General features: G+C 32.5%; 6 protein-coding genes across 20 annotated transcripts; 4 read left to right on the top strand and 2 right to left on the bottom strand.

Moving 5' to 3' along the window:
- Nucleotides 1–15934: 15934 nt before the first annotated feature.
- On the top strand, nucleotides 15935–19782 carry LOC123197154 (probable fructokinase-7). 2 transcript variants are annotated; one of them, XM_044611318.1, is made up of 7 exons: nucleotides 15935–16294; nucleotides 17122–17306; nucleotides 17839–18051; nucleotides 18160–18357; nucleotides 18512–18652; nucleotides 18963–19079; nucleotides 19467–19782. In XM_044611318.1, exons 1-7 carry the CDS (start codon nucleotides 16273–16275, stop codon nucleotides 19602–19604), a joined length of 1014 nt encoding a protein of 337 aa, XP_044467253.1. In that variant the 5' UTR covers nucleotides 15935–16272; the 3' UTR covers nucleotides 19605–19782. The 2 variants fall into 2 exon arrangements, with proteins under 2 accessions (XP_044467253.1, XP_044467254.1); XM_044611319.1 differs by having other exon boundaries at nucleotides 15936–16294; nucleotides 17125–17306.
- Nucleotides 19783–20579: 797 nt separating this feature from the next.
- LOC123198057 lies at nucleotides 20580–23021 on the top strand. Its single transcript, XM_044612631.1, has 6 exons — nucleotides 20580–20640; nucleotides 20887–20993; nucleotides 21087–21118; nucleotides 22163–22259; nucleotides 22837–22914; nucleotides 22989–23021. The coding sequence occupies exons 1-6, from the start codon at nucleotides 20580–20582 to the stop codon at nucleotides 23019–23021; spliced, it is 408 nt and encodes a 135-aa protein (XP_044468566.1).
- Nucleotides 20700–37468, top strand: LOC123197728 (serine/arginine repetitive matrix protein 2-like). Of its 12 annotated transcripts, XM_044612081.1 has the most exons (16): nucleotides 20700–20993; nucleotides 21087–21118; nucleotides 21541–21554; nucleotides 21665–21814; nucleotides 22163–22259; nucleotides 22361–22457; nucleotides 22837–22914; nucleotides 22989–23087; nucleotides 29082–29630; nucleotides 29724–30039; nucleotides 30474–30574; nucleotides 31781–31950; nucleotides 33922–34738; nucleotides 34845–34936; nucleotides 35088–36224; nucleotides 36409–37468. In XM_044612081.1, the coding sequence occupies exons 13-16, from the start codon at nucleotides 34516–34518 to the stop codon at nucleotides 37105–37107; spliced, it is 2151 nt and encodes a 716-aa protein (XP_044468016.1). In that variant the 5' UTR covers nucleotides 20700–20993; nucleotides 21087–21118; nucleotides 21541–21554; nucleotides 21665–21814; nucleotides 22163–22259; nucleotides 22361–22457; nucleotides 22837–22914; nucleotides 22989–23087; nucleotides 29082–29630; nucleotides 29724–30039; nucleotides 30474–30574; nucleotides 31781–31950; nucleotides 33922–34515; the 3' UTR covers nucleotides 37108–37468. The 12 variants fall into 12 exon arrangements, with proteins under 12 accessions (XP_044468016.1, XP_044468015.1, XP_044468011.1 ...); XM_044612080.1 differs by having other exon boundaries at nucleotides 21541–21814; nucleotides 29732–30039; XM_044612076.1 differs by having other exon boundaries at nucleotides 21541–21814; nucleotides 30489–30574.
- A 9160-nt stretch (nucleotides 37469–46628) lies between these two features.
- LOC123197657 (MADS-box protein SOC1-like) lies at nucleotides 46629–56873 on the bottom strand. Its single transcript, XM_044611998.1, has 8 exons — nucleotides 56361–56873; nucleotides 56078–56262; nucleotides 48527–48608; nucleotides 47833–47894; nucleotides 47626–47725; nucleotides 47485–47526; nucleotides 47364–47405; nucleotides 46629–47103 (listed from the first exon to the last, which is right to left on the bottom strand). The coding sequence occupies exons 2-8, from the start codon at nucleotides 56257–56259 to the stop codon at nucleotides 46978–46980; spliced, it is 636 nt and encodes a 211-aa protein (XP_044467933.1). The 5' UTR covers nucleotides 56260–56262; nucleotides 56361–56873; the 3' UTR covers nucleotides 46629–46977.
- A 3605-nt stretch (nucleotides 56874–60478) lies between these two features.
- On the top strand, nucleotides 60479–63289 carry LOC123197243. 3 transcript variants are annotated; one of them, XM_044611443.1, is made up of 5 exons: nucleotides 60479–60755; nucleotides 61176–61423; nucleotides 61768–61981; nucleotides 62123–62194; nucleotides 63013–63289. In XM_044611443.1, exons 1-5 carry the CDS (start codon nucleotides 60603–60605, stop codon nucleotides 63034–63036), a joined length of 711 nt encoding a protein of 236 aa, XP_044467378.1. In that variant the 5' UTR covers nucleotides 60479–60602; the 3' UTR covers nucleotides 63037–63289. The 3 variants fall into 3 exon arrangements, with proteins under 3 accessions (XP_044467378.1, XP_044467377.1, XP_044467375.1); XM_044611442.1 differs by having other exon boundaries at nucleotides 60481–60755; nucleotides 62123–62276; XM_044611440.1 differs by lacking the exon at nucleotides 63013–63289 and having other exon boundaries at nucleotides 60482–60755; nucleotides 62123–62515.
- Nucleotides 63290–64788: 1499 nt separating this feature from the next.
- On the bottom strand, nucleotides 64789–66289 carry LOC123197324 (transcription factor TCP19-like). Its single transcript, XM_044611572.1, has 2 exons — nucleotides 66233–66289; nucleotides 64789–65962 (listed from the first exon to the last, which is right to left on the bottom strand). Exon 2 carries the CDS (start codon nucleotides 65939–65941, stop codon nucleotides 64937–64939), a length of 1005 nt encoding a protein of 334 aa, XP_044467507.1. The 5' UTR covers nucleotides 65942–65962; nucleotides 66233–66289; the 3' UTR covers nucleotides 64789–64936.
- Between the last annotated feature and the right edge of the window lie 5399 nt (nucleotides 66290–71688).

The following is a 71688-nucleotide window of genomic DNA, read 5'->3' as shown; positions in this document are numbered from 1 at the left end:
TATCACAAATAATAGTACATTTCAAGAGGTTTCATGTGTTCAACATACCGATCCAGCTCTCAACTTGTCCACAAAGATGGGTTTAGCATAATCGCCGCATGCATGGCGTCAAATATAAACCTACAATTTAAATACCAAGTTAATAAAATTGAGAACCATGAAAATGTTTAGCTAGACTACTTCTACAGAATGAGGAAAACGAGCATCTACCAGGCTAAAGTAATAAGACAAGAAGGATAAAGACAGCTATTGCTTACAATAATACAGAGAGGGGATGAGAAGAACAACGGAAAATGAATGTTATTCACAAACAGACCAAGAACTTACAAAAAATGTATTTCCATAGATCTTGTCAGTGATGGATTCAAGAGCAGGCCGCTACTGCTGTAATAAACAGAAATATGAACATCAGAAAAAATGGTGGGTGAACTAAAAAATGTCACATAGTAAATTCCGAGTGAAAGGTACTGTCGATGCAAGCAAAAGAAAAAACTTCTCATATATGAATCAAGCAATTTAGAAATTTTCCACAATTATATAACGGGCTTTTCTAAACAATACTAGAAAATTGATGCCCATAATTTAAACGGCACAATGTAATTGTTACAAATCTTTATTATGTGTATCATAGAAAAGTTCAGAGGTGGAAAAATAATTAAAAATCATCACGTAGGTTTTATTGCGTAATGTGCATCTAAACCAAAGTGGGAAATTCAGCTTGATACACAGTCATACTCTAGCCCACCAGGATTATGGCTTGCACTCGTTATGAAGCCACCACTGGTTTTTCAAAAAGACCATAAAAGGTGTCAGCAAAATGAAAACAACTAATAAGGGTAAAATTTAAACCAGCAAAAATGGTGTGATACCCATGGGCACTCGTCTTAAAACGATTATAGGTTTTAGATTTTTGAACTTGCATGTATTATTTGTAAGTAATAAATTTTTACAAGCGAGTCAGATATACTCACAAATGACTCATGATTCTTTTCTACTCACCTTCTTTTTTCTTTTTAATATTAAACTTATAATACACTTAACACAAATTTCACATATTCACCAATCTCTTGACAAGAAATGAACTTAAATTCATCTTAAAATTAAATTAATAAAAAAATCTATTTAAAAAATTGCTAGTTTCAAATTACTTCAATATCATAATATTTGGAGCAAATGCCGATTTTTAATCTTCACTAGTGTGACTAATTAATCATTCCTCATACCAATCCATTAATATTATAGAATGAAAATCCTACCACCACAAAAATAAATTAGAAAATAAATTATTGTATTCATATAAAACCGTCTTTCATTTAAACTTCATTCACAGTCACATTCTCATAGACAACCATCTTTCTTTCTGTTTCTTGAGTTTTAGGGGCATTTGATAAGAAATTTTGCTTTGTTGTAAACAAATTTAAAAATTGTGAACACTAAACATTTGGTATAGATTTTTTACATGCCCTCTCTATAAAGTATTTGAAGAGAAAAAATGTATACGGGTGCCTCCACCAACATTGTGTTTTGGTATTGGCCATGTGAAGGATGGGGTAAGTTAATTAAATATACAATAAAACTATATGTACTTATTTTTAATACACAAATATATACACATTTATATGTGTCACCACAAAATTAGGTAACATTCATTCATATAATGACATATATAAGTATATACATATTTGTCTATCCAAAATGAATATACATAATATTACTCTAAAATATATATATATATCTTTTTGTTTAAAATGTTAACTATGAGATGAATTATATATACTCATACTTTCTTGAGATTTCTCTTTCTCAAATACTTGAGCTGATAACTAAATGGCTATTATGTTGTTCCGCTAAGCTGATAGCTTCGTTGATTTTCTGCTTATGAATGCAGAATGCAGAATAGGGTAAGAAATAAGACAACATTATTAAATTGGTTTTCGTTTGAATAAATTTTTATGGCAAAAAAAGGTGCAGTTTCTCTACTAGCCTGGCAAAACAAACATCGTTCGAGCTCCCATTTTATGTAGATATTGAATTTTTTACCTTTTTTTTAACCATGTATATATATATGTTACTCATCTCAAACCTTAAATAAAATACCATAACAGCAATCTATTTTTCGAAAATACGCCATTTGATACAACTCATGCAGAAAAAAAAAATCACAATAGTAATATTTTTCTCTTTTCTCAGCGTTCCAGCAAAAGAAAAAATCTCTACAGCATAAAAAAAATTCTTCAACAGAGAAGACACATGTGATTGAACAATAAAACCCGTAAGAGAAAACTATTATAAAGGATTCAACTTGAACACAAAGGAGGGAGAGATGAAATTTCTTTAGAGAATTAACATTTGTTGCAAAGATTTCATAACAAAATCATCCACATTTAGGTCAGTTTTGATTCAAGCCCTTACGTTATGTGTTTTCTTGATGAACAATTGAAAATCAAATAATGTATAATATATTCATATTTATGACTTCATGTGAAATATAATTTTGTTGTGATTTCTTCTTGTTAGATTGTTTAATATTGTGATTTTATATTGTTGTATTATTTAATGTCGTTCAATGTTGTATTGATGGTTAAAAAATATGAAAATTCAGGTTTGGATAAAAACTAGATGAAGAACAAGTTGGCAGAAGCCAGGGGTTGGCGGAAAGCTAAGCTCGTAACCCCCCTGAATTTTTTATGTTTGTTTAAATACAGTTTCTATTCCTCTAAATTCCTTTATCCCTACTCTTGTGTTTAGAAAGTGGTGGTAGAGTTCCAAGGTTGGCGGATTTATCTGTTATGTCTTGGTTATGCTAGTATTTCAATTTGGTGTCATTTTAATGTGTGTATTATTTTTCTTATCTTGGTGAAAAGTTGCATAAAAAATTACAAAATTGTCATTGCCCTTTTTTTTCCATTTTTTATTGTGTTGTCTTGATCAATATTTTTACATCACTTGATGATATAATACTGTTCATTGATAGGTACTATTCACAACACATAAACTTTGCCTAAACATAGGTATTTTTATGTTTTTAGACTTATTTTAAAACAAGATGAAAAAAGTTGTATTCAATATTCGCTATGGAGTGTAATGAATTAAAGGTGATGATAATGTGACAAGAGATGTTGGTGGGCATAAGAGAAGGATGTGTATTAACACAAGTGTTGATTTTGAATGATTCATTGTGAGAATAAACTATTATCTAAGACTTGATCAAAGTCAATCAAATGTGTATATATTTATCCTATGTGATGTGGATCCAACAAAGATTGTAGACGATGATGATATGAAGTTTTTTGTTGTTCAAACAAGAAGTTTACGAGGATCAACCAAACTTTATGTTACTGAGATTCCAATTAACGAAAGGGATAATCAACAAGTCGAAGAGGATCATCCAACAGACGAGTGGACACATCCATAAATTTTCCAAAAGTTTGGTGAGAATTATGGTGATGGTGATGATGATAATAATGACAATATGGATGAGGATTATGAAGTATAGGGTAATAAGGATAATGATAATGATGAATTCTCGGGGTTTGATGAGGACATGTATGGTGTTTTGAGCCAAGACATTGGCAGAAGTCAAAGTTATGCTTTTAATAAGGGGGTTGAATGTAACATAAGACGTCATAACTCTATAAATATTAGAATATATTCAAGTCACATCTATAATCCAAATTTATTTCAATAGGTTCCTGAGCCTGTTATTGATGTTGAGATTACAAGTATTAGTAATCGAGCAATATAAAGGGACAACCATTCGCAAGTGATGGGTTTTTATAATTCGAAGGTAGAATTCAATGGTAGGTCAATTACTCTGATAATATATAATATAAGCTTAAATATGTATATCCACAATGTGAATGACAGGCACAAGAGAGGAAAATTGAGACTATTAGGTGTTACAACGTATGAACGAGACACATACTTCTCCATGGGATTAAATATTGTCATACTATAGACAAGTTGGTGCAGATTTGTTAGGGAACATACTTAAATCAATGTTTATGGTTAATTGTATTTATTGACCGAAGGAAATTATTTTAGACATAACAAACAGGAACAAAATTGACATTTTCTACACACAAGCATGGCGTGCCAAAACATATGCACTAAATGCATTACAAGGATCTCCCAAAGAGTCTTTCATGTTATTACGCAAATATTGTCACAATTTGAAGTTTAAAAACCCGAAAACCATGACACATATTGATATCGATCTAAAAAATAGATTCAGATTTTTGTTCATGTGTATAGGTTGTTCAATAATAATTCTATCATTCAGTGATATGCATTGATGTTTCACACTTAAAAAAAAGTATCTTGAGTCTCTTTTCATTGCTATTGTTATAGATGATAATTATCAAATTTACCCGTTCACCTTTAGTATTAAGCACAATGAGGGAATCGATACGTGGACGCTCTTTTTGACGTATCTACGAATGTGCATTGGTGATTTATCAGATTTAGTCATTATTTCTTATCGCCATCATTCAATAATGATGTCGGTGACGAACGTAATATCTCATGCTTGTTATGGGTTTTGTAATTACCATACAAAGGATAACATGTGTATGTAGTTTAAAAAAATCAAACATATTAAAGGGTTATTTTGTAAAGTTGCTAAGACATATCGTCTCAAGGACTTCCAAGTTACCGTGAGTAGAATTCTCCAAGTAAATCTTGTTACAGCAGACATATTGATTATCATTATTTGAAGCATCATAATACCACAATAAGAACACTGAGTTATCCTCAGCCAATCGTGAGTTTATAGGATGATCCTCAGATATGGGTTGTTTGTTCTTTCACGTCTTCATTAGATCTGTGAAAGGACTAACCAACTGTTTTCCTTTTCACAGCACACATCCAAATGTTGACACTTTTTTGGCTGTTAAGGGTTTCTTAACAATTTTCGGTTGGTCATTTTCTTGTTGTTGCATATCATCGTCCGATAAGTTATCCAATTGGAAAAAAAAAATTATAATTCTCATTATTTTATAACACAACTAATTGAAATAATAAACAAATGTATAGTAGATAATAACTTGTACTAATCTTGATGTCTAAATATACGAATCCTCAAGTTTAATAATTCGATGTTTTAATGAGGATTGGAGTTTTTGGATCTTCTTACAAAGCATCAATGTTTGTTGTTATCACTGTTCCTACATCTTCCTATGAAATATCGATGTTTATTGTTGTTAATGCTTCTATATCTACCTATGAAACACGATAGCTTATTGTTGCCACTGTTCTTGTATCTTCCCACAAAGCATCAATGCTTATCTTGGGTGGTTGCACCCCCGTCATAACATCTTGAGCTATCTCCGGATCTAGCTTGTACACGAACTTCTGCATACGCCCTATCTCTGTATTAGCCATCTCAAGGGCATACTGGGACAATTGATTAAACTTCGTAGAATATTCCTTTACTGAATCTGTCCCCTACACTAGATTAATAAACTCCTAGGCCCTAATGTAAGTAACATCGACACCTCTATACTCTACCTCAAATCGGCACCTGAACTCAGACCATATCATTTCTGAGACATTGATCATCTCCCTAACTAAGTTCCACCATATTCTTGCCCCTGACTTGAAAAGATAGGTGACATATCTTATTCTCTCCTGATCGGTCATATCAAATAGGGTCATTGCACTCTCTACTAATTCCAACCACTCTTTAGCTGTTATTGGGTCCTTTGCATCATCAAATTTTTGAGGTTGGTGCATACTAGAGAGGTTGAAAATATGATGCAATTGAGTCCTCACTAGGGCTGCTGTAGATGCTGAAGTAACCTTCCTCATATCATGTCCCTAGGTTAGTGGCGTATGCGCCGTCTCACTTCCCTGTGTAGGAGCACCTCTATGCTCTCTCATCATCTCTCTAAAAATCTCTTGCACATCATATACACTGAGTGCCCCCTGGGGTACCTAGGGAACTGTTCCTTCATTCTGGCTCCTTTGAGAGGGATCTACTGGTGTTCAACTCATAGGTCTTGAAAATGAACACATTAGTCCCATAAAACTCGACAAGTATAAGTGAAAACTTAACTTACAGTGATCGGTTGCGAGGGTGGTCAGCGTGGCTGGAGGGTATTCTATCTCTGTGTTACTTTGAATTACTCCATTTGATTTTAGAAAACATCTTTTGGGTTCCCAAAATCATACTTTGATACCAACTTGTAACATCCATCCCCAAAAAAATACTACCCATCGAAGGAGAAATGTTACGAATTAATCACCGGAGCGTCTATTTTTTTCTTTGAAATACTTTAAAATGAGCGCATCACTAAAAGTGTTTAGAAATTATTTTAAGAAAATTAAAAATCTGGAAGCAAACAAAAGATGTATATACTCATATAAAAACTTATCTGAAAGCATCTGAAAATATAGAGTAATCCTATACAACTGTACAATCATCTCAAAAAGGTCAAAAGTCAACTAGAACATACAACTGTATGCATGTAATATAAATCAGAGATAACCTGCTCCAACCGGATCTATCTTCGCTGACCTGACCCTGCCTCGTAGCTACCATGATCACCTGTACCTGCAATCATGAAAGAAAAAGAAGTGAGAGATAAGAATGCTCAGTAAGGGGAAAAAATTAAGTAAACTATCTCATTTCTTGTTCTAACTCCCTCTCGGGACTCAACCCCACATCATAACCTCCATAAGAAATCGAAGGGATAATCTGGTTCATTCTTTACTATTTGGGTCATACTTTGTCCCATCTAGTGTCTATTTGATACTTTCTAAAAGCTGACTATAGGGATTTGGTACCTTTCTAAGCTCGAGCTCTCTTCATTTCTCTCACTACACCATTTTGAATCTGAATTAAGCTATGCTACGAGCATGCTTTACTGCAAGCGGACCCTACTAGGGGTCTATGTCCTACTAGGGGTCTATGTCCTACTACGGACATGTCCTACTGCGAACGTGCCCCCTCATAGTTCATAGCATGCATGCGTACCTTATATCTTACTAATCTTGCTTCCATCTAAATCTATTCATAACCCACCAGACCATACTCTTGGGATGACCCCTAAATCTTGAGCCTCAAATTCCTTTTCTTGCTTTTCTTTATCTCTCCTTTCTTTCCTTTCCTTTCCTTTATTTCTTTCTTCCTTTCCTTTTTCTCCTTTTCTTTCTTTCCCAAAAACTGTGAAATACTATTCATAGAACTGTTCATTTGGTAGGGCAGCCTTTTTTTTCATACAATTTAACAACTCAAACAGTCTCTAATTCATACAAACTATATATCGTTGAAAAGAGGATTCAAAGAGCCTTCCAACAAGCTATAATAGCAGTCATAATTCATTAGATAAGACAGCCAAAACGTGAGATGAAATCAGTGGCAAAAAACTATCTTCACTATTTATTTAGTAAAACAGTCCTTTTAATTCATACAATATTTAACAGTCCAAATGATCTCTAATTCATAAAAATCTATATATCATTGGAAATAGGATTCAAAGACCTTTCCAACAAGTTATAATAGAACTTATGATTCATCAGATAAAACAGCCAAAACGTAGGATGAAGTCAATGGCAAAAAACTGCCTTCACTATTTATTTGGTAAGACAATTTTTTTTTCAAGCAATTTAACAGTCTAAATAGTCTCTAATTCATACAAGCTATATACTATTGAAAAGAGGATTCAAAGAGCTTTCCTAAAAACTATAATAGCACTCATGATTCATCAGATAAGGCAACCAAGATGTGGGATGAAATCAGTGATAAAATTGTAAATATTATCCAACTCTCTGTCATCAACAAAATCACACACATAGATATCCCAAATGGTAAAACAACATTCCTCAACTTCAAAATCATCATTTATAACATAGATCCAAGGAACCAAAAGTCTAAAACATGCAACATATCAAGAATGACACCTTTTACCTTGTTTCAAGCCAAATCTTTACAAGTTGGCTCTCTCATCTTTGTTTTGCTTCCTTTATCACCAAAACCACATTAAATCAACACAAAAACACACTAACATCTTTATATAACATGCATCCAATATATATAAACATAGGAAAAGGGAAAAAGAAAGAGATCTTTTGGTTACCAAAGCTCCAAAAGTGTTTCCTCTTCTTTTCTTTCCTTACTTTTCTTTTAAACTCTTCAAATCATCCACTTTCCTTCTAAAAATTAAAGAAAACAAGCATGAAGGGGTTGTTTTTCTGGAAGGGCGGAGAAGATGATGGAAAAAGTAGAATTGCCTTTTGTTTTTGATTTTTCTCTCTTTATATGATCTTTATCTCTTTTTTTTTTTTTTTTTTTTTGTATTTCTTTATATATAGATATATATATATATATATATATATATATATATATATATATACATGTATATATAAAAACACACACATACATGTGAATATATATATATATTCTCGAAACATGATCAAAAGATGTAAATACCCTTAGAACGTACCTGAGGGTATTACATATGCCCCATTCTAGTAGTTGATTACAAATGTCTGAAAAATATATTAATTTGTTTATTATATTAATGAAAGATTAATAAAAGACAATCATTTTTAATCAAAGATTAATAAAACAAACTGGATTATCATTAAATTAATATGGTTAGCGTCAACTTCATTTTAAAGTTATATTTTAAAATGAATTTTTTCATGAAATATAAACTATACATGAAAACTGTTAAATTTGATATGAGATTTCATTTATCTTCCTGATGAGTGTTCCTAATATTTTCAGATAACTAATTACAGCCCTAGTTTTTAGATTTCTATACTTGAGTTTTAAATGTCATTTCAGCTATGCTAATCTAAAAAATTTAAAACTTAATCTCTCATACTAGATAATTTTCAATCACCAGCATATGTAAAATAAATTTTACTCAAGCTTAAGTAACATTTAAAAAAAAACAGATAGGTGAGATGCAAAAAAATTGGATAAAAAAATATTACTTTATTTTAATTTTCTTTTATTAACTTGATTTTATTTTAGTAATATATGCCCAATATTGTTTTTCCTTCATTGCTTTGATTCTTATTTAATGGATACCAGAATTCATATTAAAAATAATAATAATAAGAAATCTAGAAATTAGAAAATTGTAAGAGTTCCTTTTGATATTTCATATTAATTGGAATCAACAAAAAAAAAAAAACAGATAAAGCAAAGGAATTAACGGCAATGGTTGGTGGTTGGTGGCAGATAAGGCTGGTGGCAATGCCAACCATGTTGGCATTGTCGTCAACCTATTCCTCCCTATCTAAACAACAAATTTCAATTTCAAATTAAACAATAATTTGATCCAAACCAAATCGAGATTTACATTGAATTATTTAATTGATAATTTATATTGAATTACTTAATTAAATTTAGATTGAATTAAATTTGGTACGATACAATTATGTTTCTGTATTTTATAAGGAAACCTCATATATCATCCTACCATTATGTTCCACTACCAATGATCGATGAAGTTGTTCATTGAATTTTCTTCGTCCATGGGAAAGCAATTCAATGATCTATATTATATATGTTTAATATTTTTATGTTATATATTATATGATTTTTATAGGAAAAGCAAGCAAATACTTTTGCAGAAAATATTTGCAAAAACATGCATATATGTTTTTTGCAGGATTCTTTGCATTATATTCATTATATAATGAAAAGTCTTCACATGAATGAAAAAATGGAAGCAAACAAGCAAAGTCTTCTACATATTTATTATACTCTCTGCAAGATTCTATGCATTATGTTCATATATATATTTATTATATTTTTTGCTTTTTGAATATAATGCATTATATTCATAATATTTATTATATTCTCTACAACATTCTCTGCAAGATTCTATACAAATAGTTTTTGCATCTTATCTTTGTATGTATTTTATATTATATGTTTTATGTCTTATACCAAGACCTTCACTGCATGCTCTTCACAAGTGGTTTATTAGATTATTTTTCTATGTACTACTTCAATATGAGATTAACGTCAACCAGAATTTAAGGAGATAAAATCAAGTAAGTTTAAAATTTTGTACATTTAATCTAAAAAATTTAAACTCAAAAATTTTTAAATCCATTTAATCTTACCTAACACATATATAAATCTTGTTTCAAATATTGATATAAAATATCCGCACATGTTCTCTCTCGGTAATACATAAAAAGAAAAAAATAATAGTGTTGTCTTTATCTGGTTTCTCCAAATTGAAAATAAGGGATAATTTAAGTATTTTAATATAAAAATGGTAAATGTTTATGGTATAAAATATGTAATATAAATATATACGTGACTCTGAGTTAGAGTAAAAAATTTAATATCCCTTTATGGTGACTTTTTGAACAAAACTCATAGGCACAAGATCTCGGAGAGGAAAACAGGCAGCTAAAGTCCCAGGTTAGCTTAAATTATATGTAGTTATATCATGTGTATATATGATAATAATTTCTCATGCCCCTCTGGTATTTTTAGCTCCAAGAAGAAAAAATTCTTGAAGCTATTCAAGAGCACCCTCCATTTTGCATTTATTATTTAGGCACGAGGTATATGGTATTTAATATTTATCCTCTTCTACTTGTACTTACAGTTCCATTTTTATTTCTAGCTCTAGTACACTTGATGAGAAAATACATTTTGTCGTCAAGCTAATCGAATAACATATAAAAAAATTTAATTTTTTATATCATTTATTATATTATATAATATATTTTTAAAGATAAAATAATAAAAAATTTTATTGACATATCATCATTTTAAAAAATATTATAAACATCTTTAAAAAATTAAAAATTTTCATGTATATTTTATTATGTTGTAATTTTCTCTAAAAATATTTATCAACTTATATTGATAATATATATATCATATCGTATAATATGTCTATTATATTATATTAATTTAATATATATTATAATATATATTATTTTTTATTTATATTATATCATAAAATATATATTATATATTATTAAATCTGAATAACTATCTATGTCATAGTTTGAAACACACTTTTGACTTTATAAAAATGCTTTTAACCATTTCACAAATATCTTTAACTTTTCTGATATATATATATATATATATATATATATATATATATATATAGTTGCACTTTCTTATTAACGATGTAAAACATTGCGACGGGCAGGAGCCATCCGACTCAGAGATGGATGTAGTTCCAAGTTCACGTGTTTCCATGTAGAGTTGGCGATGGGTGTGGCTGGGTCGGGTTAGGCTGATCTCAACATGGCCTACTGGGTTCTAGGGGTGTGATGTGTTAAATCTTAAACTTATTCTCTTAGTTACTTTGAGAGTAATACACTCGTACAGGTAAAATATTGGCATGATTAATCCCTTAATTAATTATTATTAGGTTGTGATAAAGAATTATTTACTTGTAGTTATTAGGCATACGTGCATAGGATGAAACTGCAGTCCAAAAACGAATATTTAAAGTAATATTTAGTGTTATATATTGCATTATATTTTGCTGCTACAAATTAAAGAAGTGTCAATTAGAATGTTAGGTATAATAATTGAATTCCAAGATTAGCTACATTTTCCCACCCACGGTTTAGTCCAAAAATCTTTTTTACCGTTTGATGGCATAAATCATATCTACTCCCATCAACGGAAAAATATCTTGTAACGGTGCCAAAAAATTATATTATCATATTATTTATAACTGTTTCATTTTTTCAAAATTTCTACGTCGCTACTAAATTAAAAAAATTTAAAAAACTTTAGATAATCAAGTTGCACAAACATTCTATTCTTCTCCCCTCTTTTTCACTATCACTCTTTTCTTTGCCTAACCTACCCCTTCATTATTCCAAAGTTATAGTAGTTGGAAGCTATAATCAAATCCTTGTATTGAAACCTTATTGAAGTTATATACGTTGTCATATTCACATATGATTTAGTTTATAACTTCTTTGTTAAGCCCACCATTGACCTTGCTAAGAAAAGACAAGTTGTAGACAAAATCTGACAATGCTAAGTTGTCGACAAGTATGATAGTGCCAACAATTCGTTGATAAAATTTGAGGAGGCCAACTTCTTTGCTAGATTGTTATGAGGTGCAAGGGATAAGATGTTTTTATCGATAGTGAAAGTGATTGAGTTGACTATAAAGATGAGATTCTAATCGAAAATTAGGGCTACGGTTTTCAAGCTTTTGTAAGGATTGAATTACAAGTTTTCAAATCTGTAAAAGGATCCAATAATCATATTTAAAATGTTAAAATAAAATTAGTAAAAGGTTACTCTTTTTATTTTTTTTTCAAATTTTGTATAGTAATTTTTTTTTTCTTTTATAATTTTGGAGTTTGGTTTTGAGTTGAAAAACGTGATTTACACTATCAAGGGATGAAAAATTTTGATTCAAATCTTGGGTGGGAACATGTAATTCACTCATAGACGTATTTTAAAAAATCTTCGGAATTGATTCATAATAAGGCCAAATGAATTTCCAACTTGAACTTTGATAAAACAACAATTTTCCACCCTTTAAATTTAAAAAGTTCATTTTTCCACCTATCTTATAAAATTTTAAATAAAATATGTTTTTTTTTAAAATAAAGTTAATGAAAAAACAAAAATGTATTATGTCTTCATTAAGCTAAATAATGGTTTCTTCCTAAAAAAATTATAAATTTTTTATCCATGCTAAAAATGCAATTGTTCCTCTCACACTGTTACCACTTTTCATCACTACTATCTAATTGTTTAATTCAGTACTTCAATCAAATGCATTTGAAGCGAAAACACTAGTATTCATGTATGAAGGCAAAAAATAAGAGAGTTTACCTTGTGACAATATGATATGACAAATATTTAAAAGATTTGTTACTATCGTCAAAACCAGCTATTGGAATCAATTACTCTTGATCTCTTTCTCTCTTTTGGTGTTTACTGGCCATCATGATTTTCAATTTTTCAATGCCCATCACGAACAAATGACACAATTTCTTTAAGAATTCAAACCCTGGAGACTCTCCTAAGCCTAGTTGTTATGTATTACAAAGCAAAACAAAAACAAAAACAAAATAAAAAAAATGTGTAGATGAGTCAAATCTAGAAGTTGTCGCTTCCTTTACCAACTCCTATTAGGTGTTTTCCCAAAGATCAAGAAATGAGAAAAGAGGAGATGGAAAACAAAAAATCAAGTACTTAAAGTTGAAATATAATTTATTTACAATGTTAGGGGTATAAATATTTTAACCTTATTATATAATATACAAAATAATAAAAATATGCTTTGATTATTAAACTAATATTTAACTTTGACGGATAAGTAAGAAGATGAACTTTTTAAACATGAATAATGATCTATTCAACCTCTTGATAATAAAAAAAGTCAGGATATGTCTCAATAACATTAATAATTAAAGAGTAAATTATATTGTCTCACCTCAAGTTTGGGCCAAAAACACTTTTCCACCATTTGATGAAACAAAAAACATTTTCTCACCCAATATCAAACTTTATTTAAGAAAAAAAACTAATATCATAAAAGTAAAATAGTAATTTTACCACCCAAAAATTTTGAAAAAAATTAAAAAATAACCTTATTATAGATTTCACCTTAATGTTTAAAATATGTAATTTAACTTTTCCATAGGTTTGAAAATTTGTAATTTAGTCCATATAATTCTTCAAAAACCTTTGCTACCAACGATACTCTACAACTGCCATAATCATACTATTCATCATAAGCTTCAACCCCTATCAGCCTCTCTTTCATTGGGATTTGAGCTATCTTTGATGACTATGTCAATCGATAAAGTTGCCAATGACTTAATTAAGTGAAAAAGATATCAACGATAAATCAGATTACAACAAAGAGATGGGTAGTGGGAGCTAACAACATGTGTGACAAAGAGGGACAAAAATGTTGTTTTGATGCAAGAGAGTGGGTGGTTAAGGGATTAGGAGTCTGAGGTGGATTGTCAGGAAAAAAGAGGTGGCGCTGACTGACCAAGGAAGCAAAGAAGAAGGAAGTGAGGGACAAAGGAAAAATTAAATAAAGGGTTTTGATGCAAACTGGATATTTAAAAGTTTTTCTAATTTTTATTAATTTGAGATGATGTGATAATTTTGAAAATTAAAATATTCAAGGATAATAAGTAATTTAATTTTCTAACGTAGAAACATGTAATTTATGCACAATTCAATCCAATTACCAGCTTATTTCATTCAAATATTGAATAATTATTTCCCACATAAGGTTTGACAAAACCACATATTCTCATATTAAATTTCAAAAAACTAAATTTTCACTTTTTATCCACTTTTATTAATGAATTTATTTAACTTTTTTTGTAAATAATTGTTTTACTCTTTTATTGAAATTACAAAACAACACTTAATATAAATATCCAATTAACAGTATAACCTTACCTAATTTAAAATTTTATCACTTGAACCCATAAAAATATCAAAACTCTAATCAACCTTAAAATGTTGTGTTTTGATAAGTTCTTTGGTGATGTAATTATTATTCTTAAAATTATTGAGAGATATATTGAAATTTTCAAAATTTCAATGACACCTCAAATATTTTTTTAATTTCCAAAAACCGTTGAAATTTTTAAAAATTTTAATTTACCTTGAACTTTTAAAAAGGAAAAATAGAAAAAATAATAGAGAAAAAAAATACAAAGAATAACGGAGAAAAAAAATACATAGAATAATAAGGAAAATATAAAATATAAAAATTTATATGAAATGAATTTCTTGTCTTTTCACTTAACAAAATTCATTTAAAAAAGTATATAATGAATAAGAATCTCACTTTTTAAAACTCAAAGAGTAAGAATTGCCTTCAACAAACATTGGGTGGCAATAACGTTTTGGCCTATAAAGTTGATATTCTCATCAAATCAAGAACATACCATCTCTATTCTCTAATCATGCGAGGATACGTGTCATTAAATCTGAAAAAAAGAAAACTTAATTAGGTTTAAATGTTCTTGAATCATATGAAGATTAGGATGCTTTTAGGCACTTCAATTAATTGACAAACTAAAATTATTTTTGTTTCGTTCAAAGAGACGCTCAGTTTAATTATAGAAATAAAATAATTGTATTCTCATCCCATTTCTTATATTCCATACACACGCAAGAAGATAAGACTTTATTCAAGGTGTTATGTTTTGACAAATTCTAGAAGTATTTATATTCCAGGAGTATTGCCAATTATAGATCAACATCATTTATGGTGGAGCAATGTTAGGCAAAGTGTCAAACCTAAGTTTAAATATTTATATTAAAATGACTTATTATCATATGATTACATTTTATTTTATAAATTTGATTTACATATTTCTATTTTGTAAGATTTTAATTAAAAAATTTCGCTCAATTTTATTAGATAGATAAACTTTAAAATACAGTAACTGATCTTATAATCGTTATATTAGATAAATTACGTGTTTATTTTGTTATAGTATATTTCGTAAGTGAAAAATCATATTATTCAAACTTTAATCTTTCATGCGAAAAATTTTTTTTTTTTCACTATTTAAGGTAACCCTGGTAAAGAAAAGCAGACATTTTGTATAATTTAAATTCTTAATAGATTGCTACGAACCTCTTCCGCGTAATTTTGATCCATTAATTCTACACCACCAAAAAAAAAAAAAAAGCTTGAAAAGCCGTAGAGTGGAACTCAACCTCCTTTAGAACATTCGATTTCAATTGGTCATATTTTCTAATTTAATAAAATTATACATATATAAATAAATATTTATTTGAGGTATATTATCAAACAATTAAATAATTTTAAATTAAAAATAAAATAATTTTAATTATAAAATAATATATTATTTATATATTTAAATTATATATTAAATATATACATATAATATTACAAATTAAATTTGTTTTTAGCTGCGGGGAGAAGATAAAAAACATTTTCCTTCCGAACACAATTAACACGCATGTTGAGGCTTCATGCTCTTGAAAACACAGCTGACGCCCTCTCCACTCGGAGCATCCAAAGCCACACTGAGAGAGACGAATTAAAAAAATACGTTTACCAAGACTGTAAATTTTTTCTCATTTCCGTGTGCCCAGCCTGTAAAAATTTTACCCGTTGTCAACTTTGAACGATCTTCAAGGTTTTAAAAGGTTTGATTTGAGCCAAGCCACCTCCTTTTTTTCTTCTTTTTCTCTATAAGTTTCTCATTCGATCACGTTCATCAACCTTGTTTCCTCCTCTGTGCAATCCTTCTTGCTCTGCCTTTCTAATTCAATCTTTCACCTTCAGAGCTTAAATGGCTAAGAATCCCACTTCAGGTGAGTCTTTCTTTTCCTTTCTATACGTCTAAGCTTGTTTGTTTTTCATTCAATCTTTGTTATTTTTCTTGTTTTGATTTTTTCATAAGAGGGAATCAATAACCTTTTTATGTCTTTTGAACTGGTTTTACTATTGCAAGATTGTTTCTTTCTGAATAGTTCTTGTAAAGATTTCATTGTTTTTATCTTCTGATTGAGATTCTTCCTGCGTTTCTATGTGTTGAATCAATTTACCTTCTAGATCTCTAGCAGCATCTTCTAGGTAGTGCTCTTTGTTGTGTGAATAACGTGATGCTTTATCATTGTCCATTAACTATTGTTCTCTTTCTTTAGTATCTTTATGTCAGTTTCTGCTCACAAATTACTTGGGGAAACTTCAAGGCAGATGCGTTTTATCTAGTGGGGTTAACAGAGATTTACTGTGATGTAACTCTTCGTATCAGTTTTTCTTAATTTATTCGAATAGAATCAGGGTGAAAAAAAAAAAAAAATCATTTTTTGACATTTCTGATTTCGCTGAATCTTGAGTTATGAAAAGTAGATAATTTTCTCAATTGATCTAGGAATGGTGTTTGATTTAGGAATATATGCTTGATTTGTTTTCCCTGAAAATTTTTTCATTAGTAGTGAGGTGTTGGAGATTTCTATGGCTTGACTGAAAACACCTTAGATCTTAAATGCAGCTGAAACCCTTTTGAGTTGTGATGCTACAGAGAGTACAAGGCAGTTTCTGAAGAATGTTGTTGAATTCATTTGTTGCCACTTGAATTGTTATCAATAATTATGCAATTATGGGAGGTTCTTATATCTTCTTATGGATATGAAAGCAGGATCTGGGAACAGAAATTCACTTGTCGTTTGCTTTGGGGAGATGTTAATTGACTTTGTCCCAACAGTTGGAGGGGTTTCACTTGCTGAAGCACCAGCTTTCAAGAAGGCTCCTGGTGGTGCTCCCGCTAATGTGGCTGTTGGGATATCAAGGCTCGGAGGTTCATCTGCCTTTGTTGGCAAGGTGTGTTAATATCATTTTCTTGCTCTACTGGTTGGTTCCACTCCCAGTCTCTCCCTTAAGCTAGATTAAACCAACAAGTACAGGTTGTTTCTGAAGTAGGGAATAATAATATGACAGTTTTGTTGTTTGAAATGAACCTTTTGATAACTTATTATGAAATATCTGTTTAGAATTGAGGTCTAAATTTCATTTTCTGTTAGTGGCAAACTTTTGACTTATATCTGTCAGTTACTGATTTAGTGATTTTCATTTATCGCTATGTACACGAAATGAGATTTGAACATTGTTTTATGCATAACTTTTATGTACCTGCTTGCATTAGGTCTTACTTATGTTACTCTTACATCTAAGCAAACAGAACATGGATATTGTGTGCAAAATGCACTTTCTAAGGTCCTGCATCCGTTTTCCATTGCATAAATTGAGTCCATTTTTTTCATTTGGGTTTTTATTCTTTGGTTGAGGTGGGTTAATGTTGAGAACAAGTTTTGGGGCAATCACACTTAATTGCCGTTTGCCATGCGTATCACAGGTAGGTGATGATGAATTTGGTTACATGTTGGCTGACATTTTGAAGCAAAACAATGTTGATACCTCTAGTGTGCGATATGATTCCTCTGCAAGGACTGCTTTGGCATTTGTTACACTCAGAGCTGATGGTGAACGTGAATTTCTGTTTTTTCGTCATCCAAGTGCTGATATGCTTCTTCATGAATCAGAACTTGATAAAAAACTGATTAAGCAGGTATTTTTTTCTCATTCTTTCTTCATCAAGAAACATAGCTCAGTTCTTATTCTAGTGGGATTTTATATTTTAGAGAATAATGCATTCCCAAATTATACTTGATTTCAGGCCAGAATCTTCCACTATGGTTCTATTAGTTTGATTGCAGAACCTTGCAAATCAACTCATCTTGCTGCCATGAAAATAGCCAAAGAGTCTGGTAGCATCCTCTCTTATGATCCAAATTTGAGATTGCCGCTATGGCCATCAGAAGATGCTGCTCGGGAGGGCATAATGAGCATATGGGGTCAAGCAGATATTATTAAGGTATGATTTGAAATATGAGATTCATGTATAAATATGTTTTTCTGTTGCATTAGTGCAAATAAAATCATAGCTCTTTCTTGTTGCATGCAACCATGATAGAAGAATTCACTTGTTTATGATCCAATTCTTTTGTGATCGTCTTATGAATTGGCAGATAAGTGAGGATGAAATCACATTCTTAACTGGAGGTGATGATCATAATGACGATAATGTAGTGTTAGGGAAGCTGTTTCATCCTAATCTCAAGCTTTTGGTTGTAACTGAAGGGTCTAAAGGTTGTAGATATTATACCAAGGTAAGAAGGCACTATCTTTTTAGTTTAATATTATGACTTACATGTTCCACCCGAAACCTATCCTGTAACACTCTGTTCATATCTAGACTGATTTTCACCAGCATCGAGTATTGACTGTAGATTTTCATTTAGTCTAAGTGAATGGTCAGAACTGAAAATAGCACTCTCATGAATGCAAAGATGCAATAGAGGTGCCTGATTTTCGATGACCCCGTGGGATCACAATGCATAAAGTTGTACCAGTTTAGTTATTGGTTTTTCATTTATTTATCTATATTTGACAAATTGATGTAAACCAAACTTTTTGCAGGAATTCAGAGGTTTTGTTCCTGGTGTTAAAGCTATATCTGTGGACACCACTGGTGCTGGTGATGCATTTGTCAGTGGGATACTTAGCTGCCTGGCTTCTGATCTAAGCCTGTTCAAGGTACTTATAATTTGTTTCTTGAATTAAGAGAAATCAGTTAGTTTCTAATATTTTTTGCTATTGCTCAAACAAAGTATTGCCTAAATATATCAGTTTGATTTTTCTGCAAGAGTTGTATCAACATGATATCCTTTTCATGTTTCATAATTCAACAAAGTATTTCATTGATGTAGCTAATTACTTGCACGTAAACAGAAGATCATACTGTTTTTTCTGTTGCCTTAGGAACATGTAGAAAGCAATTACAAAATGTCGTCTTAAACTGTTTCAATGGTTGCATCTGTTCCCATTTATAAATAGGAACATAGAAAATCAATCAATAATTAGATGCTAATGTCACCAAAAGGATGATTGCAGTTTCCTTTAATAATTATATTATTATAACAGGACGAGAAGCGGCTTAGAGAAGCTCTACTTTTTGCAAATGCCTGTGGTGCCCTCACAGTAACAGAGAGGGGTGCAATTCCTGCACTGCCTACAAAAGAAGCTGTCCTGAAACTCTTAGAACCAGTTGCTGCATCATAAAGAAGTTGTTTGAACTTTGTTGTCAATCTGCTGTAATTTGAGTTCCTTTTGCTGAAGTAACAAGGAGCTGTATGCTTTTTCTTTCTTTTCCCTTCCCGTAAGAAAGTTAAATATTTGCACTGAAGTGCTGTAGATGCAAGCTTTATTATCAATAATGGCACTGACATTGTTTTGTTTCTTTTCTTTTCTTTCATTTTTTTTTTATAGTTTTATGACAATTTTGGATTATTTTAAGTTCACTGCATTCTTAAAATTGTACCTTTAAAGTATTGAAAACTTAAATACCCACTTGTAAGTGGTTAAAATTAAATGCACCAATTAGTATTACATATTTTCTCCTTAAATTTAAGAAATTAATAATTTTCCTTTAAGATTAATTTTAAAATGTTACATTTTTCCCTTTAGGGTTTAATTTTGGGGTAAATTGTTAATTTTTTAAATCTAGAAAAAAAAAGATAAAATTTTATTATTTTTAATATTAAATGACAATTTTATGTCTAAAAACTTAAAATTTTAACTGTTTACGGATGAGTATTTGAGTTTTCAATAGTTAAAAAGTATTACTTTGAAAATGCAAAAAACTTCAGGTGGGAATAAGTCCTTTGGCCAATGTAAATCTAACATTGTGCATGAATCATGGCAGTAAATACTCTAAAAACAGGTATTATCTTATATAAATCACAATGTATTACAAATGTTAGTGCATAACAAGTAAATAAGTTTTATGTTTATTCTAAATTCAAAATGATTTGTTATTCTAAGAAAAAATATATACACAAAATCAATTGAATAAGAGTTTCATTACATAGCAATGTTTATATTTCAAAATCATACGGTGGAACCAACTTCCCTCATGATGTGGGAATAATTTTCATTCACTTCATTAGAAAAATCAATAACCACCAATTTAGTGCTAAGATATTCAATGACCGCTTAGAGCTTGTGTGTCCGGCCCAAAAAATCTAAGAGTGTATCATGACTGTGGGTCAGCCTGGGCGGGCCTCGGCACGTCCCACTCTGCCTTCACCCTCTCGGGGTCCCTCTCTCACTCTCTTTTTTTTTTTTTTTTAAATATATTATTATTTTACACTTATTTTGCTCAACGTTTAAAAGATAAACGCGAAAGATTGTAAAGTTCAATTCTCCCGGCGAATTTCAAGAAATACTCTATTTTTGGAGGAAAAAAAAGGATCGAATCATCGCAGTACAAATGAAGTGAAAAAAACATTTGACTTCTGTTTATAATTTGATCGCTTCCATCAGAAATCCATTTCCATTTCAGATACTATAATTTATCAAACGATTGCGGCTTTTAATCCGTCGCTTCAACCAGAGATTGGACCTGATGGTCTTCCAAGAGAATCTCCTGTCATCGCCTACACTGAGAAGGTCTTTCTCTATGTATAAATTCTTCGTATGTTTCTTTTAATTTCCTTTATTTGATTTTGATTTTAATGTGTCATTTCGCATTGGATTTGTTAGGTAATCGAGGAAGAACAGCTTCAATTGAGGAAGTATGTTTATATATATATTTTTTTAAATTTTAGATCGATTGCTTATAATCTTTCTCTTTATTATTTGCTCTTGTCAATTTTATTTTTAACCATTGCTATTCAATATTGAATTATAAATTGCATAAAGTGTTATATACCTATATTTGTTGTTTTGTTATTTATGTAGAATTGAAGAACCATTAAAAAGCTAGAATGCAATGTACTAAACTTGGAACTGTAATTCGGCTTATTGATAACAGAATTTTCTAATGTGTTAACATTTTAACGACTGAAAAACTGATTTATATGTTTACAAATATATTGTTTAATAATTTTTAGAGTGACAATTTAAATCTGGACAAAATTAGATAACTGTTAACTAGAACTTTCTTTTGATTATTTAATTTTGTGAGGAGCTGAAATTTTTTTTTTTTTTGTTGAAGGTGATTGGAAATTGGTAATGGTTGAAGGTTCTGTTGGTTGTTTTCATGTATGGAGTTAGCTTTAGAGTGTCAAAGGTTTGTAGTAATTGTGGTATTTACTGTTGCTAATTGTTGATGGGGATAGCAGTTGGTCTAAGTTGATGAAAGTGTTAAAGTATTCTTGGAGATGATGGTATGATGGCTTTTATGGTTGTGATGATGCTTATAATATGCTCAAATGATGATAAGATGGCTAGTTGCTGATGGATGTTGCAGTGATGGCTATCTATCTCAGGTGGTTAGTTGTTTTCCATATCCTTGGCCTTTTCAGACATCGAGTGTATTCTGTCTCTTGTTTTAGAATTACTTATATTGTCACAAATGCATAAGAATTCAGTTTGGTCTTTGAGTTGGTGTGGTGGTAGGAAGGTAACCAATATGCAGTGCACATGTTCAGTTCTTTAAATATGTCAATCTTTTTTTCCATTATAGGTGGAACTGCTATTGGGTTTTGGTTAGATGCTGTTCTGGTGTCTTCCCTGCTTTAATTTTGTAAAAAGTTTTGGTTGGTGATCCTCTTTTTTTCTTTCTAGTGGTGATTGGTGGAATATCTTGCCTGATTCTCTCTGTTACTTGCTTTCAGATACACTGAAGAAAATTATTCTAAAATATGTGATGTTGAGAGAGAGCTAGCAAATCTTACAATGGAACTGAAACTCACTGCTGGACCTAAAAAGCAGGTTGGCTAATTATGATTATTTTTCTTGAAAATTGCAGTTTTTTGGTATTTGTCTTCCTTAATTTGTATGTTTGAGTTACTTTGCCATGGCTGTGATGTAAGGTACTTAACTTCAGCACTTGAACTGTTGAGAAAGAAAATAGAAATGTCAACTGAGAGAATTTGTCTTGCCAAACAGAAGGAAGAACAAGCACAAAAGGTTTGTTCTGCCTGTTTAAACTCACTATGTTCTTACCAAACATGTAATTTCACCCTTCAGATTTGTGATACAGACTCTGATATTTGTATTGAACTCACTAATTATGGTTATGCTAAGGTTTTAAGGCTATATGTTGCATTAGTTTTGTTTTTTCTAGATGTGTCCTTATAAATATAATTTCTGAAACATAATGAGCTTGGCTTATATTACATTCAGCCATATCTTCCATTTTGATAATTGATACATGTATATGCAGATTTGATTATATGATGTTAAAACAGAAGCAAATCTTGATACCACTATAAGGTTTCTATGATCTAAGAAGAGGATGCATTACTTTGGTTGTGATATTCTGGATTTTTCGTTCATTGTACTTCAGGTCTGGGAAGCAGCATCAAAGGCTGTGCAGGAAGAAGAAGCAATGAAGCAGAAGTTATGTGAAGACTTAAACCATTTGGTATACATATTTTGCTGAGTGTTGATTCACATGCCACTACTTTTGGATTATTTTAATTCTATTATGTTTGATAGGTACAAGAAAGCAGTAACTCTCAGTTTTCTTGACTTGAGGAATTGAAAAGACGACTGGAAGCTTTGAACCTGAGTAGAGCGTCAATCTCTTCTCTTCAGGTAATCTTTCTTTCCATTTCTATTTACTACTTTGTATGTCTAGTTGGTTGATTGCTTGAAAGTCACTCTCATTGTTAAGAGTCTCTTAGATTTTCCAACTTCTTTGCATTTATGTATGTTTATAGTACAAATGTGATGTGTCATTCTTCAGCTAGCTATGTCAATGGGCATATCCATCAACCCTCAAAGGGTTTTATATATTAGAAAAACCAACTTTGTACCACCTACTTTGGGGCATTATATCTCATTAGTTTCCTGGCTACCAAGGTTATGGTGTCAGAAAGTAACCATGAATTAGAAATTGGTGAACATGTATGGAAAAGTTGATAGATTTCAGGATATCCAAAAAAAAAAAAAGTTTATGTCCACCAGATAATCAAATAATGCATGTTAACTGTGACCAAGACTTTGGAGTTTTTTCTTATTTTGGTCATCATATAATTACTGCATTTTCATTTTGTGGTCTGCGAGGAGGGTAGCTATGCAGTTAACATTGTCCAAGAAGATATTATTCAATCTAATTTGCTTCAGTTCATCTCTCTCCTTATTTTCTCTTAAAGTTCAAAATATCTGTTATTTATAGTGGCCTCCTTTGGATTGACCCAAAATCAGTTAGATTAGTAAGGAACTGAAATCAATTTGATTGCTTCATCTAATGGCTTTCTGTTAGAACTCACGTGTACACTACACGCAAGAGAAGGGCAGGAACAAGAGTTAGAACAAGAGGCAGCAGGGGATTGGAGCATGCAGAACAGTTAGCAATTACTTTGTGGCAAAGTCAATCTGAAGAAGAAAAGCAACGTGGCACAATATTGGAAGGGAGGCAGTTGGCAAACAAAAGAGAGAAGGTAGAAAAGGGAGTGGGAAAAAGAGAGGAAAAGTAGGAAAGTCAGTAGAGGAAGTGATAGGGAGAGTTCAGGCCTCTCGAAAGCCTGCTGGGAGCTGAGTGCTTGGATCTTTGCAGTGTGTTCTGGTTTTGGCTACTGTAATCTCTGAACTGTGATTTTGGTAAACACAATCATGTAATTAACCCTTTTGTAAACCTTATTGAACGCATATATACAACTGATATTTCATTCCTATTGTATGTGTTACTATTCTGTGATTGGTTTGGAATATACTGTGCTTGCTGTGTATAATGGCTAGAGAGAGAGTTGAGTGACTGTGGAGTGGAGAAGAAGGTTCGAGCACTGTAGATTTCTGACCAGGAATTCATCATTTGGTATTAGAGCCGGAATATGACGAGAATGGAGACTAGGATGGAAACGGTGGAAAAGGAGATGTCGGCAGTAAAGGAACAAATGGGAAAGATGGATTCACGGATGAGTGAAATGCATCAGAGGATGCAGGGGCTAGAAACAGGTGTAGAAACCATCAAGGAGTATTTACGAGACCTCCGAGACACTACGTTGGCCAGAGAGACGGCTGACAGGGGAAAGACCCCAGCTGACCAAGAACCCTCCACATCATACGCTCCTCCAGAGAGAGCAACGGCGGGGTTAACTCTTGGAAACGAAAGGGGTGCAGGAGACGAAGAAGCCACTAACGAAATGAGAGGAGAGGAAGAGCCACCTGAATTGAACAGAAGGGACCTCCCTTATAGGCGGTTGGACTTGCCTCTATTCGACGGCAGCGACGCTATTAGCTGGGTGTTCAAAGTAGAGAGATACTTTGATGTCAATAGATTGACCGAGAGGGAGAAGTTGGTGGCAGTGGGAGTGTGTATGGAAGCGGAAGCCTTGAGCTGGTTCAAATGGAGGGTGAGGCGACAAGCATTTACTGGTTGGCTGGAATTCCAAAATGAGCTATTGAAACGCTTTCCCGGAGATCAGGACCGAACTCCATACGAGGAGCTGCTCTCACTCCGACAGTCAGACACGGTCCATGAGTTCCGTCGACGCTTCGAGTCGTTATCAGCATCAGTCGAAGGAATAACGGAAGAGATGCTGACGACGATTTTTATGAACAGACTGGCTGACGATATTTGGACGGAGGTGAAGATGTTCTCGCCAAACACCTTGGAGCAAATGATGGAGAAAGCAATCCAGGTGGAAGCCAAAAATCGGATTATAGACGCTAAAATTGGGCTCTGACCCAGCACTCATGCGGGTCGGCCATACCCGAAGGCCCAAGGCGCTAGCCCAACCCAATTTTATTACCCTAGCCCAACCAAATTTTCAAACCCAGCCCATTCCAATAACCAAAACCCCAACCCAAGGACTTTCCCCATCAAACTACCCGACCCTCTCACCCAGCCCAATCCACAACCCAAACTAATCCGACCCGACTCCCTACTAATCTGACCCAACCCTTTTCACCCATATCAGCTCCCTCAACAAATACAGGGGATCGACGATGGCACTCAACAGCGACGAGTTCTGTCGCCTCAACCAGTCAGCCACCAAGAGAGAGAGCTTATCGGCAACTCTCAGAGGAGGAATTTCGTATGAAGCTAGAAAAAGGGTTTTGTTTCAAGTGTGATGACAAGTACTATCCTGGACACAAATGTAAAAATCGACAATTGAAAGTGATGATAGCTTCGGAAGGTGAGGATGAGGAAGAAATAAGGGCGGAGGAGGAGGAAGAAGGGCCGACAGTGGAAGAGAAGGAGATGAAACTCACTTTGCAGTCTTGCTCAGTTGGTGGTTTTAACAGCCCAAAAACCATGAAGTTTATTGGAGAAATTAGAGGGCGAAGAGTGATGATTTTGCTGGATAGTGGGGCTACCCATAGTTTTATCTCTAAGACAGTGGCTGAGGAGTTGAAGTTACCAGTTATGCCGATCCGGTTCTCTGTCACCTTGGGCGGCGAAAGAAAAATCAGAGGAGGGGGGAAATGCAATCAAATAAAGCTGGAATTTCAAGGAATTTCTACAATCCAAAATTTCTTTCTTTTTGATTTAGGCAGTGTGGATGTAATATTGGAAGTTGATTGGCTGTGTCAGCTAGGTGAGATGAAAATAAATTGGAAAATGCAGACTATGAAGTTTGTTTGGGAGCACCGACGGGTAGAAATTAGAGGCGACTTGGCTCTTTGCTGCTTAGAAGCTACTCTGAAGGCTCTAATAAATTTTTTAATTGATGGAGGGGAAGGCTACTTGGTAGAATACAAGGGAATAGCAGTTGTCAGGGAACCTGAGCAACCGATAGTGGAGTCAAGATTGAGGGGACTATTAAAGGAATATGAAGATTTATTTAGGGAACCCACCAGACTGCCGCCCAGAAGGGACCATGACCACGCCATACGCCTAATGCCGAATGTGCAACCCTAATATACGGCCATATCGTTACCCCCACTTCCAAAAAAATGAGGTTGAGAAGAAAGTGCAGGAGATGTTGGCAGCCGGGATCATAAGACCGAGCGTTAGTCCATTTTCGAGTCCGGTGCTTTTAGTGAAAAAAAAGGATGGCGGATGGCGTTTTTGTGTGGACTATCGTGCCTTAAATAAAGCAACTATTCCAGACAAATTTCCCATTCCGGCTATTGAAGAATTGTTGGACGAATTAGCAGGGGCTACAGTATTCAGTAGATTGGATTTGAAATCCGGATATCATCAGACTAGAGTTCGTGAAGAGGATGTGGAGAAAACAGCTTTCAGAACCCATGACGGGCATTATGAGTTTCTAGTGATGCCTTTCGGGCTTTCGAATGCTCCAGCGACCTTCCAAGGACTGATGAATGAGGTTTTTCGCCCCTACCTTCGTTGTTTTGTTTTGGTCTTTTTTGATGACATATTGGTTTATAGTCGGCAGTTCAACGACCATGAAAAGCATTTGAGAATAGTATTGGAATTATTAAGAGGCCATCAATTAGTCGTGAATTGGAAAAAATGCGTTTTCGGGCAGTCAAAGATTGATTATTTGGGACATGTCGTCTCAGCAGCCGGCATGGAAGTAGATTCCAGAAAGGTGCAAGCAATGAGAGAATGGCCTACACCTCGAGACATAAGAGACCTACGGGGGTTCTTGGGATTAACAAGGTATTATTGGAGGTTCGTGCGCGGATATGGAAAAATTGCGGAACCCCTTACGCGACTATTGAAAAAAAATGCATTCTTATGGAACAACGAAGCCTCGGCAGCGTTTGAAAAATTGAAAGAAGCTATGATTTTGTTCCTGTACTTGCTCTTCCAGATTTTTCAAAGGAATTTGTCATCGAGACGGATGCTTCGGGGATGGGATTAGGGGCTGTTTTGATGCAAGAAGGTAGACCCGTGGCCTTTATTAGCAAGGCTCTTTCAATTCAAAATCGTAGTAAATCAATTTAGGAGCGGGAACTAATGGCGATTGTTATGGCATTTCAGAAATGGCGGCATTATTTGCTTGGCCGTCATTTTAAAGTACGAACAGACCAACGAAGCCTTCGATTTTTGACGGATCAGCGAGTTATTAGCAACGATCAGCAGAAATGGGTTATAAAAATGCTTGGGTTTGATTTTGAGATTCAATACAAACCTGGATGTGAGAATAAAGCTGCTGATGTATTATCACGAAATCCCAAATTCGAAGAAGAATTAAGGGCAGTGACAGTAGCTAAAGTGGTGGAATCGGAAGAAGTGGAGCGTGAAGTGACAGAAGATGCAAAGCTCCAGGGCGTAATTCATGATTTGTTAAATGATCCTAAGTCCCATGAAGGCTATCACTTAAGAAATGGCAGACTTCTATATCATGGCAGGTTGGTTCTACCTAGAAACTCGTCTTTTATTCCTAAGTTCTTGAGTGAATTTCATTCTTCTCCATACGGAGGTCACTCCGGATTCTTCAGAACTTATAAAAGAACAGTGGCAGTTTTATTTTGGGAAGGTATGAAGGCTGACATAAAGAAATTTGTGTCCGAATGCGACACTTGCCAGCGAATGAAGTATGAATCAGCTTCACCAGCGGGGTTACTTCAACCATTACCAATTCCAACTGCGGTGTGGGAAGATATATCAATGGATTTTATTGAGGGGCTTCCGAAAGCTGGACAGGTGGATACAATCTTGGTCGTTGTTGATCGAATGACCAAGTACGGGCATTTTCTACCACTTAGACACCCTTTCACTGCCGTGGAGGTCGCCAAAAAATTTATTCAAGAGGTTGTTAGGTTGCATGGATTTCCCCGTTCTATAGTTTTGGATCGGGATCGAATATTTTTGAGCCAATTTTGGGGAGAAATATTTAGGGTAGCGGGCACAAAACTTAAATTTAGTTCCTCCTACCACCCCCAAACGGATGGGCAAACGGAAGTTGTCAACCGAAGTCTAGAGAACTACTTGCGGTGTTTTTGTTCTAGGCAACCTCGACAGTGGCCTAAGTGGATACCTTGGACCGAATATTGGTTTAACACAACTTATAATGGCTCTACCGAGATGACCCCTTTTAAGGCAGTCTACGGGCGTGACCCACCCATGCTACTTAGGTGGACAGACGAACCTTCCAAAGTTGAAGAAGTTGACCGAATGATAAGGGAAAGAAATAATATTTTAGATGAGCTTAAAGAGAATCTCACCAAGGCTCAAGAAAGGATGAAAAAATACGCGGACAAAAGGAGGAGGGAGTTGCAGTTTGATGTTGGAGATCAAGTCTTTCTGAAAATGCAGCCCTACAGATTTCGATCTTTAGCTTCCAGACCAAATGAAAAATTGAGCCCGCGATATTATGGTCCTTACAAGATACTAGAAAAAATTGGAGCTGTCGCCTACCGTTTATCGCTACCTGTGACTACAAAAATACATCCCGTCTTCCACGTATCTCAACTCAAAAGACACGTTGGACCAACCGTAGTCACCCAACAGCTTCCAGATTGCATGTCGGATGACTGGGAGCTGCACATGCAGCCGCAAGAAATTCGTCAATACAGATACACACAGAAAGGTGAATTGGAAATCCTAGTCAAATGGCAGAACCTCCGTGATTGTGAAAATTCGTGGGAGTCCTTCACCTCTTTCCATCGCCTCTTCCCTCATATTCACCTTGAGGGCAAGATGCCTCTCGATGGGAGGGGAAATGTTAGAACTCACGTGTACACTACACGCAAGAGAAGGGCAGGAACAAGAGTTAGAACAAGAGGCAGCAAGGGATTGAAGCATGCAGAACAGTCAGCAATTACTTTGTGACAAAGTCAATCTGAAGAAGAAAAGCAACGTGGCACAATATCGGAAGGGAGGCAGTTGGCAAACAAAAGAGAGAAGGTAGAAAAGGGAGTGGGAAAAAGAGAGGAAAAGTAGGAAAGTCAGTAGAGGAAGTGATAGGGAGAGTTCAGGCCTCTCGAAAGCCTGCTGGGAGCTGAGTGCTTGGATCTTTGCAGTGTAATTGCAGTGTGTTCTGGTTTTGGCTACTGTAATCTCTGAACTGTGATTTTGGTAAACACAATCATGTAATGAACCCTTTTGTAAACCTTATTGAATGCATATATACAACTGATATTTCATTCCTATTGTATGTGTTACTATTCTGTGATTGGTTTGGAATATACTGTGTTTGCTGTGTATAATGGCTAGAGAGAGAGTTGAGTGACTGTGGAGTGGAGAAGAAGGTTCGAGCACTGTAGATTTCTGACCAGGTATTCATCACTTTCTCAGTGGCCGACTGTTCTCATGACTTGCTTGTGTCACACTATTTTTGTTAAAAAGGTACTCACATATACATTTAATAGCATTGTAGTTGAAAGGCTTTGAGATTCCTGTCTTGGATTTATCTCTAAGATGGGAAAACTATGGCATCTACACAGATTAGTACTGCTCAAGACAGTACTTCAGTCTCTCCTGGCATGGAACCAGGTGGTGGAATCACTCAAATTGCATCATCCAAACAAGGAAATGGTGGAAATGCTCCAATTATAAGTGGAAACAATCAGCAGGCTACTGTTGAAGGAGAAGGAAGAGAAAAGAAGAAAACTCATTTTTTAGGAAGAGGAAATGGAGTTGGGGCTGAGCCCAAGGGTAGAGGATCTACAGCACCTGGCTGGACAGGTACTGGGTTTGATGTGGATGGTAGAGCTTAGAAACATGGTGTCAATTTTTTTTCTATGCTGAAGCCATTATGCAAGTAGACACCAGTTTTGCTTATTTACTGAGTATATTCTTTCATCCATCCTAATCCTTATTCCCTCTATTTGTTAATTGATGATTTTTCATGTATCTTTCAAATGCCTATAGTTTGTTGATATATATTATACAATCTGACAATTCTAACTTCTTTCTGCTCTTTCTGACTCATGATTGTTCCCACTAGTATATTTCAAGAAAGAAATTGTTCAGAAATACATAGATTTGTCTTTACCATGTATCCTTTATCTTTGGATGTGAATTTCTTTGGAAAATTAATTCAGCTGTAATTAAGTATCAGACATGTACCTTAGAGATGCAACGATAAGATTTAGCCTTGTACTAATTATCTTGTTTAGTTTCTTTTGTTGCAGGACCAGTTTCCTTCCTAAAGATGCAACTCTTTGGTACCATTTGGTTTTTGGAGGAATTATAAGTTTGAAGTTCGATCTTTCTTGACGTAAATCCCTTATAATCTTTTCAATCAAATAGTGCAACTCTACTTGTGCAACATCCCTATAGGCCTTTTGCCCTTGACTTGTTCTTATTAGTACTTTGATTTAGTTTGTGCAACTTCTCTTTGAATAGGTGTTAGGATATTTCATGTTGAACATAGTGTATGTTAACTTTAATTATTTTTTAAGATAGCTACAGATATATTCTTTCCAAAAATAAAGACAACCAAACACAAAATTATTGAAGAATATGTTAGAGACTAGATGATTGGGAATTATTGAATGGGCATATTCACAGCTGGTAGACTGGTACAATCAAACAAACTAAATGTATGTATTATCTGGTTGCACTGGTTGGTGTGTATTGTATTATTGTCTGTTTTGGTTAAGACGATTACAATCTATATATTCTTCTGCTACATGAAACTTGATTGATATGTTTGATTTCTTTACGTTGTCATTCTGTTTGATTATCGCCGCCTTTGGATTTTCTTTATATCAAGAACATGTAGCAAATTTACTGGTTCAAATTCAAAATTTGAATGTTGTGAGTTCATTATTTTAGATCTGAACAAATGTCTAAATATGTACAAATGATGAGAATAATGTCAACAATTCAGAGAAGGTGGGAACGCTGACTATGCCTTTGTATTTCTGTAATGGTGCATTAGCGAGTGTGTTAGCCATTGTGTTCTTTTATTTTCCAATTCTAGAGAACTAATTTAAATATTTTAAGTTATTCGAAACCATTTTTCAAAAAAAAACTAAAAAGGTCTCCATTTCCTTTCCAAAATTTCCAGCATTTATACTTCTTTTTGTTAATACAACTGTTTAATTGTATGAAGTTTTAATTTTGTGCCTTGTGTAACTTAAATGAGGATGAATGTGAGTAGCCATTGGAGTTAAGTGCTTTACGGACTGTAATCTCTGACCTGGTCAAGCCGGACTTCTCTGTAACTAAGTGCTGTATGATTATAGTAAGTTGTGAGTCATACACTTATTTGAGTTGTGGGATTGGCCATCTCCTGAATCCTGATGTACTTCACACACATTAACTTGTTGAAATGATGTCACCTTGCATTGATTTGTTGTGTTTGAAACCCTTAGATTACTGTGAACGGTTTAAATATACATGATCCAAGGGTTAAAGGACACCCTCGCTGGCTCTATTGTGGTATTGAAGGGAGTGCGTTTTTCTCTTTGATATACAGGAGAGATGAGGACGGTCTGGAAAAATCACTACACGACTTCCATAAGGCATTAATGCATTAAAGACCTGCGATGAAGAGGACGACGGTGTTCAGAATTGTGTTGGAATTACGTAGACAAGTAGAGGGTCTATTTAAGGTCATTATGATTGTTGGCAGCTACCCCCTACACGGTAAGACCCACCAACTTTCACTGAATATCCTGGACAAAGTTAAATGAGTTTTATATGAATCTAAATTAGAACTTGTATTTCATGGTTAACAAAATAGGAAGTAAAATTTTTCAAAATTCAAATGAATTTAGATCAGTTTATATGCCTATAAGATTAAAGAATAGAAAAAAACTAAACCCCACGTCGTGCATTTTAGTTTTTGTTATTAATATTAGTAGAAGCGTAAGGTGATTTAGAGATGGCATGTGATTATTATATGATTAAAAATTGGGACCAGTTGATTATTGATACAGAGAAATGTGTATTACTATTACTAGTGACATAGGGAAAAGACTGGTAACATGTTGAAAAAAAGAATAGAAACATTTAAAATTGGTCCCTCCCTCATGTCGTCCCTGTATAGTGAATGGCGACAAGACTAGATGCTTGATTAAGTGGGATTTCATTTACTGTTGATGAAGCATCATATCTTCTTCACATAATGAATTTAGGTCACTGTCATGGGTCCTCTAATTTTGAAACTTATACACAGATATATACAGTTAATTTCTACTTCACAATTGCTTCACTTGAATTAACTAAATGATATAATTTTTGTAAGGTACTTATCAGGGAAGAAAAGTGCTCCTGCCCTTTTGATTTTGGAAATACTTAATATTATTCTTAATTTTTTGAATTCAAGTTTTAAAATATAACTATGAAAAGGTAGTTGTGAAAATTCATAGATTTGGGTTTTTTTTTCCCCAACTTACTGTATATGCGAGATGAATTGACAGGATTACTGTTTCATAATTAAGTTTTAATGTTTGAATTTAAAGATTGAAAATAATATGTGTTTTCAAATCCAAGCGGAGGAATTTGTCTTTTAACAATGGATTGAGATGAAAACGCAATTCATCGTTTTCCAAATCAATTGAACTCTGGTTAGTGTAGACACAATACAATTAAATATATAAATAATGTATTATTATGTGATTATATAATTTTAAATTAAAAATAAAATAACATTTAATAATATAATAATATCTTATTTGTGTATCCAGGTATTTACTAAAAAATGTGTATACATAACATTAAAAAAAAATTAATATTCAATCATATAATATAATATTATGTGTATCTAGTTATGTATTTAAAAGTGTATGTATATAATATTGTTCTTTTAAAATATTATTAAATTCAATAAAACTATGTGTACCTATTTTGAATACACAAATATGTACACATTTATATGTGTCATCATATGATTGGATGATTTTGAATTAAGAATAAAACAATAATCAATCATATGATGACACATATGAGTGTGTATATATTTATGTATTTAAAGTGAATACATATAGTATTGCTCTATTAAATTTGTATGTTAAAAAGGAGAAGTCTATGACAACACATATTCTTTCTTATATTGGTGGGAAATTTCAGGTTATATACTATATAAATTTTAGGCACACAAATTTACAATTTTTTCATACAAGTGATCATGTAATACTACTAAAGGATTCTTGTTTCATCTATTTTCGTATCGAATAATGTTATACCTACTCATTTTTAATATATAAATAAATATATATTTTTTATTTTATTATTAATTTAAAATTATTCAATCATTTAATAAGATATATTAAATATATATTTATTTATATATTTAAAATATATACATACTTTTATGGTTTGGTGTCTCATAATTTGAATATTTGATGTCATTTCATTTTAGAATGGCCTACCATTCCATGAGAGAGAATGAACCAAGTAAAGCCAAATTTTGAACTGTAACCCTTTGATCCCAACACACAAGCCCAACCTAGTTTCTGCTGAACTTAAAATGCAACTGGGTTCATGTTCAGAGGCTAGATGGGTCTCTCATCAACCCAAGTTAGTGGGGACAGTGTGCTAGCAATATTCAAATCTGGTAAAGTTAGATGAGGTAATTAATTATCCATAGTTTTGTTTTGTTTTAATTTAATACAGAAGGTCACGTTGCAGATCCCCAATAAACCACCTCGTACTTCAAACCACAGTAGGTGAGGTAATGGGAATCACATTTTCATCAGAGCGAAAAAGAGATTGCAGATGTGTTTAGTCTATATTAGATTAAGAGATAGAAAGAGAGGTGGGTGGCCATTTCGTCATCTTTTAATCTTTATGGATTTCTTCAAAATCTCAATTCCCAATGAGAGTTGGCAGAGTTAGTTTCTGGCCATGGTCTGGTAAAACTTGGGAGTGAGTGTTTTATTGGAGACATCAGACATACAGGATAAACTTACATGTATAAAATATCAAACCAAACCCACAAACCACACTTCTATTGTACTTAATTTCGCATCAAAATGTGGCTGATTTATGCTTCATGGATCCGCTTTTTTCTCTTCTTCAACAGCGTCCTATAAGCTTTTCAGCTTCAGCTTTACTTTCCTACTCAAACTTCATTCTCTCACTCTCAGTCTCTCTTATCTCTTACTGAACTCTTCTACTTCTGTCATTTTCACTCAGACTTTCTCATTTCTGGAGTAAGCTTTTTGTATACAACCTTCCTTTATCTTCAAAAAAGTTCTTTTACTAGATATGGGCAAAGAATGGTATTGGGTTGGTAGTAGATCCACCACCAACTCTAAGAGAGTAGTTGCAGAGAAAGATACTAGTACTTCTGCTACTGGTACTCCTTCAGGTTGCATGAGTGCTGTATTTCAGTTCTTTGATTTCCACCATTTTCAGTTTCCTTTGCACCAACACCAACCACCTTCCAAGCCTAACTCTTTCTTTTCTGAAGACCGCACTATTCTCAAAGGTTCTTTCTTTGCTCTCACAAACACATTCAAGTGACATATTTTTTGTCTTTTGAAATTTTGAGTAATGCTGATGAATTTTTATTCTTTTATTATTGGATAATTCAGGATTAGAAGCACCAAGGAATAGCTTGGAATTAGAGGAGCCTCCATTGTCATCAACCAGCTGCTTTAAAGAAGAAGAAAAATTAAATATCTCAGTAAGTTAGATAATAGGGTATATAATTTCCAGGTCTTTTTGGGTTTCTAGCTACATTTTTTCTTATTCTTAGTATCTCAATGATTCTTTTTAATTTGAAAAGTGAGTAACATATTATGTTTTAACACTAATCTTCATTTTTGAAAATCCAGATGGGTATTCGAATCAACACAAGAAAAGGACATACAAAATCAAAAGTTGGATCAGCTTCAACTGATTCTTCTTCAGAAATGAGCCCTTCTCCTGGGGCAAGAACTCCAAATTTAGTAGCCAGACTGATGGGTCTCGATCTTCTTCCAGATAGCCATTCACCCTCTTCACCATCCTTTCACGAAACACCAAATCTTCTGGCCAGGTCAAATTTGCATCGACCTGCCAGACAAACCCTCCAAAACAAACCGATTACCAGCCACAGAAATTCTATAGATTATGGTCATATTACAGGCTCTCGTTCTTTGCCTGAGACACCTAGAATATCTTCAGCCAGAAGATCAGACGTGGACCACCACCGTCTTTCACTTCAAATCAACAAAGAGAACATGGGTGTGGGTGAAGAGATTGACTTCTATCGTTTCTCTTTTTTACGGAGAAAAGAACTCAAACAAGAAGATGAGTACAGAAGCCCAAGTCATTACGCAAAGCAAATAGTGAAGCAAGTTAAAGAAAGTGTTAGCGGAAAAGTTGGGCTTGACATAACAAACACTTTAAAGAACAGGGAACAAGCAAGAGAAGAACTTGTCAATCAAATGAAGGCCAAGAAAATAAGTTCCAGAGCGGCTTTAGCTGTTGTTGATCAGTCCAGTCCAGGCAAGCACTCAACACCCTCTTGTTCACCAAGGCTCAGTAGATTCTTGGAATCCAAAGAGAAACCAACCACACCATCCTCTACTCTAAAAGACCAAAATCGCATTCCTCATCAGCCACGCAGGCAATCTTGTTCACCATCTTCACAAATGAGTAATAATCAGCTTCAACCCATCTCATCAAAGCCCAAGCTACAACCAGTGCAAGAGCAGCAACATGAGCAAATACCCGCAAAGAAATGCAAGAAAGCTTCGAGTGAAAGGTTCAGTCCCAGGCTCAAAAAGCCTCCTCAAACGTCGGACATTATTCGAAACAAGCAAGAGGAGCCATTTGTTCGCCCCTCCACGGCCAACAGAGCCAATAATCCTGACAAGAAATGCAAGAAAACTCCATTGTCAAATGAGCTCCTAAACATCAGTGTCCCTGCTCTTCTTCCAGTCAAAAAAGATCCTTCTCCTCCAGCAATCAAAATCCCTCAAAAGCAGGTATTTAATTTTTTTTTCCCGTTTCATAATTAATTATTAAACCAGTCTGTTTGTATTAATTTCTATAGATTTTCATGTGAAATCAATATGGTTTAAATGTTATCAGTGATATTTTACGAGTATTTATGTCAGTGTTGTTGAGGAAATGCATGGTTATTTTCAATTTTTTGTGGGCACGTTGTAGGTGTTAAATGCTCAAAGATCGAACAGGAGCTCACAGTTATCTAGTAATTCGAGCCAGACGTACGAACAAGAAGCGCCGAATGAGCTCATTGCCCGAGACACGAACGACGACAGAGCTAACGGTGTCACCACCACCACCACAGTGAGAGGAGCCGCAGAATATGAATACGAGTACATTGCTAAAATACTGAAACGTATAGGCATTGAAAAACATACCCAGGTGTCCTGCATTCATTGGCTCTCTCCTTCTCATCCTTTAAACCCTTCTATTTTTCACCACTTGGAAAATGATATCAACACCCACTATCGTCATCATCATTCTCCATTATCTCATCAATGTAACCGCAGGCTACTGTTTTATTTAGTAGATGAAATTCTTGCTGATATATTGAAGCCTTTTATCAAGACGAAGCCATGGATTGATGGAAGTCACATGCACATGCAAGGGTCAAAGCTAATCGAAAAGTTGTGTATGAAAATTAAAAGTTTCCCATGTGCAGACTGTCGTGTTCTTGAGCACATTGACGCAATAATAGAGAAAGATTTGCCCCAAATGAAGGCACAGAATGGCATAGCTTTCGAAGAGGAAGAAGGGGTGGTGATGGAGATAGAGAAGGACATATTAGACACACTGATAGAAGAAACGGCAGTGGAGTTTGGGATGGAGAAACGAAAACGGTGCGTTTCGGTTAATACGTAAGAGAGAGAATTGAGAAAAGTTAAAGGAAAGACAGGAAGCAGAAGGGGCACATGGGTTATTCACGTGATGAGATGCTAACCGTCGGGGGTTTTGATGGGATCAAGCTGATTGATTGGGACTTGTAAATTGAAGATAACGACTGTTACTCCGACAACACTAGCTTTCTCATTCCTTCTTAAAAGAAAAAATTTGCAGAGGAATCAATATTCTTCTTCCTCTCTCACTCTCAACCTTTGTATATTTATGGTTGCAGACTACTCTGAAGAAGTTACTGCTGCTATATTGTCATTATTGTCTGCTTTGTATTTCAACTACAAGTAAATTATTCATTTCATTGCTGTTTTGGCTGTCCATATGGTTATATATGTATTTCAAACAAGAAATTTACACTAGAGTAATTATGCAGAATGGATGAGGCCGAAGATCAAAGCTAATATTATGAATATATTTTTAAATAATAATTAAGCATATATATATATATATATATATATATAAAATGTATTAATATATGATTAAATATTATTTTATCTTTAATTTAAAATTATATAATTATATAATAATATATTATTTATGTATATTTAAAAGTGTGTGTATATAATTTTATGAGAAGATTGATTAGATAAATAAAAAGGTGTATTTGGTTCAGTTAATTTTTTAATTGTTAAAAAAAAAAGTTTACCATAAAAATAAATATTATTATTATATATGATAAAAATTAGTATGTATAAATAATTATTCTGTTTTGTTGGATGTAATAAAAAAATATTAAGATTTTATTTTATTTAAATGTTCTTGGGTATTATTATTTTAAGGCCAAAAGACTTGTTCGAAATCCCAAAGTTTTATCCTTCAACTTTTAAAAACTCAAACACCCACTCATAAGCTAATTTTTATTTAAAATCTCAGTTAAAATTAGAGATAAAATCGTCATTTATTACAAAAATTTTAAAAATTAAATTTTTATCACATTTTGTTTTCCAAGTTTAAAAATTTCACAATTTTTCTTTCACCTAAAATTTAAAAAATCAACATTTCTCTCATATGGTTTTGAAACTATCATCAAAGACGACGAAGTTTGTTATCTCTGGCCGCATTAGCTCTTCCTCTTGGTTTATCTCTCCCTATTGATCAAACTTCACCCACCAACAAAACCAGTTTCCTATAACGAAGATGATTTCAAATTAAATCGGATCAACTGAAGATGATTTTGTCTTCATCAGAGGAAATCGATTTCACCAGTGGGTGAGGTTTAATCAATAGGGAAAGATGAGCCAGAAGGGAGAGCCAATGCGATTGGAGACAACGAATTTTGTTATATTTGACAATGGCTTCAAAACCCTAGGAGGGAAATTGCTACTTTTCAAATTTTGGGTGGGAAAAATTGTTAGATTTTCAAACTCATGGGGGAAAATATGATAAAACTTTAGTTTAAAATTTTTTTTTTTTTAATTAATAGTTTTACCTTTAACCGTAACTAAGATTTTAAATGAAAATTAGTTTTGAAAGTTGAAAAGTAAAAGTTTGAGATTATACCTAACCTTAGGTGGGAACAAGTCCTTTGGTCTTATTTTAAAATATTTTTCATATTACTTGTTATATTAATTAAAAATGAGAAAATTTTCATTCAAAAAATTAATAAGTATAAAATTATAATAAAATTAGGATTCATTGATAATCTTTTAATACTCAAAATGGAGATCGTAATCAGATAATCTTTTATATTATCTACCACATCATCATTGGTAATAAAATATTATCGCAATATTTTATTGTTTGACAAATCAAACAAAATAATATTAATAATAAAATATAGATTAACAGAATCATTTTTAATCTCCTCAACCAAATGCTCCCTAAAAAGTAATATTATGTATACCTAATTTTAAATATTTAATTAAATATAACATATCATAACATCAATGAGCATATGGGTACTCATTCGAATCTGGTCATCAGGTGCACATTTTATGGTTAGTAAAAAGACGCAATGGGTAATTCAATCTAAAAATCTTCAAAAAAGATGATAAAAGGTGATATCACTTTTGTTTGGATAAATAATCAAGATATATAGTTAGTAGGAGTAGAATCAAGTAGCTTTGATTCGCATTTTATGGTAGTTCGAGCTTGAAGTAGTAAAAACATCATGAATAGTTAATTTAAGGTCTAAAGGCTTATTCTCACTCAAGATTTAGTGAAATTTCAAACTCTTATCTATTAATTTTTAAAAATTTAAATATTCATGTTTCTGTTAAAATTTATTTTTAGGGTTAAGAGTAAAATATCATTTAAATAAAAATATTTTTAAAACTAAAAATTTATTATATTTCTCTTTTTAGTTTAAAATTTTAATAATTTCTCCTGTTCAAAATTTAAAAAGTGATCATTTTTCTTATAAGATTTTGAAACCATCACCATTTTCCAACGGACTTCACCATCTTCGATTGTCTTCATCCTTTGTCTCTTTCTCTCCTTCTCCAACAAACTTACCTATTTCTCTTCCTCTCTCCTTGGCTGTCTTGGTCAAAAAACACAATAAGAAATTCAATCTAAAAATCTTCAAAAAGATGACAAAAGATGATATCACTTTTGGATAAATAATTAAGATTATAGTTAGGCAGGAGGAGAATCAAGTAGATTTTATTCGCATTTTATTGTGGTTTGAGCTTGTAAAGTAAAGTAGTAAAAAGACCATGAATTCTTAATTTAAACATGGTTTGCATGGAGCCAAGACATTTTTCATTTACGTGCATCTTAAACCCAACCCTAAAGTAACCCAATTCCTAAAGCAGACAAGATGCTCCAAGTCACAATTTTTGCATCAATTCTGCAGAAAAAATCGATAACCACAAACTACTTTAGTTCTCCTACTCTTAGCTCCCTATCCATTTTACTATATTAACTGTTTGAATTTAAGGATTAACAAACAAAATTATTAATTTGTTATATTATCTATAATTAGATTAGGTTTATACTTTATAGCTCCTCTATATAATGCCTATAAATTTAGTATTCATGATGATTTAAAGATAAGAAGAAAATGCATCAAGATATGAGCATATGTATAATTTGAAAATGCATATAAACAACTAAGCTAAGTGTATTGTTAATTTTGTTTAGACATAGGTACTCGTTGCAGTGTAAACTGTTAATACTTATGAGCATAATAGTTGAATCGTATATTGTATCATGTATTAAAAATTAAATTTTTTGTATTATATATCATTATTTTCTCTTAAAATATGTATCAATATATATCAGTAATATGTATTGTATTATATGATACATCTACAATATCTTATTAATTTGATAAATCTTAAGATACATATTCTTTTTTATTTATATCGTATCGTATCATACGATATATACCGTGTCACATAAGATATATACTATGTAATATAGGATAATGATAACCACGCGTACAAGGAGAAAATATCTTCTGATATTTTTGAATAAATATGCCAAAATGTAGGGGCATGAGTGAAAGGATTCCCATAAATTTCAAATATATTTATTGTAACCCAAGCCCGCCATTGATGTAGTTGTTACTACAACAAAAGAAGGAGAACGAACAAGAGGAGAAGAAACAGAGAGAATAAATTGGATGAGTAATATTATATGTATAATTTTTATATATAAATAATTATATATTATTTTATATTTAAATATTATTTTATTTTTAATTTTTAATTGTATAATTATATAATAATATATTATAATTTATATATAAAATTTTACACAAAAATTATATACATAATACTGTTTAAATTGAATACGAGAGAGAGAGAGAGAATTGCTTGGTCGTGTGGGGGTGTATGTCATCACGAGACTCTGAATTCAAAGTTGAGCCTTCGAATTTCTCTCTCTCTTTTTAAGGCTTCATGATTGCATACCGTGAATCTGCACGTGTTGACCTAATTACACTTGTAATTAACAGTCTTAAAATTAAATTAGTACTAATACTATTTAGTTAAACATTTAAGTAATACGGATTTAAAAAACATATTTCATATGCTTAACATGAATTCTTCCATACATGCTTCTATGTAAGTGTCTCATTTAAGGGTTAAGCATCATTTGAAATGGTTTAATTCCAAATTTTGATAATTTTGTAACTTTATAAAAAGGCCCTTTTTTAATTTCCTAAATTACTTTCCTTTGTATCTTTATTAAAAAGAAAAAACAATATTATATCTATATATTTTTAAATACATATATAATATATTATTATATATTATTTTATTTTTAATTTAAAATAACTCACTATAACAAATTTCATAAAAAGTGATAAAAATTTTCGACTTAAGAAAGTAAAAATTCACCTTTAAAAGTTAACAATATCTGTAAAAATGAAAAAATTTTCCTTAAAAGTTAAATATTTCATCCATAAATTGAATATTTGTCGTAATGACTCAATTACTTAATAATACACATCAAATATATATGTGTTTATATAGTTATTTGGGTACACATAGTTTTGTTGTTAAGAAAAAAAATGTTTCTTCACTACACTACACTTAACTCTAACTTAATTTACGAGTAATATTATATATACAAACTTTGAGTATATAAAATACGTACGCATATGATATATCATCATGTAATCAGGTGTTACTTTATCTTTAATTCAAAATACTCAATTATATAATAACAAATCATTTATCTACTTTATTATGTGTACAATTTTTATTATAATTTAAACCTTATCTATCTTGAACTGTCTAATACTTATTGTGAATTATAATGTTTTTAAAACCAGATTGATGATCGAACTGGTCATTTCACTAATTCACGGTTAACAATTAATCGAATTAATCTATTATTAAATTATTATGTATTTTTTAAATAGTGTTAAATATTTATCACATTTTTTAAATATAAAACATAATTTTAAATATATTAATTAAATAATTGACACTCTATTACATAGATAAAGAAAAAAATCAATTATAAATTTTATTATCAATTCAATTTAGATCTTACAAATTATAACTCTTTTAAGTTTTAATAAAACAAAAGTTGTATAAAATTATATAAATTCGGTTTTATTAGTTTTAAATAATTTTTTTTTATTCAACAAGTATATTAAATGTGATTAAATTTCAAACAAGTTAATACTTATGTATAAATCAAACTAAATTGTAAAACTAGACTAATTTATAGTTTAACAAATCAAACCAATTAATTCATTTTGATTTAAAAAACACTGGGGTGCAGTGTGAAAATAAAAGACCACGACACATCACCAACCATTTGATTTCTTGCAATGATGAAGGGACCATCCCTAGTTCTATTCTATCCTGTTTTTGGACTCTTTCCATTGGCATTTATTATGAGAAGAGAACAATAGAGGTAGGTTTGGTTAATAAATGTGTATATAATATAATAATAGGCTAAATCACTATTCCCACCGAGGTTTGATGCAAACCAAATTTCTCACCTGTTAGTTATAGAAAATTTTCTATTAATTTGTTAAATTTTATTATTATTATTATTAATAAAATTATCATTTAAAAATTTTATTTAGATCCACATTTTAAAATTATCCTCAAGTTTTAAAATTTTTATTTTTTGTCCTCTAACGTCATCATTTCCAAGTTTAAAAATTGACTTTTTACCCCCTAAGTTTAGGATTGCAAAACCTCATATTTTTCCTATAGACAGTTACCCTTAGAATTTTAAAAAATAACATTTTCACCTCTATTCTCCTTAAGGTTTTCAGACCCTTTTCTCTGGTGGCGAATCGTCATCAACTCTCTCCCTCCTGCCTTCTCGATCGCTCTCCCTTCACCCTCTAACTATCTTCGTCGAAGACAAAGATAAAATCGTTTTGTCTTCAATGAAGACAAACTGCCTTCCTTCGTGGTTTCAAATCGCTTCTTCGTGCATCACCCATCGTCTTCCCTTGTGCGTTGTCTTTCAACTTCTTTTGTGCGTTATCCGTCATCGTTAACAGTCATTTGTGATTGATAGTGGAAATCGATGACATTTGGAGGTAGAGGGAGTGCTAGAGAGGGAGAGAGAGTGCTAGGAGAAAGAGATTGACAGCAACGACAATGGAGAGGCTCGCCGAAAAATCAAGGAAAAAAATTAAAACTCAAAGGGCAAAATTGTCACCTTTTAAATCTTGGATGAAAAAAAATTTGTTAGATTTTTAAACTTGAGGAGAAATATAATAAATTTTTAGTTTTTTAAATATTTTGATAAATAACAATTTTATCTTGATACTAATAGTAAAATTTAATAAAAAGTGAGTATTTAGAGTTTCGATAATTAACAGATGAAAAATTATATTTGCATCAACCCGTTGGTGGGAAATAGTCATTTGGCAATAATAATATTAGTATTATACAGTTTTCATAAGCAATCTTGCAGTGGCAATCGTTGACCAAATTTATCATTTTCATTGAATTCTCTAACAAAATCAGCAGATGCCTTCAGATCTGTTAACCATAACTAAGTACGTACATTCATACTAAGGTTCTGTTTCAAATACGTTGCCAATAACATGGCGGGAGAATTCAAACGTAAAAACAAATATAAATGAAAGTAGGGCAATCATGGCAGTTGCTGTTAATATTTATGATGAAGTAAAGGAAAGATGTGATCATCAAAACACAAGATGAGATCCTCTTAACTCACCCTTGATCTTTTTTCCTCCTTTCGTTTTCCAGGCTTTGCCCCCTAAAAATAAAGTATTACATGATGTAGGGGAGAGGTAATTGAGTTAAGATCAATTTTGTAAGAGCTTTCAGTCCTGTTGATTGGTTTTTTCTTGTGTGAGCTTATTTAAATTTGCATTCATGGTTACTGATCTAAAGTTTTTGTGCATATTTGCACCATTTCATTACCATCCAGACGATCAAATAGATGATATATTTAATAATAAATATTTTGAGACAAATAATAAATTATGTATATTTAATTTTAAATATCTCATTAGATACTTAAATAATATGTTATTATCTAATTGGATGTTACTCAATTATATGATGATATATCATCTGAGTATTCACTTGATACTTAAAATTAGATACGTATAATTTTATTGTTTTAGGATTGGTCGTGAAAAGCCATTAAATAAATAGTAAAACTACGTATATATATTTTTAAATATATAAATAGGTATATGATTATATATCGTCGTGATTAGATAATTTTAAATTAAAAATAAAGTAACACTCAATCATACAATAATACATCATCTATATACTTTTTTGTATATTCAAAATACGCATACGTAACATTGCTCTTAAATAAGGGAAGCTGCATGAGATGTATACAAAGCTATCTGCATTGCCATGCGATTAAAACAAATCTCTCATAAAATTTGCATATATAAAAAGAAGGTTAAATGACCAAATAATTATGTGTAACTGTAAGAGTAATATTTGACTGAAATAGACAAAAGAAGAACAAAATACCATTGATTGATCTCTTTCCTTACGTATAAACGACAGAAAATTTCAAAAAATTCTTCAAGAGCGATCAGAAGTATGGAGGTAAACAACAAAAAATAAGATAAGCTGAGAATTAGTTTTTGCACAGAAATTGGGAGATTCTCTTTACATAATATTCCTGACCAGCACTCAACTCTAAAGTCTAAATTGAATCTACCAGAGACAGACTTTAACGTTTATAGAATTTGAAATTCAAAGTGATGATCCAGTTCATAGGAATCTCCCTGTTAATAATATTTAAATGGGTAGGACTGACGAGTGCAATTGGCAAAGCATGTGATAATTAAATACAGACGTCACCAGATATTGTTTACTGTACATATTTTAATAATGAAATTATACATAGTGTGATTTTGTATAATTTGGTTCTTAATTGAAAACCTGACAATTCAAGGAGGAGCGTCTGTGTGCGTTGGCAAGTTTACAGCTGGGGACACATACACACACACATACACATATATGCAAATATTTTTTTTTCATATAATCTGGGACATGAATAATATATAATCATATAATTAAATAATTTTAAATTAAAAATAAAATAATATTTAATAATATATTATTTATATATAAAAAATATATACACATAACATTTTTTTATCTTCATCGGGAATAGAGCAATTTATTTCTCCCCGAACAATGAATCATTTTACAGGCTTAAAAGGAATTCAAAATAAAGGTTAAAAATGATTCTAAAATTAAAACAATAAATAATTTCATCACTTAATAATAAGTCATTATATTAATTTATATAATAAATTATATAATTTATTTATATATGTAACATAAAAATATTTTAATATGTTTATGTCTATTTGTAAAAGATTTTTTTTATTTTTTCCAAAAATAATGAATTGTAAAATTATTATTTTTCCAAATGTTTAATTTAGAATGGGAAAATGTTATCTGTGTCATGGATTGGAAAAGTGTTTTTAGGTTAAATATCAAGGGAATAAATGTTATTTATTCAAAGAAAGATTTTTTTTTTCATTTTAATTCTTTTTATTATTTTCTTAATAATTGGTCATGAGAAGACACTACTACGTCTATCGTTTGGTTCTGAGTCTTTGAAGTTAAGTAACGTTTCCAGGATTGCAATTATATTTCATCTGTCTTTCAGTAAAAGCAACAGCTAAGCCCAGTGATATAAGTCATGTCCACAGATAACTCTACTTCCGGTCCATAGAATTGCCTCCTCATGCCAAGCCCAATGAAATTGGAATTCATATTGGAATAATCTTACATACACACCTTCATATTATAGTCTGGTATGCAGATGATATATTATTATATAATTATTAATTAAAAATTATTCAATTACATATATATATATATATATATATATACTAACATATTATTTTTATACCTAATTGTATAGTACTAAGTTATATATATTTTGAAAACATATTTGATACGTGTTATTATGTGATTAAATGATTGTAATTTAAAAATAAAATAATATATAATCATATAATAATATACATAAAAATATTTTATTTACATACTTAAAATAAATACACATAATATTACTAATAGAATATTCTTGCCCGACAGAATAAGGTGCCAACATTTTTATCATCGAAAACAAAAAAAAATTCGGGAATTGATGCCATCCTAATTCCTAAGACGGCTTTTTAATTCCTTTTACTGTTTGGTTAAAATGCTTTATCCCTTTGCGGGGACAAAGAAAGATGCTGTTTGCTTTTAGAAGAAGCATTCCCAGAAGGTTTAGAAGTGCTTCTTGGAAACACTAACATGTGTTTTTGCTCAAAAGCAATCACAAATGGCAAGCTTTCTCACTGCTGATGCTGCTCCATTTTACTACAATAAAATTATATACACAAACAATATATATTATTTTATATACAAACAACGATATATAATTATATGATTAAATATTATTTTATCTTTAATTTTAAACTATCTAATCATCTGATGATATGTCGTTATTCATACATAAAATTATATATATTATTTGTACACATATCACTACTCATTTGATATCTTGGGGAAAAAAATATGAGGTATAACAAGCATGCATATAACGTAGAGCATAGAAGCACGTTGTCGAAAAATACATTTGATAATCACAGGTAAATCGATACAGCGAAATCTGATTTTGCTGTTTGATTTGAACACTTTCAACACTAGAATTATCAATGCAACTAGCTGAGAAAGAGGCAAAGATGGGCATGGCCTGAGGGGGAACTCCAAACTGACCAAACTAGAAAATAATATAATGCCCATGCCGCATTATTTCTGCAGTTATATTGGATGACCATATATGCCACAATATTCGGACGGGCAATTATTTTATATTTTGAAAGCATTAACGGGGATTTGTTACCATTCAAATACATTTCGACAGCAGGCTTCCACACAGAAGATCACATTCATATGCACCGAATTCTTGCTAAAAGAAACGTATTTCAGTTGGTCCGATGAACAATTCAGTCTCCATTTCTGAACTCTGAGAGCTTTGGCTCTTATGGGTAAAACCTTCCTTTAGAGTTGATGCCTCAAATGGCTTTGTACACAACTATAATCAGAAGTAATCAGTGTTAATCACCGTATTAAGGAAGTAGACAAGAATTCAAGGAAGAGCAATATTATATATACCACTTTAAATACAAAAATAAATATATACTTATGTATATTATCTTATAATTGAAAATTACTTTATTTTTAATTTAAAATTATCTAATCACATGCATCAAGTGTATATTCATTTATGTACTTGATGTAAATGTGCATAGTTTTATTCTTAAGAGGAAAATTTAAGAGAGTTGGAATCTTCACCTTCAAGCTTAACCTTGCATTCTCTTCCAGCAAGAGTTTCTCCTGTATTTCAATGAAAGCAAAAGGTGTATAAAGACACATTGAAATGCTTACAAAGCAGTATATATACAGGACTTTTTACCTTTGCTTTTAGTTGCTCTCTCTGCTCCTTAAACAGTTCAGACTGAAACAAAAGTGTCATTGCCAGTTTGTTAGCTCTCAAACAAATTTCCAACTAGTATTTGTGAAAGAAATCCCTTTGTTAGCTAAGGCCATTATGTACCTTTCTCGCCCGAATGCTGCGCAAGCTTCTTTCCAACTGGCCATCTATGTCTTCGAGTTCCTCAACACTACTCGAACCCAAATCTTGCCCTAAAAGTTTCCTGAGACACCAATATTTCAAACTTTCAGAAAAATCGACTACTTCAATGAAGATTTTATGTATTAACTACAAGATACATTGAAGGAAAGTATCAGTTTAGCTATGAACCGTTTAGCAACGTCAATCTGTTCAATCTCCTTCACCATGTTAGCTATATCATGCTGCACTTGCTGCATGTAGAAAATTGTAGCAACAAAAACCATTAAACCGGATGTAAGTGATTATAAGGTATTACAAGCTTTATATCAGTCCAAAACCTAGTAAAGCAAGTTGCATAATGAGTAGAAAGGCTGATCAGTTGATTGATTATAAGGTATCACAAATTTAAATCACTGATCAGTTGATTTCTGGAGAAGGCACCCATCAAATGATTCAAATGGATATCAGAAAGCTACCCCATTTAAATATTCAGAATGAACATGATTGGCAAAACTCGTGGATTTCATAGCTATCTTCTACATTCACTACTGCTTCTCCATCATAGTATTAAAAAAAGAAAGATAAGTTGCTAGAGATCATGACTACTACTTCCCCATGATAATATTTTTTTTTTGAGAAAGGGTTGTTTGCATGTCTTATTTATGATACACAAGCAGCATTTAATTGGGTAATCTTCTACTTATTACTTTACCTTGTTTGATTTATTAGACAATAAAATATTTAGTAATCTTCACAAGAATCTATCTCTATGGAAATCTTTCATTTTGAGTGATAAAATATTCTTTAAACCAAATACGCCTTTTTATAATTCTACTTGAAGACATCACAAAGTTATTACTTCTTACAATTAAAGAAGTTCTACCTGTATGTATTCTTCCGATTCAGATTCGTTAGCATGTACTTCTTTTGTGTATTTGAAGTATCGATCTGTTGTCGTTTGCATCCTGGGGCATTCAAAACCGAAACCTCATCAACACATACATATAAAAATTTTCTAACGAATTGCACAACCAAAATGCAAGTAAAACTTAATTAGTCTCTTTTAAAATTAGAATGGTATACATAAAATAAAATGCTTCTTTTTGTTCTCATATATGATGAGGCTAAAAGAACCCTTCTCTGGATTTTTTCAAATGGACTATTTTTTAGCATTCATGGCAACTGTTAAGTGTTGCATCTAAATCGGTAGCTAGTTTCACACCTAGTGGGAAAATAAACATTGCTCTTTTGCCCTTCAATCAACCAAAAGCATATAATCTTAATGTCGAATTCTCCCTAATTCGCTTTCAAATAATGAACCGCAACAAATTATACTTCCTCAAGAACATTGATATCTCTAATCTCAGAACTTAGAAGGGTTTGGCAGGTGTCTATTTTTAAACTTGTTGAAAAAAAATTAACACCACTAACTTGAAAAGCACTTTAATCATATACGTTTACTTACAATTTTTTATCCAAATCATAAACCAGACTGACCGTTTGCAACATTAAATCAGGGCTTCCATAACATACTAAAAAGGACTATAACATTGAAATTTCCTCATTGCATATATTGAAAATCAAAGAAAAATTACTGAGAAACTCTCCTGGTCGGGTTGAAACCCCAAAGAGCAATATGAGAATAGACACCCCTTAATGATTTTGCTGCTTCCACACAAGCTTTAACTGCATGCATGCTAAACTTTCTCTTGAAAATGACTGCAATATGAGGATTGCTTATTTTCTTTAAAAAACTGACTCAAGAAATATTTAAAAAGTTGACAGGGGTTTAACTAAGCAAAAACGAAGGGATGGGAATTGTTGAAGAAACTGGTATAGGGCTAACAGTCTTCTAGAATTCTTATCAAAATTTTCCACACAACTTGCAATAAGAATCAAGCACCTAGCGACTGGAATGAATTTAGAGAGGCTAGATTAAAAGGTAGCTCCAATAAATTCTAACATTGAGAGAAATACTGAAGCACTTTGATTGCCCTTTGTTGAAACATGCAAATAAGCAAGCCAGCTCTGTCAAACTAATTTAACTTATCTCCACGGCTTAGATTCAAGAACTTGCCACATTTCCAAGCAAGTGGCAATTAAAGAAAGACTTGCAACCATATCCACAAATAGGAAGTCTTCAGCAAGTCGGTTTGGCATGCCAACAAATTCAGCCTATCAAATTATATTGCCATGGAAACCAACTTAAGAAAATTAGTTTTCTAATCACACATTAGCCGACCCTGTAACATTATAAATAGTCAAACATTCTATCATTTGCATGGTGTGCTTGTAATTTGAAAGAGCTATTGAAGGAGTAATCAAGCTCCTCGTGCTCCATTTCAGTTAATAAAAATTTCAATTTCTATAGACTCTTTAGTTTAAAAATTTATTCTATTTTCTAACAATGGTACCAGAGTAGGGTTTGGTTGCTTTTGTGTTTAAATTATACATCTATTACGATGGGTGATATAAGTCACTCATCTATATCAGTCCCAATACCAATATTTACTGGTGAAAAATATGACTAATGGTACATTAAAATGATGATGTTCTTTCAATCACAAAATTTACAGGGTATTGTCAAGTTTGGGTTCCACATTTCAGAAGAGACATTTAGGTCTTCTAAAGTTGAACAAAAAGTGTTAGAGGATAATTGGTAGAAGGATTTGAAGGCTTTATTTATTTTGCAATAAGCTCTATCAGATGATATGTTTTCATAAAAAGACATTCAGCTCTTCTACCACAACAAAATGGTAAGCTTTTTCAAGATATGAACTCTTAGAAGAGATTTTGAAAATAATAGGATAAATGAATTTGAGATTGCATATATTTACTATTCTAGATAGAAAGAATTAATTAATCATTTGAGAGTTTATGGTGAGACTATTTCCAACAGAAAAATTGCAATAAAATTTATTAGTGTAATTGAAAAGTATAATTCTTTAGTGAATAGGATTGGATTTGAGCCAAGTTGAGCTCAAACATTTGACTAACTCAAGTTTGACTAAAATTCTAAATGATTAGCTTGAGTTCATTCAACCTAATAGAAGATGTCATCATAGATCACTAATGAGATGAATAATGTCATTAACAAGATAAATAGTATTATCAGTAAGATAAATAGTATCATTAGAGAAAGATTCAAACAAACTCGAACTAAGCTAACAAACTAAAGCTTTAACTCAAATTTAGCTTGAATCAAACCTAACACCAAGTTGAGTTAAGCTAGCTCAGTTCAAATTCAATCTAATAATGATTGCAATTAAAGATTTCAAAGATACATCTACATTATAAGTGACAAAAATTATGGGCTCTTCAGAAGTTTATGAAAAAAGGATAAGCTATAGAATTGATGGATTGTTAGAGAGCGCTCTCTAATCTAAAAAAGTCACAACCTTAGTTAAAAAAAATCAAATGAAAACTCCTATAAAGAAGAGTTTGGAAATGAAAACTCCTAAAAAAGTCCTACTAATTTGAAAAATAAAAAATATCCACCAAGCAACATATGGAAAAGAATGATCCATTCAGAGAAAGATTGTTGGTTTTGTGGAAAACCAAAGTGCCAAAAATTTCAAAAATTTGGGCATTAAGAAAAAGATTACCACTTCAAAGAAAAGCATCCAGCTAATTACTTAGAAAATAAAGAAGCACACAAAGTGCTTTTTTATTTTCAACCAATATTGGAAGTGAAGAAAGATAAATGGTTCATTGATAGTTGTTGCAACAATCTCAATCACTTGTTGGAAGTATTTTCTAGGCATTGATACTTCAATCAAATCACAAGTCAAACTAGGCAAAAAGCATTGGTGGAGGTCAAAGAGAAAGGTACAATTATAATGAAAACAAATAAAAATACGAGATTCATCCAAAATGTCTTATTAGTTCCCAACTTGAAATTGAATCCACTCAGCATGGGCCAATTGATCCAAAATGGCTACTCCCTCCGCTTTGAAAGAGACACATACACAATTGATAACAATAATAATCGAAGTTTGGTGATTACAAGAGTAAAAATAGAGCAACAAAATTTTTCTATCCAATAGATATATGCAAGAGAAGAGATATGAAAGCAAAACATGATGACTTATGGATGTGAATTTAGAGATTCAGTCATTTCCACTTCCATGGATTTAAAATTCTTTATCAAAAAAACATGATAATGAACTCACCTAATATTAAAAAAAAGATGGAATATATGAAGGTTGTATGCTTAGTAAGAAACAAAGTCAATTGTTTACATCAGGGAAAGCGTGGAAAGAAAATTAATTACTAGAGTTAGTATATAAAAACAAATGAAGTCCCATGAGTCTAGAATGACATGAGTCTACATAATTTGTGAAAGATCATAAAATCTTCAAGAAATTCAAAAACCATGTTAAGAACAAAACAAACACTACATAAGACACTAAGGAGCGATCATGGCAAAGAGTACACATCCAGAAGATTTGACATGTCTTGCAAGAATGAAAGAGTTAAACATCAACTGATAACTGAATACACTCTAAAATAAAATGGTGTGTCAGAAAAGAAGAATGGAACAATGATGGAGATGGCTAAAGCAATGCTCAAAGAAAAAGGTCTTCCAAACACACTTTCGACTAAAGCAACTTACAGTGCACCTTACTTGCTAAATAGATGTCCCACAAAAGTTGTTCAAAACAACACATCAATTGAAGCTTTGAGAGGATGCAAACCATCAACAAGGCATCTTAAAGTTTTTGGTTCTATATGTAATGTTCATAACTAGATGAAAAAAAAAGTTAGATGAGAAAATAGAAAAAGAAATTTTCTTGGGTTGTAGCACTCGATAAAAAGGCTACAAAATTTACAATATAAAATCCAAGATTATTAGTCCAGATATGGAGTTTGATAAAGATGCTATAAGGAATTGAGATCAAGAAAATGTTGAGAAAAGAACTGTCACTATCTTAACTCAACCAATAACTCCTACTCATGAAAAAAATTCAAAGGAAGAAGTAAAAACTAAATTAAAGACTTCAAATAGCATTCCCACAGCTCAACATGAAAAATCTTCTTCTAAGACACCATGATGGAAAGTGAGATCTCTTGTTGACATATACGAGTCTTGCAGCTTCACAATAATAAAATCATAAGATTTTGAGCCAATTCCAAAGTAGGAAGTATGGGTGAAGGCATGCAAGAAGAAATAAAGATAATAGAGAAAAATAATACTTGGGAGCTACTGGATTATCTAAAATAAGGAAATTATGAGAGTAAATTGGGTCTACAAGATGAAGTATAATTTCAACAGCACAATATAGAAGCATAAAACAAAGCTAGTTGCAAAAAGGTACATAGAACAATTCAGAGTTGACTACAAGGAAATGTTCGCTCTTGTTACATGATTAGACACTATCATAACTCTTCTTGCACTTGTCTCTAATTGGAAATGAAATATTTATCAACTTGATATGAAACCAACATCTTTAACAGATATCTAAACGAGATCTATGTGGAGAAACTTTAAGTGCTCATGGTTTCAAGAAAACAAGATAAAGTAATTAAACTGATAAAAGCATTGCATGGATTAAAACAAACTTCAAAAGCCGAACACAACAAGATCGATGGATACACCAATCAAGGATTCAAGATAAGTAAAAGCAAACCGACTCTCTTTATCAAATCTCATGATGAATACATTCTCAATGTCTTTTTTTATGTGAATAATTTTATCTACATAGGAAACAATGCAAAGATGATGAAGATGTTCGAAATGACAAATTTGAACTTAATACATTACTTTCTTGGTATTAAAATAATCAAAGAAAAATTTGGGATATTTATGTCACAAAAAACATACATTGAGAGCTAACTTAGGAGCTTCAAGATGAATGAGTGTAAGCCAATAGCAACTCCTTTGGTTACTAAATAAAATTTCAAAAAAGAAGACAATTTTAAGGAAGCAAATGCTCCCCACTATAGAAGTCTACTCTACTTGACTACCATTTGATTAGATATTATGTACTCTACTAGTCTATCATCAAAACTCATGCAAAATCTCATTCAAAATCACTACATAGCTATGAAAGGAATTCTATGATACTTGTAGAATAAGTAGTTGTCACAAATGCCACAAATCAAGTAATTTAGCTCCAAAAAATACTCAAAAGAGTTGGTAGAATCTCAATAACAAACAACAAAGATTCTATGAAATAGTAAATCCACAATTGCAATGGCTAAGAATCTTGTCTTCAATAATCGCACAAAACATATAGGAAAGTTGAAGCTAATAAAGAGATAATGCTTCAAAATTGGAGGATGCAAATAAGCAAGGCAACACTGTCACAACTAATTCAACTTGATCTCCATGACTTGACTCAAGAACTCGCCATGTTTCCAGGCTAGGTGGCAATTAAAGAAAGACTTGCAACCCACATCCACAAATACGAAGTCTTCAACAAGTCGGTTTTGTATGCCAACAAATTCAACCAACCAAGTTAAATTGCCATGGAAACCGACTTAAGAAAATTATTTTTCTAATTACACATAAGTTGACATTGTAACATTATAGATAGACCAACATTCCATCATTTGCATATGCACTTGTAATTTGAGAGTGTTATTGAAGGAGTAATCAAGCTACTCGTGCTCCATTTGAGTTGATAGAAATTTCTATTTCTATAGACTCTTTCGTTAAAATTGTATTCTATTTTCTAACACCCTTAAACCTTTGTACTTCATACCTACAAAGATGTAAATAGTATTCTTATTAAAACATGTGATATATTATAATTTTGAAATGAAATTCGAAGTCTACCATGTAAAGGTTACTACTTGCCGATTACATATTTCGCATTCTAGCATAATACCAAGAATTCATACTAAAATAATCTAGACACAATTTAAATTTCAATATATGAAGTTGACATGTAGAAGGTTCTTCATTATATATGCATTGTCAATACACGAGTGAAAAAGAAGTTGAAACAAAAACACAAACAAATAAAGAAAAAAGAAATTATTTTATTGATAAAAAGGATTTACAAGTGAATAAACTAACAATTCGAGGAGTTGAGACTTCCCAATTTGGCAATTCAAGGATTCGACAACCACCAAATTAGCTAAAAGGCTGCCCACAACCAAAAGCTACTTAAATTTTTCCTCCCCTTTTACAACCCTAGCTACCATTTATATAGGTTTATTCCACCCCTATAATTAGGACATGTATCCCCTAAAACCTTAGGTCCTAAAATAAACCACAAATGGCATGTAACAAAAGTTCAAAAACTTTAGGTAAATATTTATGCAAAATGAATGCAATAAGATCAGAAGGCAAAGTTCAAAAACTTTAAGCAAATATTTATGCAAAAACTGATAAGAGTTTACATTGAGTTGTTATGATCAACAGGGTAAAACTTAAGAAGAATCAACATATGTCTCTCTTAGGTTTTCTACAAAAAGAATCAAGACATTCAAATGCATTTAAGCACTAATGATTCTAAACTTTCAGTGCAACTATAAAGTGGGTGAATTTTTCAATGTATTTATACCTCACACAAATAAGAATCTTGTATTTCCTTCTCATCAATTAGTCAGTTGATTTAATAAATGAAAATAAAACAAATCAGTAAACATGGAGATACATAACAAACTATGTAAAAGAAATCTTTACTCATAAAATATATGAAAGCCAGTAAAAGTTTAAATTTTAAACATCAATTGTCTTCAGATAAAATGCATACAAATCATCTTATTTACAATAAAAATTACACCATAAATACGCAAGTTAGAGAAACCGAGAGACAACATGCAGTCTTCTCTTTTTACTTTATTGGTCATGAACCCATCTAATGCTTAATTATTTTAAGGGCAATGTTGCAAGAACCCACTAAAATGATCCAATAAAAGGAGAAAGCGTTAATTAACAATTAATGTGAATTTCAAATTATAAGGATCAAAGTTAGTAGGGTTTTAGAATTTACAGAATGGTTTTATTAAAATCTTGTGGACGTGGCCAATTTTTCAAGAAGCTTTTGCCAACCCTAGATATACAACATGACACATGTAGAAAGTACTTACAAGAGCAGCAAGGCATTAAAGCTTTCATTATATAGATAATACAAGACACTATGATAATAAATTGACAAATTCCAGACATGATCATCAAAAAACAAATTACATTTCTTGATTTATTGCACAAGATACGCAAATCTACACAACTACTTTCCAAATCTAATAGGTACAAATGAAATCAAATTTTATAAGGAATAAATAGGAATCAAACCCAAAAGAGAGACATGAAATATGACAAACGATTAAAGCCTAAGACGGTGATTGTACTCCTAGTCGTCCATCACACAACCAGTGAAACTAGTACTATATTTAGTTGATATGAACACGCTTTAATTTCCTTTTGGTGCACGTTCTGAGGCTGAAAAAGATCAAGAATTTGAAGACTTGAATAACTTACCCAGAGCTAGAGAACTCATAGACTCTTCCTTTCTGTGAGAAGATAATCACAGCAACTTCCGCTTCACAAAGAACTGATAGCTCATAAGCCTTCTTCAACAGCCCATTGCGACGCTTAGAAAAAGTCACTTGCCGGCTAGTAGTATTCTCAATTCTTTTCATCTGAATTTTTCCTCTCACCATGTCCTGGTAGTTCAACATGAAGTTAAACTTGGTTACACAGATTCAAGGTAACCCTACTCATAAAAAAACTACAATCACCAAGAAATTGTAAATAATCTCACCAGTAAATCGGAAAAAACCCAGAGAGACGGTGTTTAAACACAGTATTTACAAGAAAAATTAAAAACTAGAAACCTAATGAAATTTTTATGGGTGGAAGCAACAAAGAGATCTCAAGTTTTCTGGGAACATTCCACATAACCTGACGACGAGATAAACAAAAGGAACCAAAAAGCTACAAAAATGGAAAATTTCCGAAAACCCTAGGGCAAAGACGCAGAGGATCTCTTGATTGTTTGATCTATCACACTCTTTATACTCTCACCACAAACCTAGCCTACTGTTTTTATTTCCTTAGCATCTGGAAGTCTCTTCCATCTTTTATCCCTTCCAGGCTCTCTAGTTCTTACCCCACATAAATAGAAAAGCAACAATCAAAGTGACTGACAAAAAAGTTTTATATTGAGTATAATAAAAATAGATAAAAGAATTGATTTGTTACTTCAACCTATATCTTATTTTGGTAAGATTAAGAAAAAGATTGAAAAGATGAAGGGAAGATAATACAGAAAAATTGAGTAAAATAATGTGAAGACCTATAAAAAATGGTGAGACACTCAAAAAGAAGCATTAAAATTTGCAAAAGTAGGCAAATTCTATCAACATCATCGTACGTACTTGCTTAAAAACCAATGAAAGCTTGACAACGCATCATCATTGGTCAGTTGCATCGATGAATGGGAAATGAGTGTGTCACGTATTTTATTTTCTTATTTTAATTGACCAATTAATTCGATTAATCCCTTTTTAGTGGATTAATTAATTATTAAAAATAATGTAGCAAAGGTTGGGTGGGAAGGATGTGATGGATGTGTTTGTGATTGGTCTGAATTAAAGAAAATTAATGAAATTAATTGTTAAGTAGCTTCCTGGGCCAGCTTGAGCCTCCAACTTAAGTACTATGGTTAGCATCACTTTGCCCTTCAATTAGGGTTTATTTTAGTCTGTATATTTTATGTTAATAGGTCAAATGAAGTTTTGGTGAAAGGGTAAATATATATTTAAGATAGATAAAAATTCAAATATTTATTCAAGTTTTAGTGTGTTGTCATATATTGTATTGTTTTTATGCATTCTTGTTTTTCTTTTATTAGTTAATTTGAATGGTTGGTATTATTATTATTATTATTTATTTTTGTTTAAGGTGGATCTTACATATTTGTTTATGTGTTTTTTCTTTTTTAATTTATGCATGCCTCATAGAAAATATAAATACAGAAATGAAGAACTTAATTAGAAAATGATTAAAAATATTAGTTTAATTATAAAAGAGAAATTATATTTAGGGCCACTATTTTCACCTGTGAATTGAAAAACACCTCTCAACTAATAAAATTTTTTCAAATTCAACTATTCTTGTGGATAAAAATGGCTTTAACTCCTAAATTATATTGACACTTAATTTCCAAGTTTACTTCATTTTCATTCCACGTCCCATCTTCAATGAATGTCCCCATCTCCATTCAATCTCTCCTTCTTCACTCAATCTCTTTATTTCCATTTGATCTCTCCATCTTTGCATGATTTCCACATTTGCATACTAGGTTTGTAAACTATTTTATTCTTTTTTTTTTTGTGTTAAAAATGGATTATTGTTGTGTTATTTATTATTGATTGGGCATAGTAGGAATGATAGATTAAACTCAAATGTAAGATTTGCATACTAAGCGTACGTTAACTAACCATCCGATATTCCAAGTTTTGACTAGGAAACACAAAAAATGGCATGTTTCTTGATTTCAGGCTTATAATATTTTCTACTCCTAATTTTTTGTTGTGTTGAAAATGAATTATTGTTATGTTGGAAATTGTTGATTGACTAACGTAAGGATGATAAGTTTATGTACATAAAGTCTTTAGATTATATTCAAATCTAAAGTCTTCATACTAAACTTGCATTTTCTAGCCAATACCATGGTTTCTATCATATTTTTTGTTTTGACCATAGATACATGGAGTAGGAAGAAGGTTGGTCGATAGGGTGGTGTCAACTCATCACTAGGTTTTGGCCAAATTGTCATAACACTATGTTGGCTAAAACATACTAATTTTGTTCAACACTCTTGCCAAAATTTTAAAATTTTAGGTAGTCAAATTTTGATAGAACTTGATCTAAGCGTAAGGTTTCTACTAATTGAATGTAAATAAGTTAACAAAAAACATATTCAGCTAACTTGTCAATTTAAAAAGGGTATCATATGTTGGAAAGTTTCTAACCTTAAACTTTTTGTGGTTTTATTACTTACAAATTTTCGTTTTCTTATTATTATATGAGATTCGTCAAAAGAGTTTTTTGTCTGATAAATTGGGTTGAGATATTTTATTAAATATATTTATAAAGAGTTTTACTTTATAATAGTACTTAAAAATCCCTCGTAACTATTATAATGTTTTTGTTTATTAAGATGAATCCACATTATAGTTGATAATATTCAATGAAAGCATGTTACACTACTTAAAAGTAGGAATTTTGTAATTAATTCTTGATTTTTTTTATATTCATATACTATAACTCTATATGAAATAGGTCCCTTGGGCTTGGACAGTGCAAGGCCAATCGAGCTGGTCCAATTATCCATCTGTTTATTACAGTATTTATGAAATTAAGGTGATGAAAAAAAATTTACAATAAAACTCTGAACTTTAAGGTGAAGTTAAATGTTATTAATATATAAAATATACTTAATCAAACTCTTGATTTGTTTTATTCAATAGTTATATGATTAGTTATTAAACTCATAGTTTATTATATTCAGTGTGATTGATTTTAATCCAATATAATGATTTAGCTTAGATGAGATTCATCGTTACAAAAAAAAAAAAATACTTAAAAGATATTACTGTCTCACGAATGCTTAAATATAATTTACAAAGGAACTTACCAAACAAAAAAGGAAATTACAAAGGTAATATAAATATTAATTAAATTGTTCTTCTATATCTTATTTAACACCTAAAATTTAATGCCTCGAAAATGTTTGAAATTTTTGTTATTTAATTGTAATTTAGGTAAAAATGTGATTAATCCAAAAAAGTAATAGTTTCTTTTATTACATGTTTTACAAATGCTAGAATCGGATCCTAACCCTTACTCCATCGCATTGAAATCCATTAATAAAATCTCGTTAAATATTAAAATGATAATTGTATCCTTAACCAAATATTATAAATACTCAAACCACACTAATTTTTATGTTCAACAAACAAAATTGATAATTTTTATATTCACCAATAAACTTTATAATTTTTTCTAAGTCATACCTACAACCGGTTTTTATTTATTTTTTTTTATAAATTATAACTCAAAAGCATATCGATCTTTCAAAATAATGTAGTTTTAAAGTAAATAAATTATTTTTACTTTTAAATTTAACTACAAAACAATAATAATAGTCAAAATATCAATATATGATTAACCATTTCTACCACTCCTATTTTAATTCTATCAAAAAATTCTACATATTATACACAAAATGTATCTTTAAATCATATAAATAAAGTTAATAATCATCCTTATAATTAAAATCAACAATAATAATTAAGATATAACTGAAAAATATAGGTTAAAAGTGAAAAATGAAATGACTCGTATTATCGCTCGAACCTTAATATGTCTTTTATTAATTTTAGATAAAAATGTGTTTGAGAGGTTACGGTTATAAAAATTAAAGATGAGAGTAAAACGGGTATTAATTTAACATCTTAAATATATCTTTATTTACATAGTTTTGGCTTATATAGTTTAATTTTAATAAAATGATATTGTTTTAATTAATTTCTCATATTTTAAAAACCACTTGAATAAATAAATAATATAAATATGATTGAATTTGAAGCAAATTTATTTGAGTTTAAAATAAGTCTAAATACAAACTTAAATACAAGTTGTGGAGTAATAGAGAAAACGAACATGATCTCAAACCCAAACAGAGGTTGTGCTCAGCTTGTATCATTAAAAAAATTAAAGAGTGATGTCATTTCGAAGAGCTGAGCCAAACATATCATGTAAACTCAAGTTAAATCTGACTCATCCACACAAACCTGAGCTCGATATAAGCTAATTACAAACTCTTAAATTACGAAGTAAGCTAAACATAAATTAGTATTTCTCTATACTTAATAAATCTAAACAAAAAATGAGTTTCACTATATTTAGATTCGATTGGGTTCGAATCCAGCCATGATCTAAATAAGTATGGGTGAGAACATATTTGGTAACAAAAAGGAAAAGAGTTGTAAGTTGGATGGCAGATCCAGGAACGGGGACGAAGAGGAGAAAAATGGGAGAAAGAAAAGAGGCAAAAAATACCAAGAAATCAGCAGCAACAAAATGGCCTAATATCAAACCCAAACAAAACCTTCAAATTACTCGTCTCAAAGACACAGATCTCTTCACTGTAAGCTTTTCGTTCCCTCGTTTTGCCTTTTTTTGAGGTGCATATTAGTTTGTCCACTGTTTTGATTCCATCTTTTTAATTTAGTATCTTTTTGGCTAGATAAATGTGCCTCAGTTTAGTTGTAATCAATTTTCTGTAATTGAAGGGATGCTCTATTTGAAGTAAATTTCCATGCGGGTTTTTGTTGTTTGATTAGAATTGTGAATTACTAGGGGGTGGAATTCGAAAAATTGAACTAAGCTATAGGTGTTGTTTTATGAGAAGCATCTTCTTGATGTTTCATTTGTCAAACTGGTTTTGAAAGCCTACCATAAATATGTGACATTTATTTTTATTACTGTATTCCATTAGAGGAATATTTTCACAAGCCAATTTCATTTGAATTCGCGAATTGTCGTTGTTCTATGGTTTTGTTATCAGGTGAAAAATTTCTTCACATCTGCTGAATCAAAGGCTTTTATTAAAGCTTCTGAATCAATGGGTTTTGCTCATCAAGGAAGTCTTGGTCCATTAAAAGGTGAAGCTTATAGAGATAATGATCGAATATCTGTGAATGATCCTGTTCTTGCGGATACAATATGGGAGTCTGGAATTAGCAAGTTATTTACTGATATTAAAATCCGGGGGAAGATTGCTGTTGGCTTGAATCCAAATATAAGATTCTACAGGTTCATTGAATATTCTGCTGTAAACTTGTATCATTTTTTCATGTGGATATATACCATAAGTACTTAATTAGCTATGTGTTTATCATTTTTATGCCATAAACTGGTAAAAAGAAAAATTATCAAACTTTATCAAGTTTATTCGCAGGTCACAAACCGTCTTTGTGCTTTATGAATTGGTATAATTCTTGATTGACTTAAAAAGATTTCTTGTGGATTTGATACTATCAGACATTTCTTTCAAGTGCATCTGTCCACTTTGATATGCTAGTGGAATACCCGAATGTTGCTACCTCCAAACTTGATGTTTAAGGATTAATATGAATTAATATGTTTATATATTACAGGTACAAGGTAGGTCAACGTTTTGGAAAGCATATTGATGAAAGTGTCAGTCTTGGAGATGGAAAGCGCACACATTATACTTTGCTAATATATTTGAGTGGTGGTGTTAAAGCCAAGGCTAAAACTGATCCCAGTGACCCCAATGATTCTTCCTTGGAGCCTTTAGTTGGAGGAGAGACTGTCTTCTATGGTTCAAGGAATAATCTTGTGGCTGAGGTAAATCATTTATCTTTGATTCTTTCCCCTATTATATCTTTGTTATGCAAGCATGAGCTTTCTATACCTTTGTACTTCTTTTGTACTGCAATATAGTTTCATTTTCTTGAATATTTGTTATCTAACATTTGTATCTTCTAGGTGGCTCCTACTGAAGGAATGGCTCTCTTACACATTCATGGTGACAAGTGTATGTTGCATGAAGCCCAAAATGTGAGTAAGGGTGTTAAGTATGTGTTTCGTTCAGATGTAGTTTTTGCTTGAAGACCTGTTGTTACTAAATCAAGCAGGCCTGGTGAGTTTTTCATGATAAGTCAGTCTCTATCATAATCTTTTTGTATCTTTTATTCAAATCCTTTGTAACCTAGTTTATTGAGCATTGATTCTTCCAAACTAAAATACTCATATAATTGTCTGCGACCAATACCATAGTGGCTGATATGCTGCAGTTGGCATCCAATAGAAACCATTTGTAGGTAGAAGTTTGTCATTGACCAGATGATACATTTTTTTAAATGTGACCATGTTGAATTATCTTCTGTTTGTGGATGAAGGAGATACTATTCCACTTTGAGAATCAACTTGATATCATTGGTATTGTTATATGTGCTTTTGGACTAATATAGAGTTTGAGGCAAGTCAATACTTCCATGAAGAAATAGCCAAATAGGGGCTCAACCTGAGTACAGTTTGCTGTGAGTTTAGCAGTTGTATCATTTGATTGTCAAGAACACCTTCAGGTTTGGAGCTAGTGAGGTGTAGCTTGCACAGTTATGAATTCAGCAATAAAGAAAATTTTGATAGATGATATCAACTAAAAAACTTTAGAACAAATTTCAGTGTGGTTCAGAGGATTTTATAATTCTGGAAATGAAATGATGCTGGGAAATTTCATTATTGCCTGATACCATTTCTTGAAGTTGCAGAGCAATTTTTCTCTTGCATAAAATTTTATATGGCGTAAAAACTTTTCTAAAATACCATCGCTTTTTCCCTTGCTTGAAGATGTTATTCATGTTCTATTTGTCCAGGCATTCGATTATGTTCAACTGTAATGCGAAATGGTGCTGCTCAGGGTAATTCCAGTTTGGCAATGTTGAACTTGGGCAACTCAACAAGAAGATGCCAACCAATTATAAAATCCCATGTCGAATTGGTACCGAACAAAGACTTGATTGTTCATGCAGATGCTTTGTTGCCCAACAACAGTAATTATTCAACATACTGTGTCACAGTGCTGTGTTGTGCTCAAATGTGCAAATAGAACTTCACCATATTTTTTTATGCAAAGGGCTATTTTTCACCCAAGTTTTAGCACAATTTAAAAAATATATCTATGATAGATGAAAAACTTAAATATCTACTCATTGTTAAACTGTCATTAAATTTTTCGTTAATACAAAGATAAAACTATTATTTAATAATAATAATATTAAAAAATATATAATTTCATCTTATTTTTTCTCTCAAATTTTAAAAATTAATATTTAACTCTTATATCTGAACTTTTAAAAGTGACTTCTCTCTTCCAAATCTTTAATTTTTTCTTCACTTCTCTCTTCAGCTATTGGCAACCGATATGATTGGAGGTTAAACGACGAACATCGTTCAAATATGGACGATAGAGTATCGTCCAGAGATCTGGATGATCAAGCGTAGTCCAAATTTGAACAATACTCGTCATCTAAATCTGAACGACAGTCGTCATACTTGAACGATAATCATCATCCAAAGGATGACCTCTAGAAGAAGACTCTTTCACTGCTGGTTAGCCGTTGAGAGAGAAAATGGCTAAATTTCAAGGGAAAAAAGTAAATTTTTTAAAACTTAACTTATGAGAGAAAATGTTAGTTTTCCAAATTAAAAGGGAAAAATGAGGTGATATTTTGCCGTTAATTCAAAAGTAGTCAATCACATAATGATATATTATTTATGTACCTAATTATATATTTAAAAATATGTATACATAATTTTAATAATAAAATAAATTAAAAATAAAATAATACTTAATTATATTATGATATATTATTATTTGTATAATAGGTTATATCATTCTTTTTACAAATGACACTACTCTTACTCTAGTTAGGTTCAGATTTAAAAATCACCCCCTACCTAATTAAAATGAGATTTCGTGTTGAACTTAAATAATACGAGCTTATTAATGTTTGGGCTTCAAGAAATTCTGCCTTCAGAGAATATCAAGCTTTATCAACTAAGATCCATGCCTGACCCGATCGCTGAACTGGAACTACTACTACTGCATAAATTCTACGAAAAATTGTGATGTTTTTAAAATTTTACGAAAGGATTTAAGAACTAAATTAGTAAATATATATGTCTGTTCCGAGTCTAGCCCTGCAGGATCGGGTATGTATTTGTATCTTAAATATTGATTTCGAATCCGTTCCCAATTTGACCCGGCCTGTATCCGCCCGACCCATCCATGATCAACATAAGGACCTCGTCCCTTCCGGCCGTATGATTAATACTAACGCACGTGCCAACAGAGTGAGGAAAAGGTTCCCCCAGAAAGAACTAATATACGACGCGTGTGGATGGGGCCAGGCTGTTGTGCCAGAAAAGTAGCCCCAGGGAGGGACCATTTAATAATAGCATAGAAAAAAAATATGTGGGTCCACATCTCAAGGACCACGTGCCTTCACCACGTGATAAGCCAACTAGTGGTCCCCATTAAACCACTAATAAGCGTGGACACCCACCTCGCACGTGCATATACAAATCACGTGATCCACCAAAAAAACCAATCAAAAAGACGAAGATAAAGGAAAAAAAAAAAACAAACAAGAACAAAGAAGCAGGCCTCGAATCAATGGATAGCAAAAAGAAAGAAATCAAACAGTTCTTTGTTGGTTTTGTTAGCATTGCAAAAATCAGACTAAAACCCTAACACTAACACTGTATTATCATCAAAATTAAAATCTTCAACTAAATCTAAGGTTTTGAACAAGTAGTTTTTTGTTGATTAGCAGAACCACCCAGAAACTGAAGCTCTTTCTTATCATAAATCTCCAGAGAAAAATCTCTAAGCATCTGAGTAGTAGTACTAGCAGTAGCAGTAGAAGTAGAAGAACTAGAAGCGCTAACACTTGAAGCAGCACTTGATGAACCCGAATTGGGTAAAGAAGTAGACCCCAACGCACCTTCCTGAGAAACAAAATTCGAAATGGGTCTAGGCTGAAGATTGAAAATTGAAGCCGCGGTAGCAGGAAAAGCCCACAAATGAGGCTGGTTAGAACCACCGCCACCACCATTAACGAGCCCAGATTGAGCTGCCGGCAACATAAAAGCACCCATATGCCACACAGGCACTAAACCTTGTGTATTTACCGTCGTGATGGGGGTAATTGGTGCGAGCCCTGAAGAGACAGAGCTTCGGCTATGTTCATTGATGTCGATGAACTCGCTGTTACAAGGCCTTTTACGCCGTTTTCTTGGTAACTCTTCACCGTCTAGTTTCGCCGCAGAAGTTGTCGGAATTTTTAACGTACCGTTAACGGAAACGGCGATAGCAGGCACCGTGCCAGTTCCAGTTGCTTCAATAATAGCCGGCTCTGCGTGTTCAAGTAACCATCTGATAGTTTCTCCGTCGGACTTGTGACCCAACTCGCGAGTTAATTGAAAGATCCTGGCCGCACACGTGGCGGGCATTCGAATCCTACGACCGCGGCCTTCGACTTTTGTGTGTCGATCTTTGGAAGGGCGTTTAGGAACAAGCGAGCGATTGATTGGTGGGATAGGAACTTGTACGAGGCCAACAGGTAAAGAAGACTGATCAAATTCCTGTTTTTCTGAGTCTGTTAATTCTTCTTTCATGTGGACCGTTGATTCTGAGGGGTCCATAACTGATGTCTCTGATGGAGAAAAGTTGACGGTGTTGCTTTGTTCTTCATCGTTGTGAACTTCGTCTAAACGCTGCTCTTGATTATTGGAGTCCATGGCGGGAACCTGATCAGAAGCCTGAAAGATTGATGAAAGCCCAATAATAATCAACAAAGAATTCTCCTGAAAGATCAGAGTTGAAGAATTAAAGGAGGAATAAAGAGAAACCCTAGGTTTTAGCAGCTTTAGAAGGAACAGAGAAATTGTAAGGTTGACTGAGTTTTGAATCTTTTCCCAATACTGTGAAAGATTAGAGAGACTACTACCGGACATCAAAACACAGGGTTAACGTTTTAAATAATTTGAATCACAGCAGGTACAGACGAATAGAGAGAGAGAGAAACAAACCCTAGAAAGAGAGCCCCACTTATTCTTTCGCGGATCCTACTCAGGAGAGGGTCCCTCAAGCCCTTATTAATTCATAGAGAAAAATGCATCGACGGTTGGGAAGGCCTTGGTAGGCATGGGTCCCGGAGATTTTGACACGTGGTGGGGGCCACTTAAATAAGATGGCCCTCTTAATTAGGTAAGAGTTGGTTTTTTTTTTTTTAAACCAATGAATTATTTTTGTGTGGATTTTGATTTCAGGGATTGTGCAACAATGCTCACTTCCGCTTGAGCCAATTGCCAAATCAATGTTCCTCGTAGTCATTGTTTCAATGTTCTCATCCTTGAACTTAAAAGAGTTTACAAACCCTGTAAAATATTAAAATTTGTAGAGAGAGACAATAAATTTGAATCTTTTTCGTATTTATAAAACTTTAACTTACTGAATACAATAATACAAGTTTGATTAAAATGTTTCAAGATTTATCTATCTAATAATTAAAAATAAAGTATAGTTTACAAGTTAAAATATATTTAATAACATTATTTTTTTTAAAAATAAACATCAAAACTTTCCAATGATCCCATCATAAATCAAGTCTTCACTACATCAATTCTATACTTATAGACATAGTCATAAAAATTGAATCCGTCATACCAATCAAGCGGACCAATTTGGTTGAGACATATAAGTTACCCGATTTAATTGAACAATCAAATAACTTTAGTAATTAAATTGTTTTGAATTCTAATCGACTAGTTTTATCTCAATTCATGGTCTTTATGATGTCAACAAGATGTTATGCTGACATCTATTTTGTAATTTTGTCTTTTTATAAATATTGAAACTCAAATCCTCAATAGGTAGCATCATTAAATCACTAATTTTATTTTTGAAATATTACAAATATATATTTATTTAAATATATTATTTTCTGACCTGACAGTCAGTCACACGAGACCGGAAAAACCTGAACTAAGGCTTTGACCAAGTCATAGCCAACTCCGTAATTGAAACGTTGCTTCTAATCTAATGTGAAATTGATTCTCAGTGATGAGAAGCTTTGACGTAGATTTAGTAAAGAAATATATAATTGAGAATAAAATAATTGGGGTTAGAATTTAGTTAGAGCGTGCCTTAAAAAACCATGGACTAGTAGACTGCTGAAACCCGGTGGACTTCAGCGAATATGCCCCCTTTATCTTGTTTCATAAGATGCAATTGGGCCCTTCAAGTGTAGGACAAAGACATCCTAGTGTTAATCAGATAATCGAAAAACCTGGAAAGCAAACGCTTTTCCCATGCATACGACCAGAGAGGAAAGGTTAAATTAGCTGACGGGCTTGTTGGATTTTTCCTTGAAAAATCATTGCCAAACCATTTACTTTTATAGAATAAGTTTTTAGTTTTACTTTATAGGATGCTTCTACAATAACATTCCAAAAAAATCTCTATAAAATCCCAATAAATGTCTCAACTGAACACACAGAAACATACTTCCAAAAGGACATCAATGTAAATGACGATTTCAGTTCATAAAGCCGTTTCACCAATAATGCCATTTTCATTTCAGTGTATACTATTATAGCCTAAAACAAGAAAAAATCTTTAACATGCTGCAAATTGAGATGACTGTCTTTCTAGATAAGGCAAAGGCAACAGTAAAAATCACAAGCAACTTGTACCTCATGATGTCAATGACCATTAGCTGGCAAAACTGTTTCCACAAGTTGAGGAGACGGTGGAATTGGCCTTCTTGGCAAAAAATCACCTGTAACATTTTGCCCCATGAGCTTCATTGTGTCGATGAATTTTTCAGGAGAAAACTGCATGAGAAGTGAACACTCAGCAGTAATAAAAGATGTTCAGAAGAAAACTAATGGAGTGTTGAATGCTATTCTCAGAAAGACAATAACACAGGATAATTAGGAACAAGAAGAATGAATCATACCCATCACCATAATATTTGGTAGTGAATGATTTTCTAACTTACGAACGCTGCGAGTGGGCACATATAGAAATTTAAATGCTTCAAATTACTTGTACACTGACTATATCATAAAAGCTAACACACAAAAGACTATAGCCCAGCTACCTTGAGCCAGCCAGCACTCATTTCGATTCAAGAGGGTTAGCAAGTGAGAGCAATTTAATCATTTCTTCCCCTAGATAAACACTAGCAGTTCTCCTAAAAACATTTCTACTGGGGATTCTGTTTTCTTGGGGGTTAGTAGTAAGAGGTGGATATCTTTTCTTAGAGCTTGAATGTAGGCAGCATTTGTTATAGGAGGTAACTGTGGTAGTAGCAGTTTGTTAGTAGTAAGAGCATTAGAATTGTCTGAGAAGGCTGTCAAGGCCATAATTAGTTATCCCTGAAACACAAGTTAAGATAGAACCTCAAAGGGAGAAATACCTCATGTCTCGATTTTAAATTTCCAGGAATATCCATTACTTTCACCGTGTTAAAAAAGCTGAAAGGCTGTTGACTATCTCAAAGTTGGAATGAGAACATTGTAGCAGTTAGGCCACTTCCATATGAAAACATTATCACCTGCTTCTCTGCCTGAAAATTTCAATTCAAACAACCTCACTTCTGAAGTGATACTATGTTACGTACCTGAGCACTGCTGCAAAACCAGAGCTACTCCAGCAGGACTACACCTCACAACTAAATCACCAAATATGAAGTAATGCAAAATGCAAGCACCTCAGCCAAAAACAGAACAAGCATTTGTAAATGGATGCAGAAAATATTAGTTGTATTGATTGAATTTCTTAATCTATTTACAATACTCTCTCATCAATACAAAGACTATTTCCCAGCTGTTACATGGATAGTTATCAAAATACAACATTGGAACAGATTTCACACAATAACATCAGCTTGGAACAACAGACTTGGATTCCCAGAATCCACCAAAAAGACACCAAATGCAGTGCCCAGCTTCCTTCTTGCTCAGCTTTCGAGAGGCTGGCTCTCTCCCACCCACATTCCTAAAATTTTTCCTTCCCTTCTTCTCTCCACTTCCACCTGCTCCCTTTATCTTCCTTTCCTCCACTAATCTCTACTTCTCATCCTCTACTGATATGCCACGTATTTCTTTCTCCTGTTGTTGATTAGTTAGTGTAGTTGAGGCCCCCCCTATTTTCCTGATTGTTGCCACTACCCCCCCCCCCCCCCCCCCCCCCTCCCCCTCTTTATTTTTTCTTCTCCTGAGAGACATAAACATTAGTCCTAACATTTCCTCTCCCATCGAAACGCACCTTGTCCTCAAGGTGAAAATGAGGGAATAAGTGGGCTAATTTTAATTTTTGGTTAAATAGGTTAAAAAGCTGAGTTTGGATTGGGGTAAAAATTGGGCTCATATTTGGTGTGGGCCAATTGGGTTTCGGGTCTGGTCTTGGGTTTGGATTTTTATCAGGTATGATTAATTGAGTATGGTGGTTTGAATTTATTGGTGTAAGGGTTTTTGGGCTGGAATATATAATGTATAGGTTGAGTTGAGTTGGGGCTGGATTGAGTGTTTGAGAATTGGGTTGTAATGGATTTGGATTTAATTGTAATGGGTTTGGGTTGTTGGCTCTTGGGTTATTCCAATTTGGTTTTGGATTGGGCTTAGTAGTTGGACTTGATTTTGAGTTGAGTAAAAATGTTTTGGGCCGGAATCAATTAGTGTGGGTGTGATTGGGTATTGGGCTAGGTTTAATAGTGATGGATTTTGGTTTAATGAGTTGGGTTTGGGTTGGGTAAATGGGTTATTGGGCCGGGTAGGGTTATAAACCCTTCTTCCTCCTCTTTTCCTTTCTTCATGGATGCCTCCTTCTCCAGCCGCAGCTTCTTCTGTCTCTCTTTTCTTCATAGATTCTGAGCACCTAGTAATTGGTTGCATCTCCATGGATTTCTCATTTTCTTCCTCTTTTTGCTTTTCGTTCACAACTGTTATTGTCTGCTCTATCCTCATCGTCAATGGAAGTTGATTCCCATATGAACCAGTGGATTCCGGCAACTAAAACTCGTCTGAATCTGCCATTTTTTTTTTTCTGATGGCCTATTTCCATCGATGGGTCTTCATATGACATCGGACTTCCTTTCATAATACCGAAATCACCAAGGTCAGTTTTTTTCCTCTCTGAATCTCCGTCGAATGCGATTAGGATGCCTTCATCATCTTGATCATCCTCTTCTACCACGAGAACAACCCATGATTTGCGTTTACAGTCATGCTTTGGCTCTTCCTTGTCGTCACAGCGAGGACAAATTCTGTTCGTCATCAATTCTCGAAGTTCCCATTGAGTCAGTCGTCGAACCATCCACCAACGTCCACTATCTTTGATGAAGTCGACTTTCTCCATCCCTAGGATCGGTGCTCTGATACCAATTGTTACGTACCTGAGCACTGCTGCAAAACCAGAGCTACTCCAGCAAGACCACACCTCACAACTCAATCACCAAATATGAAGTAATGTAGAATGCAAGCACCTCAGCCAAAAACAGAACAAGCATTTGTAAATGGATGCAGAAAATATTAGCTGTATTGATTGAATTTCTTAATCTAGTTACAATACTCTCTCATCAATACAAAGACTATTTCCCAGCTGTTACATGGATAGTTATCAAAATACAACATTGGAACAAATTTCACACAATAACTTCAGCTTAGAACAATAGACTTGGATTCCCAGAATCCACCAAAAAGACACCAAATGCAGTGCCCAACTTCCTTCTTGCTCAGCTTTCGAGAGGCTGGCTCTCTCCCACCCACATTCCTAAAATTTTTCCTTCCCTTCTTCTCTCCACTTCCACCTACTCCCTTTATCTTCCTTTCCTCCACTAATCTCTGCTTCTCATCCTCTACTGATATGCCACGTATTTCTTTCTCCTGTTGTTGATTAGTTTGAGGCCCCCCTATTTTCCTGATCTCGCCCCCCCCCCCTCTTTATTTTTTCTTCTCCTGAGAGAGACATAAACATTAGTCCTAACATACTATTACGATGTAACTAGTCCCCAGTTAAGGAGGCTAATGGATAAAGAGATGCAGTGTTCATGTTACCGACTTGTTTTGGTATTAGGGTGGATGGTTGCACTTTCATATCATAGAGTTGTTTTGCAACTTGCTGACTTGCCTGAGATTAAACCAAAATTAGAAATTATCTTGAAGCATTTACTTCCAGCAACCATGTGTCCATGGAACACCAAACTCATTAATGCAACAATGAGAAGGGTAATTCACCTTTTCAAGATCCTGACACTGTTAGCTTTCATCACTAGATAGGGTTGAAAACAGAGCAAGCATTTCTCTTGCAACCTTGCCAGTGAAGCTGATGTGTTTTGTACAATATAGTTAAAAATTAACGTGTCAACCAGACAAGTTCCTAATAACATACTGGAATATAGATTTTTATCCCATAAAATGTAATATAGAAAGCAAAGCAAAATACCATCTATAAAACCCTTTTTGGAAGGTCTCTAGTGATT

Source organism: Mangifera indica, chromosome 15 (assembly GCF_011075055.1).
Source record: "Mangifera indica cultivar Alphonso chromosome 15, CATAS_Mindica_2.1, whole genome shotgun sequence".
Classification (NCBI taxonomy): domain Eukaryota; kingdom Viridiplantae; phylum Streptophyta; class Magnoliopsida; order Sapindales; family Anacardiaceae; genus Mangifera; species Mangifera indica.
This window is presented reverse-complemented; position numbering and strand designations above follow the sequence as displayed.

Bases quoted from the DNA above. Each gene is read 5' to 3' on its own strand.
- LOC123197324 (XM_044611572.1), bottom strand. From the start codon at position 65,941: ATGGACTCCAATAATCAAGAGCAGCGTTTAGACGAAGTTCACAACGAT.
- LOC123197154 (XM_044611318.1), top strand. From the start codon at position 16,273: ATGGCTAAGAATCCCACTTCAG. The intron at 17,307-17,838 runs GTGTGTTAATAT...TGCGTATCACAG, and splicing joins CATCTGCCTTTGTTGGCAAG to GTAGGTGATGATGAATTTGG. The intron at 19,080-19,466 runs GTACTTATAATT...TTATTATAACAG, and splicing joins CTGATCTAAGCCTGTTCAAG to GACGAGAAGCGGCTTAGAGA.
- LOC123197657 (XM_044611998.1), bottom strand. From the start codon at position 56,259: ATGGTGAGAGGAAAAATTCAGATGAAAAGAATTGAGAATACTACTAGC. The intron at 48,609-56,077 runs GTAAGTTATTCA...TGAATGCCCCAG, and splicing joins TATGAGTTCTCTAGCTCTGG to GATGCAAACGACAACAGATC. The intron at 47,104-47,363 runs GTGAAGATTCCA...TTCTGATTATAG, and splicing joins ATGCAAGGTTAAGCTTGAAG to TTGTGTACAAAGCCATTTGA.
- LOC123197243 (XM_044611442.1), top strand. From the start codon at position 60,603: ATGGCAGATCCAGGAACGGGGACGAAGAGGAGAAAAATGGGAGAAAGA. The intron at 60,756-61,175 runs GTAAGCTTTTCG...TTTTGTTATCAG, and splicing joins AAGACACAGATCTCTTCACT to GTGAAAAATTTCTTCACATC. The intron at 61,424-61,767 runs GTTCATTGAATA...TATATATTACAG, and splicing joins CCAAATATAAGATTCTACAG to GTACAAGGTAGGTCAACGTT.
- LOC123198057 (XM_044612631.1), top strand. From the start codon at position 20,580: ATGACTGTGGGTCAGCCTGGGCGGGCCTCGGCACGTCCCACTCTGCCT. The intron at 20,641-20,886 runs GTCCCTCTCTCA...TTTCCATTTCAG, and splicing joins TCTGCCTTCACCCTCTCGGG to ATACTATAATTTATCAAACG. The intron at 21,119-22,162 runs GTATGTTTATAT...ACTTGCTTTCAG, and splicing joins GAACAGCTTCAATTGAGGAA to ATACACTGAAGAAAATTATT.
- LOC123197728 (XM_044612085.1), top strand. From the start codon at position 34,516: ATGGGCAAAGAATGGTATTGGGTTGGTAGTAGATCCACCACCAACTCT. The intron at 34,739-34,844 runs GTTCTTTCTTTG...TGGATAATTCAG, and splicing joins AGACCGCACTATTCTCAAAG to GATTAGAAGCACCAAGGAAT. The intron at 34,937-35,087 runs GTAAGTTAGATA...TTGAAAATCCAG, and splicing joins AAGAAAAATTAAATATCTCA to ATGGGTATTCGAATCAACAC.